Here is a 72,089-nt window from a genome sequence, read left to right as displayed (position 1 = left end):
TACAAAGATGTCTGTCTCATCACTGTGGGACAGATACTCTGGAGCTAGCAGCCAGAATTAGAAATCATGTCTTACATTTGCTGTTTTGTGGTGAAAAGTTTGATTCCAGTTCTAAAAACTCTGCTAATGTGTTCTCGTATGACTCTGCCTTTGAGATGAATAATGAAGGTTCTGCTGGTTTCATGGATTTGAAGCAGGGACTATCCCAGGATTCTCCTGACTAACCATGGATAGAGGTGTCCATCATCAGCCGATGGCTTCATGAGATATTTCCCTGCGTAACACCTCTATTAAACACCTGGAAAAATGGCTCAACAGCTGCAAGAAAATAGGGAGGCAGGCATCAGGTAGTATTGCAGTATAAAACTAAACTTTATTAACAAAAGCATAAACCATGAACATGTAAGTGTCAGTAATGTAAGCTGTGAATGGATAAATAAGAATTATCTAGTGCACAAAACAATAAAACATGCTAAGCCTGCCCAAGCTCAGGTGTTTTCCCAGCCCAAACATAGGAGATACCTTAACTTCAAGCAGGTGTAGATCTTAACTATTGCAGAGCCCACTGAGCCCAGGTGTAGCTCGTGCTACTTATTAGGTCACTCAGCACCTGCAAAACAAACTCAAAAGCATAAGTGGTGGTGGGGCCGTCACAATTCCTAGGACTACTTTACTAATTTCTAGGTCCACTTTACTCAGTCCTGGGACTACTTTAATCATTAGGATTGCTTTACTCATCCCTAGATGAATTAGGCTGCTATTATCTAGTTTCACAGTAAGTAATGTGGTTTTCTTTCAGAAGAAGATAACCATTTACATTTTCTACTGTGTCCCAGATAAATCTGACACAGTAATACATACAGTATCTTGATTCTGACACTTCTGTAGTAATCTCACGTGTCTCAGCTTTCTGTAGATCCCAGGATTTTACATACAGGCCTTGTAGTTGTGAAGGTGTACTTCCTTCATTTTGGGTATGTCATTATAGACATAGGCTTGAGAAGTTTAAAGGAAGTGTATTTTATTCAGGGCTCAGATTGTTTACTCACAAAAACCTGAGTGATGCAGCCTGTGAGGAAACTGTGTGACTTCTTTATTACTGTTGACAGTTTCATTGTTCCCCATTGAGAACCAGTTAACTGACATTTCAGAGCTGTGTGGTTTTGGAAGTGGTCTATATATCCAGGTATGGTATCCCTGACTCTCCATACAGGAGGATTTCCAGTATACAAATGCAGTTTACTCTTCACATAATAGTTCTCTGACTTTAGCCTTTACACTTTTCCCTAGAAGGTCTCTTAGGTGGCAAAATGCTCTTTCATTCAGAAAAAAAGTTCCCCTTGAGTGCTGCACTGTCTTTATCAAAGTTTCTTCCACTGAAGAATTCAAGTCAAGGTATTTAAATAATTGCTGCCTTTCTATAATAATTTTAAACTAAAACTTTTATAAAATGTGACAGTAAACTGTCTTTAACTTCATGTTCTATATAACAAGGATAAACTGGTGATATGAGGAGACCAAGATAAATCCTGATTAACAGTCTGAGACTGGTCTACTTCCAGCCAAAGAAAAACTACAATGAAACGTGTCAGCAGCCAGTTTTACAATAAAGCTTTTTGTTTTTAATACAAATTACATTTCAAATATACACATGATAGTCTTATCAGATCACATTTACAGAACATTGTCTACTGTGTTTCCAGGCACCGAAGCAAACAGGTTTCTGCAAATCTGAATCAGATTTGTCTGATGCTGGAGGAAAAGTAATGAAAAATTATGATTTCGGCTTTAATCTGCTTCTCATGTTAGTAAGATGAGGCAGGGGCTCTCCTTCAATGAATGCTTTGATGAAAATTTGATTATTTAATGGTTCCCTTTGCTGCATGAGATCAAACTAACTTTCTTGGGTTAGACATGTTGGCTTGTTAAAATATATTGATCAGTAAGGGAAATTAGTATTACATGGGTCAACAATGGAAATTATGGTTATTTGCAAATTAAAAATAGTCAAACATTTGTGTCTTCTTCAGACAAACAGACGCCACTTTGTGTTTGTTTAGGTGTTGCTCAAACATATGAATTCATCTTCATATGGTATAAGCATCATCACTGCTGTCATTTCAGACTGTCCTCACAAAAACAGCGGTGGGTCTGTTTTCCATGCAGCCATTAACAACCTATAACTGCATTCAGGGAGTCTGGTCATGAGAGCCACTGCATGTGATAGGTGTTCAAATTAATGATATATTGTGCAGAATTTGAGAAGCTGAAGGGGAGATTAATTCAAATGGAATCTGGTGTGTTGGAGGAGGAAACATCTAAGACAGGGATTTCCAACTCATCCTCATGAGCTACTTTCCTTCAGGTTTTAGATGTTTCTCTACTAGAACACCTCGCTCAAATAAAAAGTTCTGCTCAAGTCTTTTAATGATCTGATTTGAGTCAGGTGTGTTGTAGAAGGTAAACATCTAAAACCTGCAGGACAGCAGCTAACGAGGACCATAGTTTGAGATTCCAGATCTAAAACCTGCAAGACAAGAAATCCCTGCAAGTAGACATTTGAGAATGACCTTTGCTTCAGTGTGGAAGTGCTCACACTTGTTGTATTTTCCTCCTGCCTGTAGGTGCTGTTTAGATAATTCCTATACAGGTATAAGGATGTTGGTACAGCTACTTCTTCTGCTGAATTACAGCTACAGCGTAGGAACAATTAACCACAGCTCACATTTGATTGGAAGACTGGTTGGTCATATTAATTGTGAATATCTTCATTTTCATGGTGTACAGCTTGATTGTGTTGCTGGTTTTGATTCACATTGAGAAGATGTGAAAAAGTAAAAGTAAACAATAAAAGCTCAAACAACTTCCACTAATGTGCCAGGATGTTTAAATTCATACACGAGGTTGATTTAGCCAGTTCTGATGAGCATAAAAGTCAGTGGACATAACTTAGTTTATTTTGGCTGACATGGCAGACGTTACAATGGAGCAACTCAATAAAGGCCCATTTATGCCCGACACAGAAGACGGACACTTTTGTCCGATGCCTGCATCATTTATGTGCATAATTTGGTCAATTTTGGGGGGATGAATTTTGCGGATACGTTGCTTGATGCAGCAAACGGTGCAATACCACCAGAAACTGCAGGGGCACTGTTGAGCAGTATGGCTGACATGCTACCAGCAAAAGTAACAAACCAGAGAAGAAGAAGAAAAACAAGAAGAAGAGGAAGCAGAAGAAGAAGACAACAGGACAGTAGAGATGTCGGAGCTTTTGGAGAAATGCTGTGTAAGTGTGCAGACAACTTTATAGCCGTGCATTACCACTATCAACCGGTGTCCAACGCAGAAGTGAACTCTGCATTGGCTTAACAACCACAACAACATAAAAGGGTGACGACGTATGACAAAGTTTGAAACAGACGTACCTATTTATGTACGTAAGAAAGCAGTAATGGGCCTTAAGCCTCCAAATTATAAAGTCAGGTGACTGATCAAAAACTTCAAAAATGTAATATCCCAAATATTACAAGACATAAAAGTAATTTCCTGAGCAGGAGCTTTCTCCAGTTTTTTCATAGTGGATTTGTCGCTTCCTGAGGTTTGCTTCCTGTTTAGAGAACTACTTTTACAACCGCAAACAGCATTTCTTCAGCTGCCACACAGACAAGTTCGTTCACTTCAAACCAGTTAATGGAAACATGTCTGATTCACGTTCCTTTAATTAGACTTTCCAAAAGATTTCTTGAGATTTTAGTAACTGGAAACCTGACTACAGAGAAGCAGACACTCTGATTTTAGTTCCTAAGGATGCATCGGTTAAAAACAACGTTTTAAAATATTTTTTTTTTCTCTACAAACTATCAAAGGGTTAAATATTAAAAGATTTTGGACTCCAAACAAAATATTGTTGAATCTAGTGTGATCCCAAATTGTTTTTCTTTGAGAAAAAACTGAATTGGAATAGAGGTCCAGAAGTCCATATATAGATCAAGTTTTAAGAGAAAATGTCCCAAGAACAGACAACTCCGCAATAGAAAAGATCCTGAAAAACCATCAAGAAGCCTACATGAACGATGGAAATATCAGAGAACAGAGACTCAGACACTGAACAGAAAACTTTTGAAAAAGATGAGTGAAGAATTTTTAAAAAATCAGGCTTTCGTTCGATTTTGATTTCTTATATTCAGATTTGTTGACTTTTTATATTTGGTCTATAGGGTTGTTGCATTGCAGGAAAGTCTAGGCAGGGTTTATTAAGTTCAGTAACATTGAAGAATGTAGAAAAACACTTATGAGACCATCATCTTCTTCCACATCACATCTTCACTATATTACAACATTTGTGTTTTAGTTGTTTCTGGTCATAATTTCTGCAGCTGTAACTTTAAAAAGTCCTTGTTATGTTTTATATCAAATTAAGGCTGACAAATATCAAAAACAAACCTACATTTACCCCAAGATGTACATTTTAAGTAGTTTTAGACAAAAAAATCTATGTTGTATTACAGTGTCAGACATGTTGTAGTTTAGTTTAACTATTTAAACCTTGAATTAAACCTTTTGTATATAAGAACTTTGGTAGAATTTTACATAAAGTTAGTTCATTTGGATGAAGAGAAGATGGAAAAGATGGACCTGTGGTCAATCCATAAGATTACAATGTGATGCCTTTTTTTGCCAAACGTCAACAAATGTTTCTAGGAGGTCGTTTGATTGGCTGTTAATGAACAGACCAAGCAGCGAGTCAGAGTGTGATCGTAATAAAGAAAAATCTGCCACAAAAATCTGAAAGGATGGAAGGAGGAGAGTCGCTGGCAGCATTGCTCATAGACTTTTTTTTTTTTTTATGAACTTTAGCTTTTAAAAGGCCACAAGATTCAAGATGTGAAGTGTTTCAGTTTGTTGGGAAGAATTTTAAGTCATGGTCCCGGTCATCGGCGTTCGATGAAACATTGTCTTTTTCTCTCCTCAGTATTCCTCTTTGATGTTTAAAGCCAAAGAGGATGGAGACACCAGCCCGTTGCTGCCACTGCTGCTGGACACCATGGCAACGCTGCTGCTGCTGTTCCCATGGAGGCCACCTCCACCGCCTCCTCCTCCGCTTCCATTGCTGCCAGTGGGAGGAGTGGGTGTAGTTGTGGAGGAGGCGGGTTGCTGGAGCTTCTTCTTATTGATTTTGCGCTCCTTCGCCCGTCGGTTCTGGAACCAGATCTTAACCTGGAAATGAAGGATTTATGTAAGGAGTAGTTTAGCCTTGGAGAGACATTTATCACATAAATCACATAAAAATGAACTAAATGTTTTTGTTTCTTTCTAAGGTGAACATTAATGCCCAAATTTCAGAACAAACTATCACAGATCTGGTAATGAAAATGCACTCAGATGCAACCAGATGACCAGGGACATTGTCAGACAACAAGAGCTCCTTTAGCAGGGGCGTACCTGTCTCTCTGACAGGCTGAGCGCTGTGGCGAGCTCCGCCTTCCTCCGGATGGTGATGTATTTACTGTAATGAAACTCCTTCTCTAGCTCCAGCCGCTGGTGGTCAGTGTAAACCACTCGGTACTTGTCTTTAGTCCGTGTTTTTCCATCTGAAAAAGAAACATAGAGACAAAGTAAAAAGTTTGCTATTACTTTTATCTACTATTTGTTTCCTTAATAACCTTCCAAAGAAAACATTCAAATTAAAAATATGTATTTTAGGTATTAATAGAAAACTTTACATAAATAATTAGCTATTTATATTAATTCACAGGGCTTCATGAGTGCAGCAGGAGGTAACAAAAATAACCGAAACTCTCTTTCTTCTAATAATATATAATATCTTTCTTCTAATAATATCCATTTTCTTATCAGTTTCTATTTGGAATTTAGTTTTGATTTCCAACTCTGCCAGGTCTGCTTTGTGGTTGTAATGTTAGCAACACCACAGATCATAAGATTCTTTTTAAAATAAATTATAAAAATAGTATAAGAAGGGTGGAACTTAATTGGATTACAAGTTATTTGTAAAACAGAAAACAACAGAAAATTAGATTAATGCAATATAACATGTGGGGTACCTCAAGGGTCAGTCATCGGACCTTAACTATTTATTTTGTATATTAATGATATTTTTCATGTATGTTGAAATATACTTTATTTGTGTTTTTTGTTTGTTTGTTTGTTTGTTTGTTTGTTTGTTTTGCGGGTGACCATGTATATCAAGTGAAAGAGGTGATCTGGAAAGAACTAAATGTAATGAAACAGTAATTTATTGTATAAAAAAAATTATTCATAAATCTTGATAAAATGTTGATATTTCACATATACATATACACATATGAGTACAAAAGAACAAAGGAGATAAGAATAAACATAAAATATAGCTAAAGAAAGACATAAAACATAAGACCAAGCCCTTATCTAATAAAAGGGTCTTAGCTGCAACAGAATCAAGGCAGCATAAAGACAAAGCGTTCCACTGTCTGGGAGCCACAGCTTTAAAAATCCTGTCCCTGCAATACTGAAAATGTGTCTGTGGAACCATAAGCAGTCTTTAACCTGCTGAGCTTAAATTGCTTAAACTAGGTGGGAATATCTAGGAGATGAATGCAGGGGCTTGACCATATGTGGCTCTAAAGATGAGGACTAACATTTTAAAATATGGGAGTAAGAGAAAAAAAGTTTGGTGTTATTATTCATGTAAATATATCATGGAAGTCACACATTAATGGTATAAAAATTATAATAGAAAAAACAATGCTACGTAAAGGTTCACTGGAAAATAAAGCTTCATATCTATTAAATAATTCTTTGATAGTTCTATATCAAACTGAACTACATTTAAAACGTAAATTAATCCAGTTTTGATTTTACAAAAATTTTGTTTTTATAGTGAATGTTTCCCTTCCTGAGGTTTGCTTCCTGTTTAGAGAACTTTCTTTTACTGGTTTACAACCACAAACAGCATTTCCTCAGCTGCCACGCAGACAAGTTCATTCACTTTGAACCAGTTAATGGAAACATGTCTGATTCACATTCCTTTTTGTAGACTTTCCAAAAGTTTTCCTGAGATTTTAGTAACTGGAAATCTGACTACAGAGACACAAGATGCATCATATTAATTATTTAATAAATCTTTTAAAGTGATGGCATTCAGTCATTCGCCGCTTGGAGTTCCTCAAAACTTTGTTAAAACAAACATATGAAAATGACGGTATAAACACAATATTTACTACTCACACAAAACTGGACTTTTTCAAGTTGGATCAGATCATTTCAAAGATATTTTGAAGGTCAGTATTCTTAAATCAAATATCACTGCTGAAACATGTATTATCAGGACGCTGTGACGTGGATGTGACGTGTAACTGCCGTGAGAGTTATAAAAAGTATTTTCCAAGCAACACAAACCTTCAAATGTTTCCAACCCTCCACCTTCTATCAGAGGATACACAACCAAATCAAGAGACACGAGTCATATAATATCAATGTCTTTATCAATCTGTTAAAGCGATGGCTTTCAGGTATTAGTTACTTTTACGTTACTATTCCTCTGGACTGATGGCTTCTTCCTCTGAAGGGTCCCATTGCACACTGAGTGTAGTTGTTATCAGGCAGAGGACAAGGTTATCTTTTAATATTGTGTGAAACATGAGCCCTGTTTAGATAAACATATGTAACATTAATAGCTTCATCATTTAGTAACAAAACAGCAATGATAATTATTCATTCATTGGTCCTCACAGTTTCATTCAGACAACCATGTTAGCTGAATGATATTTGTCATTTAGATGAGATTGCCAAGCCAACTTTATGTTAAAGCACTTTAAAAACAGCAGGTACTAATCAGAGTCCTGAACACTTACAGATTGGACAGTAAGTGATGTGAAGTATATGAAGAGCTTTTTCATGGTGGACTTTTGGACCGTAAATAGTAGGACAAGCTCAGGTGTGTTGATGAAGAGCATCATTAGCCCCTTTCCGAATGTAGGAACCTTTTGCAGTTCCTATAACCTTTTCGGGAACCAGGCCCTTTTTTCGCGCATTCGGACATATAGGAACTAGGGGTAAAAGCCCTCAGTTCCTAGAACCATTTTAGCTCCTACTCCGAGGCAGGGTCTTTTCGAGGTTCTATAGGAACCCTCGTGACGTGATTGGTAGCGATGCCGTTTGCCAGATTTCAGCATCTTGTGTCCCCGCCATATTTAAAAAACCATGGTTGCAGCTGCGGACAACAACAACGGACCGACGAGGAGGTCAAAATTAACTTTTGACTGTCTACGCCACAGAGGATATTCAGAGAAGTTTTAAAGGTTCACAGCGGAATATAAAAATATTCCTGACGATCAGCTCTCAGTCAGAGAACGCGGGGGTAACGCAAAGCAGCACACGTAGAAAACTCACACAAGATTACAAATACATTAAAGACCACGACAACCGGAGTGGGATGAACCGAAAAACCAGTAAATTCGACAGCTTGGACCACCGACCTGCCTACTCAGGCAAAGCCGCAGCAAACGACTACTGCGTGCAGAGGCGATCATCCGCAGTGAAAACATCTTCAGAGGAGTTTGAAGGTTAGTAAACAAGACAAGAAGCATTAATGCTTCTATATAGACCTATGAGTTGTTATCAGATACCACCCAGATTGCTGAGCTGATCTACTTCACCTGTTTCCACTTTGTTCACTTCATCAGAGACAGAGCCGAACAGCATCCTGGATGCTCCTGTTGCAATTAGCAGCCCTCGCCTCATCGATCAGGTAAAGAAAACAGATTTAATGCACATAAAAATATCTGCTCTTGATTTAATGGAGATAACAACGTTAAATGTAAACTATGTATGCTCATATACAGATACTTGATTAAATGGAAAAAGGGGAACTGATGGAGCCACACAGAACTGATTCTAACAGCAGACTCAGTCATTTCAACTGGACTTAAACTTTTTTTTTAATGTTTAATTCCAGTTTAAATGACTGCTATTACAACTTGTGCGCTCCTGGAATTTTACACTATATATTATAATGAAAGGTTGGCTTTATTAGCCATCTGTCATGTTTATAACTTGTATTTTAATTCTAAAATGTTTATCCATTCAGCAACTACCAGAGCCAGTGTCAACCATCAGCAAGCACCAGCCAGCTGCCAGGTAAAAACATCCTATTGCATTGTACATGCATCTTGTTGAGTGCCACTGTTACAATTCAACATATTTTATTATAGTTGCTGTGTGTTAAGTATCTGTCTCCACCCTCCCTGTTTTTTCCATGAAATAGGAAAAGGGCCGACACTCTTCTGGCTGCTGTGCAGGACAAGCTGTTAGATGCAGAGGCAAAGCCATCCACACTTCAACATCCTGAAGTCTTTCAGGAACAGGCACAAAGAAGGCAGAAGAGCGAGCAGCTTGACAGGCAGAGCTGAAGCCAGCGGAGATCTGTGATGGAGGTTTACTGGACAGGATGGCAGGAAAAGCCAGTGTGATATGCAGAATCATACACACACACGTACATAGTTATTTTTGCACTGCTGTATTCACTATAAAAAAATAAATGACTTTGTAAAGAGTCTGAAGTTTTCAGTTTTTGTCGTATGTGTAAATTACATTAGTTTATCAACTTTTTAATATGCTCCATATTGCAGGACGAAGTTTATCATGTTTAACCAAGACCTTGCACAAATTCCACACCTGTAAACATTTCACCACCCCTTTCTACATTTTTACCTTCATATACGCTAAATCTGTGTGACTATGTCCTCATAATTCTAAACCATAACTCAGTCACAACCAACCCTTCAGTGATGGATTACTCCTTCACCTTTCTACTGATGATTCCATAAAACACACAAAGCTTAATAGCAGATGATGAGATCTTTATTTTGCACATTTAAAAAAAAAAAAATGAAATGATGCATTTTCTATGGAACATTTTCTCTTTAAATGTGTACATCATGTATACATGTATGTTCTGTCTGTGGAACTTCCAGAACATGATGCTTATTATGAAGAGGTGTGTAGTGATTAGCTGGAAGGCAGGAGGTAAAGCATCCAGGCTGTTCTCCATCTCCTTCAGTATCTGCAGCAGGTGGTTGTGTCCATCCTCTCCAGTGCAGCTTCAGGCGGCCACAGATGTATTGAAATGTCTCCCTGGACATACAGAAATTCTCTATCCACTGCTCATCGGTAAAATTGAGAACAACCTTTTCCCACTATTATCAGCTTTGCTCCGGACCAGCCGGACGGTGAGGAGGTTCAATGAGCTGCAGCAACGTCTGAAACAGAACACGAGTTACAATAAACCCGCCGTCTGAAATATTTACTTATTGTAATCTGCTCAACACAGACAGTAGAAAACCGTCTGAAATGTTTACTCATAAGACACGTACACACAATCGGTGCATGTTTAATAAGTTAAACTTACACGTCGTCTCCTTTGTCTGCGGCGTATCTCCTGCCTTCTTCATCTTCTGACTTTCAGGAGCCTTCCAGTCTCGACATGAGACGCCTGATTTTATCGTCCATCAGTAACATCTCCATCAAGCAGAGCATGAACACGGCGATCTCTTTGTTCTCCATATTAGCTTGCCGGTGTTACTTTGTGCAGTCTTGTTTTTCCCGGGTTGTGTTTTGTTGTTATGTGGCGCTAAAGTCACACGTCACTGTCGCAGACGGTTGCGTCACATTGGTCCCGCTACCGCCCCCAACTCATGTACGAATGCAACAGGAAACAGTTCCCCTGGAGAAGGTAGTTCTTAGAACTAGGACAGTTATTAGAACTGCGTTCTTAGAACTTCTCTGTCCGAAGGCGTCTATTTAGAGGAAGTTTTGTCTTTGTGCCTTTTCTACAACTAACCAGCACAGACACATGAAGAAGTTCAATACGTTTACATTATCTCATGTCACATCATGTAAGGCCATGTTATCTATTCACCTCATATTATCTTATGCCATGTCCGCTTTATCACATGCAATGTAAGGTTATCTCTTCATGTCATAGCACATTAACTTACATCACAATATCTAATGTTATATCATTACATGCCATGACATTCCGTCTCATGTCATATCTTATGTCACATTATCTCGTCATATTATCTCATGTCATTTTGTGTAAGGACATGTTATCTAATCATGTCATTTCATATTATCTTATGTCATGTGACATCTCATGTCAAGTCATGTCATGTCATGTTAGGCTATGTTATTTCATCATGCCATGTCACATTATCTCATGTCAGGTGATGCAATGTGACATAATTGTATGACATATTTGTGTTATGTTGCGATCTGTTTAATCACATTCCAAATCTAACCCACTGCTACGCTGCATATCTGTTTGGTAATGTGGCCGCATTAATTCAGGCTTGTGTTTAAAGTGATGAGTAAATGTTACTAGGTCTGACCTTGTCAGGCCGATGTTGCAAAATGCTGCAGTAAAGCATCAGAGGAGGCATGCACATGATAGTGACATGTTCAGTTGGGATCATATTAAAGAAAAGCAGAGCATTTTTTAAAATACCTAAAATCTCTCCAGATGAATTTTGCACAGAACCACTTTTAACAGTCTAAACTTGTTGTATCATCAGAGGTATTGAAAGTTTCTTGAAGACCTCATATTTTGTATGTAAATGAGGTACAATAAGTAACAACAGGATTTAATGGCATTTTTAGGCTTCCATGCACAAACACACAGGAAGTCTGACACTTTTATGATTTGACCTTAGCAGCAGAAAAATCACACCCTCTGTTAGTATGTAAAATTGTGAATGAAGTGAGTGGAGTCGTAACATTTTATATTATGTGTCGTAAACCAGTGAAAGAGAAATGTCGCCAGACTGATGAGCTGTGTGCTCTCGCCATGACTCCTGTATTCAAATAGCCTTGCTGCCTCGGCTGCATTTGCATGAACTGAACCCTATCAGCTTTTATTCAGGTATGAGCTCGGTGCTCATGTGCTGCTGTTTAAACTTACAGCATCCAAACTGAAACAAAATGAGCTGTTCAGATGTTTAGTTAAACATTAAATGTTTAATCAATTTGATTCCATGGTGTTCTCCTTTCTTGGTAAACTTGTTACCTTCGTTACTCAGAATGCAAAACAGTGTGTGCAGTATATAAATGCATTGCTTAATTTATTTCAGCATTAACTGGAATTTAATCATGGATGGATCCATGGATTTCTGTCCCATTGCTGTAACAGGGAACATTTCCCATTAAGGGGTATCTCTACAGGCTTTCCCTTATAGTGGTTTTCTAACATCAGATCAGTTTGTCTCGTTTGGTTGTTTTATGTTTTTGTTTAATTTTTTTTCTCTGATCCTGACAAAGTAGTTTTTATGCTTATATATATGTGTATAAGGTTGTTTAATAATCCTCACCAATTACTGGCATAAAATACTTGAATTTGATCAAAATTAATTTAATTTAAATATCAGGTATGCCCTTTTTGTAGTCTCAAGTAGAATAACTTCACTAAACATTACCAATGCCGATCAGAGCTGATAAATACCCATAACGACTACTACAGAGCCATTTAAAGTTGGACTGAACACCAAATAAAAACTTTTGCGATACACTCAAAAGCAGATGCTAGTGGATGTTAAGGGGTTTTCTGACCACTTTAAAGAAGCATAACAATAAATATGAGCCATAAAGATGTTCTCTAAAACAAGCCGCCCTACAGGCAACAAGAGGTATTGCACATCGCAGAACAGAACAAGAACATAGGCCAGGGGTAGCCAATGCTGGTCCTCGAGGGCCCCAATCCGGCAGGTTTTCCAGATTTCCCTGCTCCAGCACACCTGACTCAAATTAAATGGATCCAACAGCCTATAAGGATCTCCACAATGACTCGTTAGTTTAAGTCAGGTATGTTGGAGCACGGAAATCTGGAAAACCTGCCAGATTGGGGCCCTCGAGGACCAATGTTGGCTACCCCTGACTTAGGCTTTTTCTCCTTTGAATATTAGTCCTAGAATTGTTTCCACATCAGAAAACAAGTTGTTCTCAAATGTTTCATTTAAAGTCCCAAAAACCAACTTCACTGTAGCTGCATCCACATTTATGAACTGATCGGAATCTGTAGACATGAGGGCACTTTTATTCATATGAGAATGTCTCACGGCGGTATCGAAGTTTTCAATTCGATTTACATTCAATCAGCTGACAGTCTGTCTACTTGAGTAGTGGAGAACTGTGGCGGTGTAGATGATGGTATTCTCTCCTCAAAATGTACATCCGCACTGTTCTTCTAAAGTTTCAGGACACTATTGTGTGGTTTAGACCAAGGTATACTGACAGATTTTGAACTGTCCTGGTTAAGCTGAGAGAACTAAACACCAACTCTACTAAAACCTTTTCGTCACTTGCTGGATAAATTATAGGGAATCACATTAATTTGATAGTCAGAAATCAAAACAGACAAAAAAAAAACATCATGACTGCAACGTTAATATTAACTTAATGGACGACATTTTGATACTTCATATGCAACCGCTCTCAAAACCGCCAGTGGGCACAAATTCTTAGAACAGGAATATAGATCGTTATTTCCTCTGGAAATAAATGCAACAAAGGGGTTATCTTTGAAAGAAGGACAGTCTCAGTGTCAGAAGGACGTAATGACTTCCTGTCCAGTTCATTAGGAGATGAATGAAGCAAATCATTTCAGTTGTTCATCCTGGCAGAGCTATCACTACATCTAACTATCATCCATGGTGTTGCGTACCGGCTGCTGCCTGAACAAACTGCAGCTGAAAAAGGAGAACATTTATGAAAGAGCTTACATTTAGTGGGAAAAACAGAACTGTAGTGGTGGTTGGATGGAGGGGAAAAGGAGACTGATTACAAGAAAAAATAAGGTTGAAGAGGATGTCCATGGTGAAGAAACAGAAGACATTTACTAATAAAAAATAAAATAAAAAAATAATGGGTTGAACCAAGACAAAAACATAATTTTCTGTATGTATGTCTGTAGCTACACAACAGAATAAAATGAATCATTTTATTTGTTGGGAAAAATTATTTAAAGGTGGAGACTGAAAGACCAGGAAGCCTGAACAGCCTGAAGACAAAGACCACTGAGATAGGTGGAAAGAGACCGATTAGAAAATGTTGTTGTTTGGTGTTTTTATGAAAGAATCTTCAATAAAAACAAATTTAAAGAAAAATAGTGACTGGTGTCACTTGATTGGTTGTGCACCTCCAGGGATTTGTCATGAGCTGCTTGTGATGCAGCTTCAGACTTTTCAGAAACTACCGAAATCTGTTTGGACAGCTTGGACATAACTCCCTCCAGATTAGACGTTAACCTAAAACATGAAGAAAAAATCCAAAAGTAAAAGAAGAATACTGTAAAACTAACAGTTTCCCTATAAATCATTCACTTCCCATCTGTTTCGGCTGTAATGAGTCATTTTGGGCATTTTCTTGTCTCATTAATTTAGTGTTTGTAATATTTCAGTGAAGATGTGAGAGCAGACAAAGTGTTTGAGGTAATTAAAGGGCCTTCAGCTCTCTTTAACACTCTGATTCAACATTAACTCTAAACACACAACAGTTAAACAAGTGGTGTGTCTGTCTTCTTTAAACACACACCCTCCGTATGTGCTCTAATCGCTCACCAGGGCGAGTTCAAACTCAAACATTTTAGTTTCAGAGGAACATCTGTCTGAACTGCTGACTTTCTGCTTCGTTTGTCAGAAAGTAAAAACTAACAGTTTGATTCTGAATCAGCAGATAAGAGCCTGGACAAAACAGATGCTAATGAAGGAGCATAAATCAATAAGCTCTTCACTCTGAGATCCAGAGAGTCGCTTCCGAGTCAAAACTGAGAGCAAAATTAAACGTGCGCAAACATTTTTACCACAGGACACAGAGCTCTCTAAGTTGTATGACAAAACATCCTGCATCGTTCATCTGTAAAGTCCAGATCAGACAGTGTGAAGGGACAAAAAGAAAAAAGGCGTTGAAACAAAAAATGCATTTGGAGGAAATGAATCCACAGTTTCACCTGAAAACAAGTGTCAACACCTCTCAGGACCTCAGCAGAGCTTCAAAAAACACTACTGAAAAGAGAGAAAAAAAAAACATCATGAGATGACCTCCCGCTCTCATCTGAAGAGTCAAATGACCAGATAAAACCGTGAAGCTGGTGAAGGCAAAAGCTGACAACTGTTACTAGTCACTAATCAATGTTTTTCTATAGCTTATAAACATTAAATAATTTTTAAAGGGTAATGAACCTTGAGTTATGTATTTTGAGCTATGAACAACATTATACAACTTTATTTTTATGAAAAGCACTTTTACATTTTTAAACAAGTAAATTTTAGCCCTGTTTCCACTAAGGGGTCGATATGGGATGGGATGCATTTTTACAGTGTGAACCGATGCGATGCAATATGATACAATGTGACACAATACAATACTATGCGATGCAGTACTAAACAATGTGAAACAATATGATACTATACATTGTGATACGATACGATACGATACGATATGACACGACACGATACGATACGATACGATACGATACGATGCGATGCGATGGAATGTAATGTGATGCAATATGATACAATATGATGCAAAACGATGCGATAAGATCCTAGCCTTCTGTTGGGATCCCAGTCTAATAAATCTGATCTTAAATGGTGGAGCTTCATACAATCTACTGATTGGTGAAAAGAATCGTCGTAGAACAGGAACAGCTCCGTGTTTGAAGGGGCAAAAAGCAAAATCATTTCACTGCAAAGTTTGTTGCCTGTAAACCAAAACAAAGTGTGTCATGTGCCACACCTCCCTCAACCTTGTTCCCCATCCCCAACTTGCCTCATCTGCGAACTAATGTCCAAACACACTGAGCAAAACAATATCACCATTACGTGGAACATGTTGAAGAAACTTCAAATGTTTTTGTTGGTACATCCTGTCCAGAAGAAGAGCTAGCTCTGAGTCAAATTGTAGCCTCTCTAGCTTTCACAGTGCTCCCCTTTTGCAAATAAAAGGCCAGTGTTAATCCAGGTTATGTCCCTTTCTTTGTCCAACAACTTCTTTGCCAATAACCACAGTTTTTTTTAGATGTAATGTCGAATCCTGGTCATCTGCTGGTGAACGTTTCTGGTGAAGGCAGGGAAAGCCAAGGGCTCTTAGAGGAGAGAAGAGATGGTAAGTGAGGTCATGCTACACTCCAGCTGAAATTGCACTTCTAGTTCTTCACATAGACACTTTTTAATTCCTTCAATGTAGAAATGAGGAATTTTTGCTTATTGCACCGTTAAATATACGATGGATTTATTGTTGTTTAAAGCCACATGCCAAGAAGAAAGAAGATGAACCATTTGATGTCCACCATTTTTCTCCTTTGTTCTTGTGTCACGTTCTTTTTTGTTATAATTCATGGAAGGTGTTGCGTTGCTGTGATGTCATACTACTACATAGCTGATGCATCTATGTTGTTCTGCTAGCCGACATTCTTCAGGTTACGATGAATAACGTGTATACTGATACATTCATCACACAGCAATTTTCATGTAAACATGGGTGTCTCTGTATTAAATAGTTTATTTTATTTTATTTTTTTAAATCATGATTTTATGGATTCAAAATGGCACAAAATGCTGGTTCAAACTGAGGATGTCATGATTACAGATGTTCTTGGTATGATTATTGTCAGAGAAACAATCCAGAATTTACTATCATGATGATGATAATTTCCCATCACTTTAAATGTGTAAAATCACATGAAGACTCCTTATATGTCTTTAAATTTTAATTAGAGCTGTCAAAAATGAATGCTCAAATGCAAAGACATTATTTCTTTGGAATTAACATGGTATTCATTCATTCATAACAGCATTATGACTCGTGCTGTATTAAAATACAATCTGGCTTTATCTCGTGAGAGAGGCTAATTTTGGGCTTATAGGTGCTTTGTCACTTTATACCCCTTATTTATGAAGATCCTGAAAATTTTCAGACCTTACATTCAGAGAATGGCCACAAGATGACGCATCTAGTATATATAAAACAACTTGGGTTTATACCGTGCACAAGTTGCACTGATCTGTCGTTATGGTTCATGCATGATCTTTTCTGGTAAGAGACAATACTGAGGAATCTTTACGATTAATTTATCATAGTGTTTAATACCAAGCTTACTTATTCTCTATACTTACATTCTTAGCTCAAACCATGTTTAGTTTTTCATGCTCAAAGCTGATGTAGAAGCAACCATTTGAGCTTCCTACATCACAAAAATATACTCAAAACCCCGCCCACTCTGGTCTGCTGGTTTGAGGTCTTATACTAGAATAAATAGAACTGCATGACTGCTTAATTTTAAAGTAGCCACAGTAAAATCCATTATATACCTTCCTGGAGCTGCTGTTGACCTGCAGGATCCCGAACCTGATAAACCACAATTCACAACTTTTTCTCCTTCCCAGAGCATCACTTTTAAGCAACATGTCACTTTAAGGCACCGCGTCACAGACCAGCAACTGGATATCAACCATGGCTGATTCATCAAAGAAACCCAGAAGGACATTATCAGAGAAAGAGAGGAAAAGAAAGATAAACAGATGAGGAAAGAGATAAGACAAGCGTCAACATCAGAGTGACTTTTACTGGCTGAAGAGATCTCAGAGAAGAGACAGGATGAAGATGATGCTGGATAAACTGTCATTAGGGGAGATCTCAGCGAGAAATTCTAAGTTTAGCAGTGGTGCTTTAAAAGATCCACATGTGGAGGCTGGAGTGGAAGGTGAAAGACTAAAATCCAAACTTCTGAAAATTAATTACCCTCCGGAATTATTTAATTCATCATCTCTTCAGGTTCTTGGACTAACTTGATTGTGTTAAGTTCAACTTATGCCTCTACACATGTATGTGCTTTATCCTCAGCCTCAGCAGAAAGACAAATGTACAGCCCTCCAAAAACCTAGCATTTAGTAGTCGGAGCTACTGCTAAGACCCCAACAATGATCAATTACATCACATAAAGATATGTGATAAAAGCTGAGACAGCAGCTGCACTGGATAACCTTCAGTTTATAACACTTTCAGTCCAACACAAAGTAAATCTTTATGTTTTTATACAATTAAGCAAAGATAAAGCACCAACCAAGCCAGAGCAGCTCGGATTGCTCCAAATATTTCTGATACTGCCCCCAAGTGGCAGCAGAATGCTTAATTCCCCTTTTATTCAGAATAAAATTAAATCCTCTTTAAAAAGATTTAAAGTGACCTTGTAAACGAAGTAAGTGTCTGGTTTATTCTGCTTTTAAATCCAAACTGAATAATCCCTCGATCATGTAAACGTTCATTCTGCTTTAAATTAATTCTGGTGGTTCTGAGCATGCTCGTTCCCTTGTCCTGTCACCATGACGATACGGTACTCTACTTCCCTTCTCCTCCTCAGCTTACCACAGTGAAGCAGGATGCTGATGTCGAGCTGCTGCTTCAAAACTAGAATCAACATCAGAGTGAAAATTATTTTTATTATTATTGTCTTTCATATTGTAGACAAAAAGAAAAGAAGCAGGAACTGGAGTTTGTTTTCTTCCAGTAGACATAAATGCATCACATCCGCCCTGTCCAATCAGAACCCTTCTCAACCCCCAGATCCTAAGCGGACTTGAATAAAAGGAATTAACCATGTTTTTCATGTAAACCTCAATTCTGATTTACCAGTTCCAAGTAAATGTGAAGAAGAATATGTTAATTCTGAATTGTTTGATTCTGAACAATTATTTCCAAATTAAAAAGCATCATGTAACCGTGGCCACTCACCAAAATTGATCAAACCTTCAAGAACACATCATGGCCAACTTAAAACCAACCCTCTAACAAAGTTAAAGTCATGTTTTTTTCTGGTTCAGCAGGTGATGATTCCTGTCCAATCAGAAACGTATCTGATGCACACAAACACAACAACTCGCACTGCATGGAAGGCACGTGATTTATCAACTTTAGAAACACAATTATTATTTCTGTTCTCTTTTTTTCTTAAAATTTATTCCTAAATTAGTACCAAAACATAAACACTCTAAAACTTATGAAAAAATCAAATATTTATTTACTGGTTTAGTCACTTTATCATAAGAATATGAGTTGTCACATATTTATATTGATCATATTTAGATTTTCCATCATTTTTATTACATTTATTCACATAGAAAGTAATCTTTAAGTTCAAAGGTTTAAAGTCATTCATGTTTTTAAGACCCTCACTGCATCTTATAAAAAGATAAATCCAACCTTAGATGAAAAACCAAAAACTCAAAGCATTCAGATGTATCAACAAAATGCCAAGGAGTACAGACATCAGCAATGATCATCTGTTGCTGCCCATCAATCCGGGAAGGCTAAGGTCATTTCCAGTCTACCTGGAGTCCATCATTCTACAGAGAGAAAGATAATTCATAAGACGGCTGCCAAGAGAGGACATCCCAGGTAGCCCAAAATCAGACTGTGAAATGCTCAGAGAAACTATAAATAACCCCAAATCTTCATCTCAAACTCTCAAGGCCTCAGTCTGCATGTTAAATATTAAGTTAATAACAGACCAGTTAGAAAAAGAATGAACCAGTAAGGCTTGTTGGGAAGGATTGCAGGAGAAAGTTTCTTCTCTCCAAAAAAAAATGCATAGCAGCACAGCTGAGTTTGGCAAATCTGCATCTGAACAAGCCACAAGACTTCTAGAACAGTGTCCTTTAGACAGACCAGACCAGTTTGGTCAAAACACCTCATAGCAGCTGTCAGCACAGTGGTGGAGGGAGGGCTTGTTCCGCAGTCACTGAGATAGCTTTGACCATGAACTCCTCTGGATACCAAAGTCTTCTAGAGTCAGATGTGAGTCCATCTGTCTGACATATAAAGGTTGGCTGAAATTGTCTCATGCAGCAGAACAAAGATCCCAAACAGCAGCAGATCTATAGCAGAACTATAGCATGTGTTAACCTGGTTCAGTCAAAGTCTGCCATCATCTGGACCTGCACCCTGATTCTGGTTCAGTCTCTCCAGCGGCTTCTAACCTGACTGCAGGAACCAGACAGGCTGGAGGGGGAGGAGGTCTCAGCGTGGTCCAGTCAGAGTCCAAATCTCATCCTGACTGAGATGCTGCAAATCTCAGTGAGCTGAAGCAGTGTAGAAGAGTGGAGCAAAAAAAAACCCACAACCATGAGCAAGAGTGATACCATCATTCAGAAAACCATGAGTTTTTTTTGTTTGTTTGTTTGTTTGTTTTCTTTTGTTTTGTTTTTTTTTATTTGTTTTTGTTTGTTTGTTTTTTAGTATTTCTGCTTTGCTGTTCTTTATAGCTCTGCTTCATTTTTATCTTTTTTTTTTTTTTTTTTTTTAGAGGTCCATTCTTTATATTCGGAATAACTCTAATGAAGTTTGAATTAAGATGTTCAACCTCAGTAAAACTCTAAATGGGTTTGCCTGGTTGAACATCACTTGGGGTGTTTTACTGCAGTGAGCTCTTGATACTGTAAATTTACTTGCTGCTGAAGTTCAAACCCATACCCACTTCCACTATTGTTGGGAAATGTTTAATAATGCAACAGAATTTTAAATATGTAATATCTTTATAAGTTGACATTTTTACCCAACAGACACGAGTCCACAGATGCATTAGGCAGATTTTTCTTCCAGCAGGAAGTTCGTGTCATTCTGAGAGAATTAACTGATAATCGGGTCTCTATCAGCTCAGCTCGTCATTATCCAGAGACAGAAAGTCACACTTCTCACTTCAAAGTGGGAACTGCTTGTAAGTTCTTGTTTTCTCCGCCCAGAGACAAGCGGGGGACAATGGCCGGGCTGCTACGCCCGGGGTCACGTCCAGAGGGGACATTTCCATCACAACGGCATCAAACCGGCTTCACACGTTTGATCCGGAGACACGGTGGGCCCACGGCGGTGGGAACCGAGCCGGCTGCCACGTGCCGCCAGCGGCCGCAATCACCGCGCTTTACCGCGGATTTTACTGGTTCACATCTGAAATATTTAATGTTTAATCTAGGAAAATGTTCGGAATTAATGGAAATGCAAGTTAGAGCCTCGGTGCTGATGGTGAAAATATTTTTAGAAATACAATAATAAAAAAAAAAATTTCAATTGTAATAATTTTATTGTCCCAATTTTAGGTTTTAAACAACGATTAAAGTTATTATTTACTATTTTCTACTTTACATTCAGGCTGTTTTAAAGATACCATACAAAAAAAGAGAAAAACAGACATTTTTTGTAAATAGTCTTATTAGGTTTTAAATTAAAAGAAAACACGTCTTGAATAATTTAGTGAAATTCATAGTTTTTTCCTCTTCCAACCATTCAGTATTTCACGTTGATTAACCGAGTTTAAAGCGGCAGGGACGGAGCTGCTGTCAGGTTTTATCTGACAACCACATATTTAAATGCCACTCATATCTGCCTCATAATAAAATGTTAAAACAGACTTTTCACGCTAGTTTTCAAATAAAATGAATTTAAAATGTCAAGAATTTACAGAATTTACATGAAACATCAAACTAAAACTAAAACTGGAGTTCATTTATAAATTTTTAGCAGCAGTCATGATTTTTCTGTTGAAATGAAAATTGTCAATATGCTTAAAAGAAAAATGAAAACAATAAAAGGTATAAAGATGAACCGATGGCCCGGTTCTTACTTGGGTTGCTGGGCGGTGCGGAGGTTCGGATCCAATCGTACGGGTTCCTCCTCCGCGGGGAACCGGGAGACAGCTGTCCGGCCGAGGCGTTGAGAGCCGCGGGGAGCAGCATGGGCGGCTGTCCAGGGAACTCCGTGGTGTTGAATCCCAACGTGGGACCCACCGTGCCGTTCACGGTGGAGGCCGTGGGAGGCCCGCCGGCCGCAGCGGCCGCCGCCGCGTAGTGATGGGGCGTCCACTCATCCCGCGTGGGCGGAGGAGGAGGAGGGTAGGCAGGGCTCCAGCCGCCAGCACCGGCCTGCTGAACGGCGTGCGGGTCGTTGCTGATGCCGTGGTGGTGGTGATGGTAGCCGGCGAAGTCTGAATACTGCGGCGGGCCGGGGACGGTGAAGTTCTGCGGACTTAGGCTGAGGCCCGGGTGGCGGGTCACCGGGTTCTGGTGCGGGTACATGCCAGGGTCCTTGTCCAGCTGCAGGTAGCTCACGTACATCTTTCCAGGTGAGGGGTCTCCCTCAACATACTGCGGATCCAGCCTGCCTGCAACCCCCTCTCACCTGCAGGTGAAGTGAGCTTCACTCAGACTGCTCTCTCTCTCTCTCTCTCTCTCTCTCTCTCTCTCTCTCTCTTTCTCTCGCTCCCTCTCGCTCTACCTGCACTCACCTCCACCTGTTCTCCGTCTCTCTGCACTCTCCATCAGCCGCGCGCTAAAAACCGCCGCAGTCACATGGCCATTTTTATTACTCTTATCTCCCTCCTCCTCCCCATCTGTCACTCTTTCCCCTTCACCCTCCTCTTCCTCTCTGTTCTCCGCTTATTCTCACCCTTCGCTTCCTCCACGCGGCGCATAATTTCATAAATCCTTTATTATAAATGTTTTTATTTATTTATTATCTATTTTTCTAAAATAAATCCTCCATCATTCTGCAGCAGGTTTCCTACCCTGACCTCCACCTCCTCCCAGGCCTCCTCCTCCTCCCCAGCCTGCAGGCTCCTCTCTATCGGTTCTATTTGCATGACAGTCCGCTGCCGTACTTCAAAGGCCGCATCAAAGAGCCTCAGCCTCAGCGACAAATGACGCTAAAGAGGCGTGAAAAGGCGCAGAGACGTCAGTCAGGGAGACTGCGGGTCAACCAGCTCAGTCTGTCGGTTGGGTCCAAATTTCTCATTTTCAACATAAATCTTGAAATTATTTTCTTCAGATTCAGTTTGAATTTGTTAAAACATGTTTTACTTTTTTTACTTTTATATCTAAAAATTTATAACCTAAAAAATATTTTTCAATGGAGTTCAAAATTATTATCTAAAAGAAAACAACTAATTTAAATTGAATAATAAACAATTCTTCATCATCTTCGTCATCATCATAATCACTGAGTCATTTTGAAAATTATATTCATGTATTAATGTTCGATCCTATTATTAGTTTCATTATCAAAAGTATTAACTTTTAAAATTAATAAATTAATTAAGTAATTAATAGTCTTAATTTTTGAATCGTAAATCTGTTTTGGTGCTTTTTTAGATTTTGGTTTCAGATTAATTTTCTTTTTACAGAAAAAAATATCTTCTGACCTCCGTCCAGATTTTACAGAAAATAGATTAATTAAAGCAGAAATTGTTTTTTGAACATAATATAGGCTACTTTAACAAATATTCAAAATTTATTTAAAATATAGAAATGTTTCAAAACGAGGTGAAACCAGTAAAATGTTTTATTTTGGTTTGTGTATTTTCTGCTTTTACTTTTGGTCTTTGTTTACATTCATTTTTATATGCAGAAAATATAATAATAATTTTAATGTAATTTTTATTATAATGTTAACATATTTCTTTGGAGAACCTTTTGGGTATTTTTTTAAGTTATTAAGTAAACAAAATCCCTCAAATGTTTAGAGCAAAACTGTGATATTGTATAAAATAATAAATTAATTGTTGTTTTACACGAGGAGTTAAAGAAAAGAAAAACGGTTTAAAGAAGAAATTTAAAACATGAATTTGAACAAGTAAATAAAAAGACAGAAGAATATAAAGCAGAATGAAAGTGAAAAGCAGGTAACAGAAGCAGCTTTTCCTGAAATGAAAGTAAAAACAATGATGAGCTTTGTTTCTGCGCCTGACATGAAAACATCTGCAGCATCAGTCTGATTCTGCAGACATGAACATTACTGCAGGCGAACTCCCTGATGATGATTGCTTCTCCATCATCATCATCATCATCATTTTATATCAAGGGCTTTAACAGCTGAAACAAAGTGATGTAAGAGAATAAAAGCATAAAAACAACAACATAAAACCATTAAAATTCAGTTCAAGGAATTTAAGTAATAAACCATATCAAATCAATTCAAACAATAAGAACTAAACAGGTTTGATTTTAGAGCTGCGTTGGAGACTGATGAGAGAAGCAGGCTGGAAAAATGAGTTTATTTGTGGACATCAGAGCTTCTCTCACTGGAGATAAATCAGCTTCTGTATCAGTTTTCTTTATCATTGTCATAACTTTGTGTTTATTTGCAGCTAAAATAAAAAATAAAATAAAAACACTGCATTACAACCAGAACCAGAACCGTGGACTGGGAGGTTTGTGATTGGTGGAAAATGTTCTCAGCTCCGTTCCTTCGGGTTTAACCTGAAGCACAGCTTTACTGTGGAGACGACTTGTTTATCGTTTGTAAACAACCTGTCAGAAGCTTAACTGGAAACATGAAAAAGTGGCACCTGGCGCACTGCACTGTAAAATCTGACATGTTGGCTTTACTAAAACAATAAAACCCAAACTCGCTGCTTCACTTAGAAGACGTTTAATGGACTGGAATGATATGAGTTTGTGGAAAAATAAATAAAGCTGATAAATCTGAGTTGCTGTAAGTTCATAAATGTGTGGAAGAATTTTGATGTAATAAAAACAAAGTTCTCAGCTTTCTTCACTGATCACGTGATCTGCACCTTGGCCACTGGGTGGCACAAAGATAAACAAAGCAGCTTTATGGCTAGGCTCAGCTCTACAGCTAGCTTTTCGTGTCAATAAATAAATAAATAAATAATAATAATGGTACATCGGTGTTGTGCGTTTGGATCTTCCAGTCAACATCCCAACAACAGGATTGTATTTTCCAGACTGCCTGCTGACCCTGAACGATACTAAATGTGTTGCTGTCATCAAACCAGATAACTGGAAACTGTCACAGAGCTCTCAAAAATCTTGTTTCACTTTATTTATGGTGGGCTGCTCTAATATTCCAATTAAATATATTTATTTATGAAAAATTAAACCCAGTGCATTAAAATACAGCAAACTGCAGGGGTTCAATGTTGTTGCGTCCTGGTAGCAGACATGTTATTGAGGCTAATTTTGTCTTCCCCTGGGTAAAAGACAAGCCGTTGTCCCCAGCCTATGTCCCGAGGATGATCTGGAAAAGTTAAAAAGACGACAGCAAGCGGAAAAGTTCTTAGAAATGGTCTCGCTTATTCGTTTAACTCTATTCTATTCTATTCTATTCTACTGTCATTTAGCAGACGCTTTTATCCAACGCGACTTAAGAACAGATTCTTGTTCATTTAACAAAAACGTTAACATATGGATCTTGAGCAGGAAAAGGTTTGGGGACCATCATCATAGATGGTTACATAGAGACGTATGAAGACATGTGCCACAAAATAGTCTCTAGTTCACTGGCTGCTACCTCATTACAATTAAACCATGTCCGTGGCAGTAGGGGAAGGATCAACTCCTCGGCAACAGTGTGAGACGTGTATACCAGGAAACTCTGCAAACTACTTCAGGTGAGTTGAGCTTTCGATGAGATGGATGCTGCTTAAGTAAAACAACTCTGCTGTTTATGACAGTCGAGTCATTTATTTCTACAGTAATCAACAGGATTTTCTCTGTGTTCAGGATGAGACGTCCTAAAGTGACGTTGTACCTTACAAACCGTCAGATGCTGATATTTTGAGACATACAACACAATGTGGTCCATCTTCATTACCCACCATTAACCATGGCCTAGTCAAGTCTGGGGCGAGAGATGCCTCATCAAACTTTTTTTTTTTTTTTTTTTTTGGTAGTTGAAATGCTTGTTGTTGATTCTTCTTCATTTGCTTATTGGTACTTTCACAATTTTGTCCATGTTTTGCTAGCAGTTAGCCTTGCCACTTTAGAGGAACATATTTTCTTTTTGTTGCTTAAATCTCCTTTAAAATGGTGTTAGGAAGCACCACCAAGAAGAAAGTACACAAACTGTTGGATGATGCCATCCTCCAACTTTGTTCCTGAGTCGTAATTTGGTTCTACTTTAAGGAAAGTGCTGCGCTGCGATGGCATCACGTTGTTATGCAGCTGAGGCAGCTATCGCTATCCAGCTGATGCTCCGCCTCTCAGGAAAGGTTACAGTTGCTGTGGAAACACAAGGAGGTTACAGTTTACAGATCACATCCGTACCCTCCCAGTTCCAACCTTCACCCATTGGTGGAAACGAGGCTTTACTGTATGGATGCAGGTTTATTTATTTATTTCTATATTTACATTCTCTTCTGCAATACACTGTTTATTTACAAGTACACCCTGTCAGTACAGAACCATAAACAGAGTAAGGAAGCATCTGAAAATGTTTTATTTGTTTTAAAATGAGTTGTTTAGTTGTAATTTTGTTATAAAGTGTGAACTTCTATTTCTTGTTTTTCTTTTCTTCTCTTTTTAATTTTTGACCACAATAGAAGAAAAACTTAATAAACTAAATTGGCCAATGGAAACAAGGTAAAATCTCCACCTTCTGGTGTGAAACTGTCAGGAATCCATTGTGTCTGTGCGTTTTCACGTGGACCAAATTCTTTCTGGGGGAATATTGGACAGAAAACCTGTTTTCTGCAAAGTACTTGAGTTCATGTGGCGGTCGTCTCAGTTTTCCAGATTCTGTTTTCAGTGAGTAAATTAGCACCAATTCTCCATGTTGAAATCATTTTCTAACTTTTTTTCTTTTCAATTTTTGGTTAAAGATTTGCAGCAGATTTGATGTTTAAATCAGTCTGAACTTATTTCAACTTATTTCAGGGCCTTGAGATCCTAAACAGAATCTGTAGGTTCATGTTGCTGATGAGTATCCTGCCACAGGGATTCAAACCCACAACCCCCAGCAGTAGCAGCCATCCTCAGCTGCCTTCTGAAGAGGAATTATCTGCGTCTTTATGGATTTATGGGAGATTTATTGTTTTACGCTGATGAGTATTTAGTTTAGTCGGCTGCAGTAAAATCACATAAAAGCCACAATAATTGTTGATGTGCACACGAGCCGTTCTGCACTCAAGTGTTTGATGGACGTAATGTTGATGCTGCAGCTTCACGCTCAGCAGCTTCCAAAATAACATCCCAACATTTTTATTCTGGGTAATTTTTCAGTTAGATTTTTCTGAAAATTCTTTTTTGTAGTTGTTTTTAGAAATTGTAAATCTGAAATGAAACCAAACAAATCAAGAAAAAAAGTTGTTTTTTTTTTGTTTTTTTTTTTTTTTTTTTTTTTTTTTAAGTCAAATCTTTCAGATGTAGTTTTCCTGATGGTGATGATGACCCAGAGAAAATAATGTCATATAAAAATCTTCTTCTTTTTTCCTTTCAGCTTTATCCCTGCAGGGGACGCCACAGCGAATCATCCACTTCCATCTGACCCGGTATGGAAGTTGTAGGTATTCGTACGTAGATTTGGCAAATGTTTTACGCCGGATGCCCTTCCTGACGCAACCCTCTGCATTTATCCAGGCTCGTGCCCTCTTTAAGGAATGAGTGCCCTCCTTCAGGCTGACGAAGCTGGGGATTGAACCCAGGAGCACTTATTTATTAAATTTATTAATTCATTAAATAATGAAAAATAAACCACTTAACATTTTATTCAAGAATCTGAAATGGCAAACCCAAATTGAATGAAGCATATCTTCAAAACCACAAGGCCTGTATGTATACTCCTGCTCTCTACAGAAAGCTGAGACATGTGAGATTACTACAGACTTGTCAAAATCATCATATGTCTTACTGTGTCAGAGTAAATTCACATAAAGGCAGTAGAAAATGTAAATGTTATTTAATCCTAAATAAAACCAAATTACTGTAATTTAAAACCAGAAGATAGCAGTCCAGTTAATACAAAAATGAGTAAAGTAATTCTAGGAATAAGTACAGTAATCCTAGAAATGAGTGAAGTAGTCCTATGAATGAGTGAAGTAGTCCCAGGAATGAATGAATTAGTCATAGGAATGAGTAAAGTAGACACAGGCATGAATAAAATAATCCTAGGAATGAGTGAAGTAATCCTAGGAATGAGTGAAGTAATCCTGAGAATGAGTAAAGTAGTCAAAGGAATTATTAAAGTAGTCATAGCCATGAGTAAAGTAATCCTAGGAATGGGTAAAGTACTCCTACGGATGAGTAAAGTAATCGAAGGAATGGGTAAAATAATCCTAGGAATGAGTAAATTAATCCTAGAAATGGGTAAAGTAATCCTACGAATGAGTAAAGTAATCCTAGGAATGAGTAAAGCAGTCCTAGGGATGATTAAAGTAATCCAAGGAATCAGTAAAATAATCCTAGTAATGAGTAAAGTAATCCTAGGAATAAGTAAAGTACTCCTAGTAATGTGTAAAGTAATCAAAGGAATGGGTAAAATAATCCTAGGAATGATTTAAGTAATCCTATGAATGAGTAAAGTATTCCTAGGAATGAGTAAAGCAGTCCTAAGGATGATTAAAGTAATCCAAGTAATGAGTAAAATAATCGTAGGAATGAGTAAAGTAATCCTAGTAATAAGTAAAGTAATCCTAGGAATAAGTAGAGTAATAATAGGGATGACTAAGGTAGTCCTAGGGATGAGTAAAGTAATCAAAGGAATGAAAAAAATCATCCTAGGAATGAGTAAAGTAGTCCTAGGTATAAGTAAAGTAATACCAGAAATGGGTAAAGTGATCCCAAGAATAGGTAAAGTTATCCTACGTGTGGGTAACATAATCCTAGGAATAAGTAAAGTAGTCAAAGGAATGAGTGATGTAATCCTAGGAATGATTAAAATGTGATCCTGGGAATGAGAAAGTAGTCGTAGGAGTGAGTAAACTAATCCTAGGAATGAGTAAAGTAATCCTAGGAATGAGTGGAGTAATCCTAGGGATGGGTTAAGTAGTCCTAGGAATGTGTTACATAATCTTAGAAATGGGCAAAGTTATCCTAGAAATGAGTAAAGTAATCCTAGGAATAAGGAAAGTTGTCCAACGAATGAGTAAAGTGGTCCTAGGAATGAGTAAAGTAATCCTAGGAATGAGTGAAGTAATCCTAGGGATGAGTAAAGTAATCCTAGGAATAAGTAAAGTTGTCTAAGGAATGAGTAAAATAATCCTAGGAATAAGAAAAGTAATCATAGGAATGAGTGAAGTAATCGTAGGAATGAGCAAAGTAATCCTACGAATGAGTAAAGTAATCCTATGAATGAGTAAAGTAGTTATAGTAATGAGTAAAGGAATCCTAGGAATGAATAAAGTAGTTCTAGAAATGAGTAAAGTAATCCTAGGAATGAGTAAAGTAATCCTAGGAATAAGGAAAGTTGTCCAAGGAATGAGTAAAGTAGTCCTAGGAATGAGTGAAGTAATCCTAGGGATGAGTAAAGTAATCCTAGGAATAAGTAAAGTTGTCTAAGGAATGAGTAAAATAATCCTAGGAATAAGAAAAGTAATCATAGGAATGAGTGAAGTAATCGTAGGAATGAGCAAAGTAATCCTACGAATGAGTAAAGTAATCCTATGAATGAGTAAAGTAGTTATAGTAATGAGTAAAGGAATCCTAGGAATGAATAAAGTAGTTCTAGAAATGAGTAAAGTAATCCTACCAATAAGTAAAGTAATCCTAAGAATGGGTAAAGCAATCCCAGGAATGAGTAAAGTAATCCTATGAATGAGTAAAGCAGTCCTAGGGATAAGTAAAGTAATCCTAGGAATGAGTAAATTAGTCCTAGGAATGATTGAAGTAGTCCTAGGGATGAATAAAGTAGTCCTAGGAATGAGTAAATTAGTCCTAGGAATGATTGAAGTAGTCCTAAGGATGAGTAAAGTAGTCCTAGGAATGAGTAAAGTAATCCTATCAATAAGTAAAGTAATCATAGAATGAGTAAAGTAATCGTAGGAATAAGTAAAGTAGTCCAAGGAATGAGTGAAGTAATCCTATGAATAAAAAAGTAATCATAGGAATGAGTAAAGGAATCCTAGGAATGAGTAAGGTAGTCCTAGGAATGAGTAAAGTAATGCTGGGAATGAGTAAAGTAATCCTAGGAATGAGTGATGTAATCCTAGGAATGATTAAAATGTGATCCTGGGAATGAGAAAGTAGTCCTAGGAATGAGTAAAGTAATCCTAGGAATGAGTGGAGTAATCCTAGGGATGAGTTAAGTAGTCCTAGGAATGTGTTACGTAATCATAGAAATGGGCAAAGTTATCCTAGAAATGAGTAAAGTCATCCTAGGAATGAGTGAAGTAATCCTAGGAATAAGGAAAGTTGTCCAAGGAATGAGTAAAGTAGTCCTAGGAATGAGTAAAGTAATCCTAGGAATGAGTGAAGTAATACTAGGGATGAGTAAAGTAATCCTAGGAATAAGAAAAGTAATCATAGGAATGAGTGAAGTAATCGTAGGATTAAAATGTGGTCCTGGGAATGAGTAAAATAGTTGTAGTGAGTAAACTAATCCTATGAATGAATAACGTAATCCTAGGAATAAGTAAAGTAGTCCTAGTGATGAGTAAAGTAATCCAAGGAATGAGTAAAGTATTCCTAGGAATGAGTAAAGGAATGAGTAAAGTAATCATAGGAATGAGTAAAGGAATGGCTAAAGTAATCCTGGGAATGAGTGAAGTAGGAATGAGTAAAGTAGTTCTAGGAATGAGTAAAGTAATTCTAAGAATGAGTGAAGTAGGAATGAGTAAAGTAATACTAGGAATGAGTAAAGTAATGGTGATGAGGCATCTCTGTAACCAGCAGAGTCTCTGCTTTCACGTGGCTCCCTGTTTGTGTGGAGAAATTAGCAGAAGTCCTGTGGACAGAGCTGTTTTTTTCTACATTCCCATATAACTGTTTGGGGTTTGAACTGTTTGGTTTGGATGCAGATGTTTGGTGGAGTCTTTTAGCCGAGTTTCTCCCGTCATGTTGCTATGCTACATGTTAGCATTGCTACATGTTAGGTTGCTGCTTCCTGGTGTCTGCTAACATCTGCTGTCACTGTTTTTAGTGTAATAATATAAAACAACAACCCTCATTTGTTTCCTGTCTAGTTGCTGTTTAAATAACTACACGTGACATTTTTTCCTCTTTGTGTTTTATTGAGTCACCATATTTTAGGTTTTTTCTTTTCTTTTTGTTTTTAATTGGGGGTTTTATGCAATTTTATTGGAAGTCTTGTCTGGTTTATGTGTTTGGAATTTTATTGTGTTAGTACAATATATAAATTTCTTGACTTAATTTATTTTTTTATCAACATGAAATTTGGTTATGAACGAATATATTTAGATTTGTCTTTATTTTTTTTTAACCCCATGAACAGAATAAACTGAGCATAAATTGTTTACCAACATTATTAAATTATTTTACTTCAATAAACTGGAATCTAACAGTGTGATGGCTTATTATTATTTTTCTTTTTATCATTTTATTTATCTATTTATTTATTTAGGGATAATATATATAAAACAATAATAACCAGAGGGGAGCATAAATACATAAAAGTGTAACCAAACTCACACTGGTCATCTTATGTGAACCTTCCATATGATGTTTTTTTTTTTTTTTTTTTTTTTTTTCTTGTTTGTTTGTTTGTTTGTTTGTTTGTTTTTTACCTGAAAAAATGAATAAAACTGCTAGAAATACTGAATATTAATTTTTTCAGATTTTTAGATTAGCTGTTTACTTTATTTCATGGTGAAACCAACAGCTTCAAATAAAGAATATAAAATATATTAAATTAAAATCATGTTCTGGCATAAATCATTTTACTACCATAAATCACGTTTAACAGAAATTCAAATAAAACGTCTTTGTTTTTTTTTATGAAAATTTCTCTTCTTCTGATGCAGAAACATGAAAATGTTCAAACAGACAAACTGAAAACAACAAACATCGGAAAATAATCCAGAAAACAAACAAATGCTGCATTTACTGACTTCAGGAAACTGGACGCTTCGGTTCACCTGGTCCAGGAAGGAGCAGTAAAACTGAAGGAGGTCAAACCGATCGGAGCCTCAGCTGGTTAATGATCAATAAGACTGAACTGATCCAGATTATCTCTGAACCTGGTCCTGGATTTAGACTGAATAAAGTCTCAACAAACACATTTAGACCAGATCAACCGATACCGAGGAAGAGGACAAGAAGATTTACTCTCTACTAGTTTTTAAACATGAGCTGTTTTTATTTTTTTTCTGGATAGAAAGAATCAGAGTTGAAGAAGAAGGAAGTCAGAAAAAGCAGAATCTGAAGAAGAGATAAGATGACCGTGTTTCTGTTTCCCTCTGTCACCTGTCCACAGGTAAACCATTAACCCACAGACGGCCATAAAACTCCACTCGGTGGAAAGTGTGATGGTCATAAACGCAGCGCTGACTGTTGCCCCTCAGAGACCATCAGAGTCCCCATCTGAATGAGGCCCAAGAAGAACCGGTGCTGCTTCTGTTAATACCAAGACTGGAATTTTCTCCTCAACTCAGACTCAACTTATCCTTCCAGATAAATCTTATAGCAGGTCTGGCTTGGTGACCCTGATCTATCTTTTAGTCCTGCTGCTAGAGGCCGAGGCTGCTGGGGTTCATCCCATGATGCACTGGGCTCCTCTCTGCTCTCTTTACTCTCCATGTAGAAACATCTGACGTTGCTGTTGTCATTCATTTGTGTTTCTCTTCTTCTTTCTCAGGAATCCCTAGATTAGAGTTCTGCTGCTGGCTCACCCCTCTTTTCTGTCCTCTCCTCCAACCAATCCAGGAAGATGACCGTCTTTCCTGGTTCTTGTTCTGATGGAGGTTTTCCTTCCTGGTTCTGGTTCTGATGGAGGTTTTCCCTACCTACTGGTTCTGGTTCTGATAGAGGTTTTCCATCCTGGTTCCGGTTCTGATAGAGGTTTTCCCTACTGGTTCTGGTTCTGATGGAGGTTTTCCTTCCTGCTTCTGGTTCTGGTTCTGATGGAGGTTTTCCCTACTGGTTCTGGTTCTGATGGAGGTTTTCCTTCCTGGTTCCAGTTCTGATGGAGGTTTTCCCTACCTACTGGTTCTGGTTCTGATAGAGGTTTTCCTTCCTGGTTCCGGTTCTGATAGAGGTTTTCCCTACTGGTTCTGGTTCTGATGGAGGTTTTCCTTCCTGCTTCTGGTTCTGATAGAGGTTTTCCTTCCTGGTTCCGGTTCTGATAGAGGTTTTCCCTACTGGTTCTGGTTCTGATGGAGGTTTTCCTTCCTGGTTCCGGTTCTGATGGAGGTTTTTCTTCCTGTTTAAGAAGAATCTTGTCCCAGTGAGACCATCAGACAACACCCAGCTGTGGTTTAACAGATTTTTCTGGGTAAAAGTATGAAGGTGATATAGATGGTGAAAAACTCTCTAAGAAAGGAAAAGAAAACGAGCATTAATCTCAGATAGAAGACACTAAAGTAAAGAAACTGATAGAGAGGTATAACAGGGTCAGGTCCAGGGTGGGATCAGAGCTGGTGTTCCTGGTGCAGATGTGACTGGGAGACGGCAGTGTGGTCCAGGAAGGAATTCACCTGCATCATTTGTGTGACAACCCTCATGAAAATAGTATAAAATGAAGTTTTGCGCATTTTCACTTTTATTTATTCAGCTATATTTTTGTTGCTATTATTAACTTAAAAATATTTCCACATTTTACACACGCTCGTGGGCCCGAAAGTTTGCATCCACCTTAGGTGGGCTTTGGATGGTCGAGTCAGAATCTGGTGGAAACATCATGAAAACATGGATCCATCCTGCCTTGGATCAACGCGTCAGGCTGCTGCAGGTGTAATGGTGGGGGGAGATTTTCTTGGCCCACTTTGGGCCTCTTAGTGCCAACGTGGCCTGGTTTAACCACCACAGCCTACCTGAGTATTGTTGCTGACCATGTCCATCCCTTTATGACCACAGTGTAGCATCTTCTGATGCTACTTCCAGCAGGATAATGCACCATGTCACAAAGCTCAGATCATCTCCACCTGCTTTGTAGAACATGACAATGGTCTCCACAGCCACCAGATCTCAGTCCAGTAGGATGTGGGAAGTGGTGGAACAGGAGATTCTAATCATGGATGCAGCTGACAAACCTGCAGCAAATGTGTGATGCTGTCATGTTAATATGGAGCAAAACCTCTGAGGAAGGTTTCCACCTGCAATTAAGAAAATGGAAAATAGATCCAACACGGTGTTCTGTCGAAATGTGCTACCGCAGATTGAATTTACAGGTTTATCTGTCAATCTGCCACTGCATTAAAACAGAATACTGTATGTATTTTTCATATATACGATATACGGTCAGTAATAGCTAATTAAAGATCATTAGTCCACATGTGTTTGGATTAAAAATCTTTAAACTAACTGAGGTACCCTTGAGGTACAAACTTAAGAAATATCATCATTCGTTCAGAAATGAATCTTTGAATAAGGATGTCTCGACAGCATAAACGACCCTATCAGAGTATGCTACCTCATATATTTATGCAGGTAGGATGATTGCAGTGTAGATTAGTGGATGTAGATTTTCACATATTATATAATAAAACATTCAAAATAGTTTAAAGAATTTATAATATACCATTTCTATGAACACGCATATAAATAAAATAAAGTTTATTTCAGAATGTTTCATAACGCGGAGGTACAACATGACTGAAAACTGCATCTCAGGATTATCAGGCTGATTGAAGGATCTTTGGGCATGTCTTTAATGCACATTGGAATAACGTTTCTGTGTTGTGTGCATGCCAGAAGGCATAGGTAGCATGTTATGTAGGTAGGATGAAATGTTAAGATCATCTGTTGGCCTACTAACTTGGGATGTGTGTAGATTCAAGCCTAGTGTTTGCTGCCCCCTGCTGGTGACCACTGCTGTAACATCAGATATTATTAGACCAGGGCTTTGCTGGGCCCCTTTTCATCGACAAAAATAATGTAAAGCCCCCCCGATCCCACTACCAGATGAATCCTGATGCTTTAAAAGAAACAACGAAATATGCCACAAAACGTTTTTTTTAGTTTACTGGCTACTTCATTAATTCCAGTTAAAACCATGTCAGTGGCAGAGGGAATGTGAAACTCCAGACCAGAAAACTGCTTCATGTGAGTTAAACTTTCAGTGAGACAGATGCTGCTTTAGTAGAAAAACCTACCATATACAAGTCATTTATTTCTAATCAACAGGCTTTTTTTCGTGTTCAGGATGAAACATCCCCGAGTCGCTTCATACCGTCAGATGCTGATATTCTGAGACATACAACACTGTGGTCTCGCTTCATTGCCCGCCATAACCATAACCTTTACTTGACCATGACCTGGTCAAGCCAAAGGCAGGATATGCTTCATATATTTTTTTTTTGGTAGTTGAAATGCTTGTTAATTTATAATCATTTGCCCATTAGTACTTTCACAAATTTGTCCATGTGTTTTTGACACATTTATTTAGCCTAGCATAACCTGGCACCAGTGTGCCTTAAGACCAACGGGTGTCCTGGGTGGATGTAACATGACTAAAAACACCTGGGCCCGTACTCCTAAAGACTCTGAGAATCCTAACTTGGCCTATAAATTCCTAGCAGGGAGTCTTGGCTTAGGAGTGCTTCCAGAACATTCTCAGAGACCTCAGAGCGAGGCCTGGACAGAAACTCCTGTCTTAGTGAGCTGTGGTCAACCGTTGCTTGGTATGAGTTATCCTTTCATACACTGTAATTGGTTGATCCTAAAAGCCTGATAAAAATACACTTTTGGTGATAACGGACATAGAACGGACCGTCAAATCAATAGACTAAATCATAGAATCTGATCTCTATTATGACTGGATCTACGAAATCTGTTAAATGAATAAGCTGCACTTCGAAGTTATCCTATAGAACGTGTAGAAACTCAGGTCCAGTATTCTGTTTTGTACTTTTCATTCATTCATCATTTTCTTTATCGCTTAGTCCAATTAATGGTCGCAGTGAGCTGAAGTCTATCCCAGCAATTAACAGGCGAGAGGCAGGTACACCTGGACAGGTCGCCAGTCCATCACAGGTCCAACACAGACACACAAACAACCGCTCACACTACTCCTAGGGGAAAATTAGAGTGACCAATTAACATGCATGTCTTTGGATGGTTGGAGGATGCCGGAGAGAACCCACACATACACTGGAAAACACGCAACCCCCCCCCCCCCCCCCCCCCCCCCCCCCCCCCCCCCAGAGGAGCAGTGTTTGCTCCCGATTGAATCAGATAACCATGAACACGATTCCTGCTCCATCCGATCTGTAGCGTTTAACTAATTCACCATCACCCAGTGTTTGGAGAACATTTCTCCGGCCTCTTCTGTCCACCATCGTTTCCTCTCCTCTCTTCCCTGCTCTTGACAGATCTCACCTCAGGAGCTCTCTGAAGAGCTGAGATTCTTTAGGAATACCTTTTATCTTTGCTGGGATCTACTCTTCACTTTTAGGGGAAATTCTAAGAAAACATCATGACTCAGAGTTTGGCCCCCAGGAGCAACTCTGCTCTGGGAATCTTTAGGAATACGGCCCCCGATTTCTTGACTGGGTCAATAAGGAATGTAATTTAGTTTATCTTCCTTCTTCATCAAACGTGAGCGACAGCGCTGTAAGGCGAGACAAACTTTCAGTAAAGTCCGGAAGAACTCTTCTTTTAAGAAACCACAAAACAGTAGATGATGGAAATGTGCACATAGTTGCATTTTATTTAGTCAATTTGTAGAAAAATCAGTTGGATGGAAAGTGTGAACATTCACCGACCACACAAAGAGCTGTTAGTTCATTTGACCTTTAATAAGAAAAGAAAATAAAAATCTCAAAATAAAAAATACATGGCAAAACAATAGACTCTTAAATGATTATGAGGATAATCATGGTCGCGGTGACGATACAGTAGAAGTAATAATAATAATAGTCACCATAATAATAATCAGAAGCATAATAATAATAAATCTATCTGCGCTGGTGTTGGTCCACCAGCAGAGATCACTTCCTGTTTTATAGACATTATGGTAGCATCGCACAGGCCGGGGCGTGGCACTTGTCAAAATATTTTCACACTTAGCAAAGTTACCCCACATATGCACGACAAAATAAGGACAGAATCACAGCTCGTACGATTCACAGCACTGCTTGGAAAAATATGTCATCAAAAAGTAAAAACATGCTCCCTGTTCCATCATTCTTCTTCTTCTCTGGGGCGAAGCGCCGACGACCCGGAATGGAGGAGGGCGGGACAGTTTCTGGTTTGTTTACATTAAAACTGGTGCGCGTCTCTGACGGAAAACAAAAACAATCAACATTCTTCAAATAGTTAAAACGATGACGTCTGCGGTTCTAAGGGGTTCTGACCAATCAGAGTGCAGCACTACCAGGTCAGCTGACCTGATCTGTGGAGGAGTTTTAGTTGATTAAAGGAATAAAGTTCTAACAAATGTCGACAGAAAAGCAGCGAATGTTTACGAGAAAAGTTGCAGCTCCTTCACGTCTGGATGAAGAACATTAACATGGAGGATGAGAATGAAGAGGAGGTTCTGAAGGGAAAAGCTGGTGCCGTCCGGTTCCCTTTTGGCTGAGACGTTCCTGATGGCACAGACTTCATCTTCAACTTTCCGGACTTTTGACTTATGAAAACAGATGTGTTTGTTTGTTTACATTTTATTGTTTACAGAATTTTTTTTAAACAAAACATTTTCTGTACTTTTTGTTTAATTTAAATTAAGTCTGAATTTTAACCGAAATGTCATTTTTTTCTTAAAACAAATCATATAAACACATTTACGAAAGTAAAAGAATTAGTGGCGGGGTAAAAAACTTCATCAAAATAAAACTGGCTTTGATGTTATAGAAAAACAATGAAAATACTTTTATAATTATAAAACGCATAGCTATGTGGCATTTAATTTAGATTATCTTTAGTCCAACTTCAATCATTAAAAACAGATTTTATATAATTGATATATTTTTTTTTTTAATTATTTGTAGATAAATCAGTTTAATGAAAGAAACCAATGAGCAGAATAAAGTCAGTTTATTTAAAAGAAATCATTTAAGAAAAAAAAAATCCTTTAAAACCTCAAAGCTTTTTAAATATCTATGAAGCATTTTTAAATGTGTTTGGCAACTCCTTTTATCACATTAACAACTAAGAAATCTTCGCCGATTCATTCAGATTCTGAGACCTGTTTCATCACGTTATGGTAAACTGTTTAAACCCTGTACTGATACCTCTGCCCCCTGGTGGAGACACTTGGAACCACAATAACTCTGACAGCAATAAACGTCTAAATTATTATTTTACATTTTCTTTTAAAGGACAAATAAAGATTTCAGATATTCCAAAAAATTGGAATTTTCCGTCTTTTATTTCTTGGCTAATGTGTTAAAGGGCTAAAGATGCTACATGATAAATATCAATAGATAAAAGAAAATATTCAATTCAAATTTTGTTTAGTAAATTCTGTTTATTTAATAAAGAATTTTTAAAAATTCTGGCAACGGCAGATTTTCACAGCGTTGGCAGCAGCGACTTTCAGGAGGCACACTTCGTTAAAAACCGGACAGACGGCACCAGTTCTTCCCTTCAACAACTGGCCAGGTTCAGTCAACAGAACCGACCTCTGGATCGTCACCACATGCAGGTGAGTCCAAACAGGTCGGGGACTCGAGATCCGGCTCGGACTTTTCCAGCGTGATCGGAATTTCAGAACGGCAAAGGTGACATCTGGCCCAAAACAGCTAGCTTGTTCAAAAACCTTCAGAAATATTCCATCTTCTCTTATCGGGATCAGTTTTACTGAATCTGCTGAACGTTACAAAGAATTTTCACTACGTTTCTGACCCAGAACAAGTTAAACTAACGTAGTGGCGATGCTGGACCGTTCGGGGTGAAACATGAGGGAGGATGACAGGATGGGAGCAGGAGGATGAGGATGCTGGTGAGCTTCGCTGCAGCCGCAGGGACAAAGAGAGTCTACAGGATCCATCAGAACAAGAACAGCCATCGTGAACGTGGCGCTATCGCAAACGCCAGGACGTTTAGATCTTTATTCTTTGAACACGACTGCGACATTCAGAAACATTTGAAAGAAAACTGGACCACAGTTGTTTCGTCATTTCATTCCATTGACTTGGTGGCGCGGTTGAAGCCCCGCCCACATCTACATCGCCCCGAGCGTAACGTTTACTTCAAAAAGATTAACACAAGATAGAAACGTAATTACGAAGAAGAACACCATGCGCCTCCATCCAGACGTGCCCTCGTCCGTCGCCGCTGTCGGGGAATGTAACGTGAAGCGTGTACGGGTGTTTCCATGTGTGTGTTATTGTGTTTGTGAGTGTGTGGTGGTTTCGAAGCGAGCGTATGAAGGTTGTCCTAGCAGTCCTCGTCCTTGTCATCCACGACGCCTTTGAGCCGCAGACGAGCAAAGTCTTCGAAGACGAAGTCGTCGTCCTGGGAGATGCTGCTGAGAGGACGAAGAGGAATAATCAGAGTGGATGATCCCAGTCAGGTGGTCCAGATCAGCTGATCTGGGTCAGCAACCAGAGCAAAACTGAAAGGAGGATGGTTTGACACTCACTTTGTTTCGAATTCTATCAAGTTGGTGTCGATTGGGGGGTCCATCTCTGGCACAGCTGTAAGACACACACACAGATTAACATTTCACATGCTTGTTTCCATAGAAACTGCCTCCGTCTCAGAGGAACAGGGGTGTATGTATGTTCTGACCTGACTGTGGGCGTGATGCCGGCGGCTCCACAGGTTTAGGATGCATTAAGATGAACGGCAGCTCCACCGACACGTCTCTGAAACACACACACACACGTGGCGTCAGCCTCCTTCAGCCGCCATCACGTTGATCATCTGAAGACAAACTGACGGAGGAAGAGCTGCTGGTGATGTCATTTATCTGCTCCATCTGAACTCGGATGGAGCAGGGTGAGAAAAGACCAGGTCAGCTGGAGCATCCTGGACATCCATCACTCAGTCTGTCCTCTTTCAGTTCAACTTGAACCAGTTAAACTTTATTTAAAATGTGTCAGAATGTGTTTACAACCATTTTAAACCAGTTTCAGATGAAGGTGGTATGAATGAGTTTGGTGACACTGAGGCTTCTCACATTTACCTCGGCAACAAGCCTCTCAGCGGTCTGCAGGGAGGGGGGAGGGGCACACAGAGGGGGCGGGACCAAAAGAGAGGGGGGCAGAAACAGGGGTGGGGGGATAAAGCAGGAGGCAACATGTTCACAACAACCTACAGTAGAAGCAAAGACAGTGAGGAGCAACATGCCGAGCAGAAAACAGGAAGTAGAGGCTGAGCTGCACCCTATCATCACAGTTTTCTCAATGTGAAAATGGCTCCCTGTAACTATGCATCTCAGACTTCATGACTTTTACGAAAAGCTAAACATTGTCACATTGTGAATTTTAAGACATCTGATAGAATAAAATAAAAAATTATGTTAATTTGGAACCACCGAAGCAAGTCATTTAGAGCCCTTAGAGACCATGTTTTACAGCATCCTCTCGCTTCAGTTCTACTTCCTGTTGAGTCATTTAAACATCACGTGACAGCGACACATCTTCTAACCAGACAACACAAGTTTTCTGCTTTTGTGGTCTATTTTCTTCTTTTTTGTATTGTTAATAACTCCAGTGTTTTTCCCATGAGTGTCGGATGTTTGGTTTCTAGATGCTCATAACTAATGTTAGCCAAAGCTCCATACAGACCTCTCAGCTCTGCTTTTTACCTCTGTTTACTATACCGTACCTAATTGTTTCATACACAATACTTTAGCCTTTTAGAGAGTTTGGGACCATTTTTTCGTTTAAAATACTTCATAACTCTCACTACAGGCTAGCAGCTAGCTGAGCGTCTTCTGCTTATTGGAGTTTGTTGAACTACTGACACATTACCACCACCAAGTGGTGGGAAGCTGCATTGCATTCGAGCTGCTCATGGATAATAGGAATAACGCTTGTGTTCTCACCTGAGAAGTTATGCAGCCCTCTTGGCCAACAGGTGCAAAACTGATAATCCTACATGCCAATTAATTCATTGAGTTATTTATTTTAGGGCTGGGCACATTAATGAATTATTATCATCACATTAACACAATAATGAATTAATGGTGTTAATTTTTTATTGCACATAATCTATTTTTTTCCCCTCAAACTGCTTGCTACTGGCTCTGAAAACAGAGAAACCACATGCAGAGGCTGCAGTCCAGGCCTCTTCCCCCATGTCTGGTCCTGCTGCAGCGGTGCATCTGATGTAATCAGCAAAGAGCGGCTTTATTAACATGAAGAGACGTTTTCTGTCTGGAACTCAAGAAAAAAAAACAACATTTCTCTTTGTCCGTCAAAACCCATTAGACAATAAGAAACTTTGTTTTTTTTTTTTTTTCTTTTTTTTTTTTTTTCTTTAACTAAATGTGGTTTTATCCTGGTAGATAGAAGTTTTGAGGCAAGACAGCAAAGGTGAGACATTTAATGACTATGTTTTACAAACGTGAAGCATAAATCGGGCCTTCCTCTGACTCTGGTTCGGTGAATCTTGGTCATAGCGAGATTAAACTTCCAGCTGTGGAATCTGTGAGATGTGAGCTTTCAGTAGAGGAGCCGTTTGTTCGTGTTCACGCCGTGGGGTGGACACGGGGAGACACCATCTGTGTTTACATATTTTTTGGACTTTGTGTACCTGGTCTTTGAATTGTTTCTTATCTTAACTGTGTTTGCTGGTGATAGAAATGGTTTTAGTGAGCTGTTAGCCGAGATTCTGGACTTTCTGTGGATACCACACGTTTACAGTAACATCTACAGATCTGACGCCACACCCAGAAACAAGATGTTAACCCCTTAACTCCTGGTAGCGGAGGCTGCAGGTGCAGAGGTGTTAAGCTAAACAGTCAAGCCAAGAATGCAAAGTTAGAGAAATTATAGGCCAGAAATCTGGATAATGAAGCAGTGAAGGTGCATGGATGAAAGTTATTGTGCATATTGTGAATATTTCTCTCTCCTCACCATCTAGAAGCTGTGAGATTCTCATCCTGCTTTCTGTCTGTTCACCTGATGCTGATATTCATCGCATATTGTTCCTTCTGTGTTTAGAAGGAAGCAGCTTCACAGCTTTAAATTCATCCTGCTGACTTTTTACCTTTTAGTTAGTAAATCCTGAAATTTTCATCCTTCTTTGTCATAAATATTTGATTTTATCAAGAAATATTTTAACTGTTGTTGTTTAAAGAGAAAACTGCTGCTAAACCTGTTTATGTGTTAAGTGCAGGGGTCTGCAGCCTTTCCAATCCAAAGAGCCATTTTTCCCTCAGCCAGCTAAATAAAACTACTTTAGAGATTTAGGAAAAATAATAAAAAACAATATTACTGGAACTTTTAGTGTCACTATGTTGTGGAAATTCAATACAATTATTTAACAAAAAACACTGAAAAACTGTTAAAAACCTGCATTTGTTATCATATTAAAAGACATTAGTTAGTTCTTTAGCATGTTACACCATGTACTAAGAGCCACTGTGGAAGGTCCAGAGAGCCACTTGCTGCTCTGGAGCCGCAGGTTGAACACCTCTCATTTAGTGATTGTAAACCAAAATTTCCTTCATTTTCTTCATGTAGCTGCAGGCCTTCTTTTAGAGGAAAAGACCTTTTTCAGCGTAGCAATGTGATTAATCACAATTAAAAATTTTAATTGTTGCCAGCACTATTATATTTATTTTATCATGTTAACACTGGGTTGGGTCTAAATGGCGCCCTCAGGTGGTTCTGTTTACACGTCAGCAGGGAAAAATGTTTCTCTGTGTTCAGCAGCAAACCTGCAGAATACAGAAAACATTTCCCAGAATTCCCAGCAGACAGGAGTTCTGTTTCATGCATCCATGGATGGAGTTTGTCTGACTGTAGAAACATGAAACAAATGAGTGTGTGTGTGTGTGCTGCAAGTAAACTCTGGCTGAAGCTGATTTGGTTTAGCTCAGAAACGTTTCATCAAGTCCAGTTTGTAAAAAAAATTTAAAAAAAAAAGCTCTAAACTGCCGACGTCTACAGAGTACACTGAGGAACAGGAAGTGATGTCGGAGTACACTAAAAGACAGGAAGTGATGTCAGCACAGCAGGGTGTGTGTGTGTGTGAGTGTTGTACCCGCCACGTGAAACCACCAGCTTGACTTTGACTCTGTAGGACACCAGGATCCCCAGAACCTCCTTGTTGGTAACCTCCTTCACTCTGAAACAGAACGGAGATCTTTGGTCATGTGACGGCTCCAACACACCTGTACACCGTGTGTGTGTGTGTGCATTACATGGTGGACGAGGCCAGGTTGGTGTCTTCGTGCTTGAGTTTTCCGTCCAGAGCGAGTCCTCTCTTCTCCCGATTCTTGTCGAGCGTCGGGGTCAAAGTGTACACCTTACAGAAGGTGGAACTGGACGATACCTGGTCGCTATGGAGATGACACGTTGCTGTCAGTCAGACTGCTCAGGCACCCTGCTCCCCCTCCCGATTAAATGATTCTTAAACTAGTTTCTAACTGGTGTGAAACCAATCAGTTTATTTCTCTTCATAATAACCATCTTCATCAGGTTCAATCCAGTTTAAAAACCGCAAAGATGCTTGGTTACCCCCCAATCCATAAAACTGTCCTGCACACATGCATGTTGTTGTTTCAGGAGAGAAAAGAGGCACGAAGACATGGAGGAGCATGCAGCTAGCTAGCTAGTTTACGATCGTTAAGAGATGGAAGCTGAATGTGAGACGTCCATTTAATTCGCCTCAGAAATGACGACGATGACGAGACTGATTGTTTAGCTGTTCGTGTTTCACGATGGACACGAAGTTCTTCGTACACCAGAACAGGAAACTCCTCCACCTGCTTCGCCTCCAGCTGCTTCGCCTCCAGCTGCTTCGCCTCCAGCTGCGTTTTTTAATAAAAGCTGATCTTAAAGAAGACATTTCTGTCGGATTTGACGCGACTGTTTACAACCTGTGCTCTGTCTGCAGGTGGGAGTGTATCACCTGTGTGTGCCGCGGCAGGTAGAAACATGACGCAACGTAATTACATGTCAACATGAGAATAAGATAAATAACATCAGACTGTTTAGTTTTTATAATAACATGAAAAATATGAACCTGTTCTAGAAGAAAGGGAACCTAGGATTATTTCTGTTGTGATCTGATGCAAAGTAGAAAAAACCTAAATAACAAACTGATATAATATTTAAATATTAATTTAATTGAATGAAAAAATATAAAAGATATTAAATGGGTAGTTATAAATAAAATAAACCTGATCTTCTAGGAGTGGCAATTGTTGCTATTGGGGGTTGGGGCACCCGCCCCCCCCAATATAACTGTGATGGAAACACTGGTTTTACTAAGTTAAGAGCAAGTCCCTGGTTCAGAATAGTGGAAAGAGAAAAACCTGAATTAAGTTAAATTTAGAGTTTAAATAAATTGTACTGGTGTCCTTTTATGCTGATAACGATGAACTCATCATTTACAGAGTTTTAGAAGAGATTTCAAAACATGGAGATATATATCGTGTATCGGGATAAAGCAAAAAGTATCGGTTATCGGTCACAGGCCATATCGCCCAAACCAGTTTAAAGCTGATTTCTCTTGTGTTTCCAGTTTAAACCTGTTTATAGGTTCTATTTAAAATCAGGAGGGAAACAAAACATCCACAGTTTAAATGTTTTCTTCTCTAAACCCAATTGAGCCATTTTCTGGTTTTAAATTTCTCAATTAAAATTATTTAAACTTGCATGAAATCTAACATGAAAATCTGGAGTTTTTCTTTATTTTAATAACCATCAGTAGGTTTTGCAGAGAACAAATTAACCAACAGAAGAAAAACTATAAAAAAAAAAAAAAAAATATCTGGTTTTAGTTTTCAGGAAAAGCTGCCACTGAAAAAGATTAATCAAACCATATTAACTTTATTTAAACTTATTTTGTTGACAGCAGGACACTGAGGATGGTGGGACTTGGACTTACTCTGCCTCCAGCTGGGCCACTGGACATTTATACTGGGCAGTACTGAACAGACAGATGTCTGCATACTGACGCACTGCAGGGCGAGAGACAGAGAGAGAGAGAGAGAGAGAGAGAGAATAAATAAAGACTGAATAGTGTGAGGAATCAAACACTGTGTCTTTTAAAATTTCTCTACAGTGAAAACAATGAAACATTGTTTCATTCTGTGAAATGTCCGTAGATCACCTGGAGGGTGAGCTACCAATCACAGAGCTACACTCTACTGTTGGTTGATGATGTCAGCGACAGACCTCAGGGTCACCTGGGATCTAGCAGAGCTTCATGGTTTAAGGAGACAGTTCTGGGCCTGAATCGCTCATTTTAACTGGTTGCTATGGCAACAGAGGCAGCATTAACCATTGTGATGTTCTAGTGATGCTTTGATTGGTGTTCTGTAGACTGAAGGCTCAGAGTTAACTTCACCCCGTTAATGGAAGGTTTGCTCCACGCCGTGCTGCATTCAGGTGCTCCACCAGTGCGTGGACTTTTCTACCACCTGACGCTGTGCAGATGTTACTCACATGATGGATAAACACGATCAACAGAGGAGGAACATACCGGAGATCTTGACTCTCTTCACAGTCTTGGTGGAGTTGTTGGTGACGTGAACGTTGACACTGATGGGTTCTCCGTGGTAATACAGCTGCACACAAAGCATCATGGGAGAAATTTCATTATCACCGCCCCATGAGGTGCAGCAGATGTCAGCGTGTCTCTGTGTATGTGCTCACCTCCTTGTCTAGAGACGCCTCCAGGTGCAGGGATCTGTCCGACATCAGGAAGCTGCGGGTGGTCTCCACCATGGGCTGAGGACCGGGTTTCTCCGGAGCATACTGGACCTTCCTGATCACCAGACGCACCGAGTTCCTGCACGAGACACACACTTCAGTCACCTGATGATCCCAAAACACCTGCTGGAAGTTTAATACCATCTAGAAGATCAACACCAGAGCTGGAAGTAAACTGTTCTCTTGGAGAAACAATCCAACAATGGAAACCAGGTTCCAGCAGGAAACCAGGTTCCAGCAGGTCTAAACTCACCTCTTGTGGATCTTCTCTTCTATCGACTTGGCACAAAAAGCTCTGATCTCGAAGTCAACACCGCAGGCCTGCAGAAGAGAAGTTTATCTGGTCTGAAAACTTGCTTTCTAAATACTCTAAGGCTAGGTCCACACTGCAGGCAGAAGTGACCCAAATCTGATTTTTTGGCCCCTATGCGACCTGTATCTGATCTTTTCATGACAGTCTGAATGACACAGTTCCGATTTTTTCAAATGCGACCCAGGCCTCTTGGATATGTGGTCCTAAACCTGATACGTATCTGATCTTTTGCCGTGCGACTTCAGTCTGAACGGCCAGGTCGCATTAATCCAACCTACACGTCATACACATCATTGTTTATAAACTCTTATCTGTAAAGGCCTCACATCACTCTCTCACCACTCCTGACTGCGACTCCTTACCCACGTTTCTCTGCACAGACGTTGCTGCAACTGCTCCACAAAATGTCATGGCCACAAATCTGGCTCTCCTCTTCAGCAATCTCCTCCTTAAAATGCTGCCATCGGAAATGTGCCGTTCATGTTTACTTCCGCAAACACGAAGACGCCACATGCACACTCACTGTCACATTGTCGTGTCTTCTACGCATGCGGGACACTTTTGGTGAGCATAAGGTTCATACAGGAGATCACATACAAGTCGCATTTAATTGGAAATGTGACCAGACTCTCAAAAAAATCGGATTTCACAAAAGAATCCGAATTGAGCCTTATGCCCTGCAGTGTGAACCTAGCCCAAGTCTCAGAACCACCTCTAACTGTGTCAGATCCTGTGTCCGGTACCTTTCCAGTGTCTTCTGGTCCGGGTTGTAAAGTGACTGAACAGGGGAGGTTCTGAGGAATCTGAAACAGAATAAGAAGAGAAACAGAATTCATTCAGTCGACTTTCGCGCTTTCAGGTTGAAACCTCAGGTCCAACTCTGCTGGTCTGGTCTGATTCATATAATTTGAAGAAACCAGAACAGATTCTATGTGTGATTATTAACCAGAGCCGAGGCTCTGCTGGAGGCAGAGATTTTTTTCTCTGATACTGAGGTTATTATTCTTCTACAGGGCTGAGATCTGCTGATCGGTTTCTCCTTGTTCTCCGGAGGTCCAGGTTGAAACAAGGAAGGGGTAGAGCTGTTTTTCCTGCCCGTCCAATTTTTAGTTGAGCTTTTATTAATATTGTTTTTAATTTATTTTAAATTTTGGTCAACACCTGTTAATAAATATTCTTATATTTGATCAACAGGCAGAGAGAGAGAAAAAAAAAAAAAAGAACTGGAGCTGCAGACCTATTCTGTCACCACCAGGGGGCAGCAGAGCAAACTGAAACCACAACATCCCATAATACGTCATTAAAGGAGTCTGCATCACTGCTGCAGCACAGGGACTAAAAACAATAAAGAAAAAAAAGGAAAACCGAAAAAAAGAGAGAAGCAAAAAGAAGCAAGAAAGGAAAGAAAACAGAAAAAGGGGAAAAATAGACAAAGATTTATAGACAGACACAAACATAAATAAATAAGAAACAAAAAAAAGAAAAATTTAAAATATTGAAAATAATTCAAATTTGGTGATCCCATCATCATCATCGTCGTCGTCATCATCACCCTCATCGTGTTTCTGGTTGGGATTTCAGTCAGACGTGTCCAGATCTTCTGACCTAAATGTTCATTCCACAGTGGACGGGCTCAGACGTCATGTCTCACTGTGTCCCCGTCCACTCTGCTATAAAAGATTCAGATTTAAAATCTTTTTGCTTTTAAAGCAGTAAAAGCAGCTGCTGACTTATTTGTTTCGGTTCTGGTCTCCAGCAGCAGGTGGAGGAATCTGAAGCTCTTCAGCTGCTACCTGAGCAGGTTGTTTACCTGCTGGGAACAGAACCAGACAGGAAACATGGTCCAGCCTGGTTCTGGAGAGAAGAGGCTCAACTGGGTCTCCAACAGGTGACGCAGAAAGCAGCTCCGCACCAGAACTACATGAGAACTGAAGACGGTCCAGGAAGCTGGAAAACAGAAACCCTTGGAGGATTCTGGTTTGCAGAACCAGGAAGTTCAGGGATCTCAGTCTATTTTCTGACTTCCCCAAAAAGATTTTTTTCTCTGGGATGGAAACAGAATTTCTGCTTCACATTAAACCAAACAGGAGGAAGCTAGATAGAGCTCTGACTTCTATCAAACAAAGCTGGTACTGCAGTTTTAGATCTGTTTGTCCCTTCGGAGACACCGTAGTAAAAATGGTGGCAGCTGCCATGCATGTGGACCCACAGCAGGTAGATATAAATACTAAATGATAAATTTTCTGTCATTAACCTTTGATTTTGTTACACGCGGCACCTTTAAAATGTTCATATCATGGATTTGTTTATTTGTATTTTACTGAAATCACATGGTCATGTGACACATTCTTCGCTAATCTTCCAAACACTTTGTTTAAAACTGAAAGTGATGAGTTTTGTTTCCGTCGGCAGTCTGCAGATCCGAGTGAAGCAGAAAGCTCCAGAAATCCAGAATCAGATGAAGTTTGTTGGTTCTGATGTAACTCGTGTTGCATCGGAACCTGTCAAACAGGAAAAAAAACTTCCTCTGAGCTCACTAAATTTCTGTTTTCCATAACTACGTGTGAACATTTGACTGACGGTGTTTATTATTTTCTCAGGTCTGACTCATGTGGTGGAACAAACAGCAGGGCCTGAGCTGCTGCAAAGACAAACCGTTCCAGCCTGCTTCTATCCGACATTAAACACTTCTGCAGAGCAACGAGTCAAACAGATCCGGAGCCGAGAGGATTCAGTCTTGATGAGCTTGATGTGGAGCTCCTGGAGAAGCGGATGAGGAGGAGGAACTCACTGTGAAGTAGAAGGGGTGTGCATGCTGGCCGAGCTTCTTCAGCAGCCTCTCCTGCAGCCGGCTGTTGGGCTTCCGCTCCTCAGGGACCGGAGGGAAGGCCTGCAACAGACAACATCTCATCAACACCTCCAGATTTCCAGGTTTCTCAGAAACATCTGAGTAAAAACATGTCTGAAAAATGGTTTCATGAACTGACTGTTCTCCATCAGGAACAGATAAATTTAGATTTATAAATCAGTTATTCAAAGTTCTAAAAAGCTTCATGTCCGTTTTATTCACATTAAACCCACGAGGAGACGTAAACCGTTCAGGCTGACAGGGAGGTGGAGCATCCTACTTTTATCCATTTGTAGATTCAGATGAAAATATTTTAAAAAACATCATTTTTTGTTTTGGGTTTTCCAAACGCTCCCAGAATCGGAAAATTCTGGATAACTTCCCTCCAGTAGTCAAAGTCAGAATTTTAACGCTGGGAAACTGTTAAGATTGGCCATTATGATAAATATGATTAATCACGTCATTACGAGTAAAATTCAGTAATGATGCAAAAGCAGTGTGTTTCAACAGGTTGTAAACACGTTTCTGATAAGTCATGATTAATTTCTACGATTAATCGTATGATTTTCTGTGATTACCCAAATGATTGTTCAGGCTGGTTAATTATTAAAAGTGTCATTTTCTGGGATTGTAAGGATTTTTACACCTTTTCTGAGATTTATCCTGATTCATTGCATGATTTTATGGGATCAATTGTAGGTTTTTCCAGGACTGACCGTGATTTTCTGGGATTGATTGTACAACATTGTGCATTTAAGCACGATTAATCCTGCGATTTTCAGATAGATTAAATGCACAATTGTATAATTTTCTGATATTAATTGTATTGTTGTACTCATAATTTAATGATGTTAATGATGTCAAAACCAGTGTATTGCACACTTTCCTTTTTCTTTTCTTTCATGTTAAACCTTGTTTTCCATGTACACTGCTTTACTATTTATTTTAGATTTAATTTTTATTGTGTATTTATTCTCTTTGTGCGTCTAAACTGTTTTGTTTTATGTCTTGTACACTGTACTGGTCTGAGCACCTTAATTTCGTTGCACGTCTGTGTAATGACAAAGTCTAAAAAGCCTTATCTTTTAAAACTACTTCTATATGAACAAACTGATTAAATTTTTGTTTTGCCTTAAAAACCTTAAAATGAAAAGAAAAGCTGTAAAAAAGCCCAGTTGTGATTCATGTTTTTTTCCTGGATTTTCAGGATTATTAACTTGCTGAATGTTTGAAAAACAAACAAACAAGCATCACATTTACGTACAAACAAAGCAACGGCTACGTTTTGTCTCAGGTGTGATCAGGTGGAGTCTCACCTGGAAGGTGGAGATGTAGAGATCCTTCCGGAAGGACAGACCCAGCACGTCGAGGTCCTCGCGGCCGTATCGGAACGCACAGGTCAGCGTGACGAAGACTGCAGGAGGAAGAGGAGGCGTTCAGTTTACTGAGTAAACACATCAAGACTTAAAAACGGCTTCAAGAAAACAAGATAAATTGACTGACAGGTGGGGCTGATTTAAGATGTTCAGACTCATTTTATTCTGCTGTCACCTCAGTTTTTAGATTTTAAGGACTCAAAGAAAAAGAGGAAGTTTCATCCAGATGTGGAAACTCATCTGTTTCTGACTTAAGTTGCACAACAGTTGAGCACAGAAACTAAAAGAGGAAGAGCTGATAAGACCCAGAAACCTTTCACTAAAATAAATCATTTATCCTGAGATCTGCGTCGGTCTGCTGGACAAGGCTTCCAGGTGTCATTACCATGGACTTCCTGTGGGGGCGGAGCTACATCTAGGTGTTTACAGGTGAAGTGATCAGGAAGCTGACCTACCTTTCCTGTCCTTCAGGTACTCAGGGTCGACGAGGATCACACCGTCTGTGAGCAGGAAAACAAAGGTTTCATCACAAATCGGCTCAGTTGTTCCACATATTCCTTTTATCCGACCCACTCCAGAAAAATTTGAACTTCCCAAAACATTCAAGAAATCTCTCTCATTCACTCACCTACTGGGTCCACATGGTCCAGGTGGTCCACAAAGTCTCGCTTTCCCAGGTAAACTGTCAGCTAAACAAACACAGACCAGGAGGTCCAACATAAGTTTCTGTTCTGGAAAAATCACTGAAATGATTCCTCTGAACCACATCCTGATGCATTCCTGCCGAGCACAACTCCTCAGGTCTTAAAGATTGTCCACCAATAAGAGACAGTCTGCTCAGTCATGTGATACATCTGTCTGTAACTTTCATCCAGACCATCACCAGATGTTGGACCCTGTCTTCAGTACCATCAGGATCCAGTTTAAAAGGTCAGAACTGGGACAAAATATGCTTTGACTGGAAGTGAACACTGGATTTATTTTTAATGGAAGAATATGTTTTTTCAGCAGCTAGCAGTGCTAAAACTAAACAACAACAACACAGAGGGTGGATGTATCCGTTCAGCAGGCGTTTGAGTGCTGTAAAAACTTTTCAAGAGACAGTGAAAAGGCTGAAGCCATTAACAACAATGTGATGGAATTTATAGCGCTTTACGACCAGCCTTTTTCTGTCGTCGAGAACCAAGGTTTTAGTAAGTTAATAGCACATTTGGAGCCACGCTACACTCTTTCAAGCTGACCCTTCTTCTCGGATGTGTCCCTCCCTGCCCTCAGTGTTATCGTCACACACATCCACCACTTGATCAACTACACGCAAGTTTTACCATAGACATGTGGAAATCCCATGTTAGTCTGTCAGCATGCTAAGCTTGACGGTTCAGTGGTTGGATCAAGATTTTAACACGCAAAAAGCAAAGCTGCACGCCAGGGGAGGTTAAAAGTTTTTTTTATCATAAACTAAGATTTTCAGAAAAAATCTCTGATGCCTGATGCAGTCAAAGCACTCAAGAGTTCTGTAAACCTTTGGTAGATTTAGAAATAAAGAAGTGTCAACTATTGATGGATAAATACAAAATTTAATAAAAATAATAATGAATAAATTCTGAAGACGTTTCTGGAGGAGAGCAGCAGGGTGTCCACCGGTGGGGCAGAGGTCAGGTCTTGTTGCAGGTAAACAAGGTGAAAGGACTCACCTTGCAGTTGGGGCTGGACTTCTTGAAAACTCTGAAAGTTAGGACAGAAAGAAGAGGAAGAGGAGGAGGAAGAGGAGAGGAGCTGTGTTAGTTTCATGGAGTTGATGTTTGACGCATTTCTCTCTGAATAATCTGAGGAAGTTTCTCAGTTTCCTGCTGTGCAGAAATAAACACACGAACATGAACTAGAGAGGAAGTGGTTTCTGTGACGAGCTGAGTGCAAATGACCCAGGTTATTATGGGATGTCACAGCAGGCCCGTGTTGAAGCTGCAATGCTGTGTTTTGTTTTTTGTTTTTTTTTTTATTTTTATCTGGGCTTTGAAAGGATTCTGGTTCATCCGAAACTGGTCCACCAGGAAATCAGCTGATTTCAGCCTGAAAACCACCAATAAGCAGCAAAACGCCTCTTCATTAGTAACATGACGAGAGCTGCAAGATTCACAGGATTCCTTCAGACTTACCACCAAAAACTGTAAAATAAATAAACAAACAAGCAGAAAAGGTCAGCATCCTACCCATCATTTTTAACTCGTCTGCTTACAGATTCCTTTTTTTCTGCTCTTTTCAGCATAAATTTCTTGGGAAACTTCAGCCCTGCAGATTACTTACTTCATGTCATGGTTTTCCTCACGTTTTAGGACAAAAATGTCTCATTAAGTCACATTAAACACACGTTCATCTAATAATTAAAAATATGATGCATTTTATGATGTTAGGGTTTAATTTCTAGGTTAATGGTACAATTTGTTAGCTCAATTAAAAGACCAATTCTAAAAGATGGAGAAATGTGCCGTGTGCACCAACACATTTAATTTGCTCAAAAAATGTCCACAATGAAGAACGAGGTTTATTATTTTCTTAAAGTTTTCAATAGTTCTGGATCCAGATCAATATGAGCTGAAACACTACGGAATGAAAAGGTAAAATATGAATAAAACATTAAAGCTACTTTTGAATTAACAACACTACCAAACATTAAATAAGTCAGTAAAATGTGTGTCTTCCTATTAATAAATCATCAATAACACTGAATCAATCTTCACCACTCAGAATAATACAATACTACTTTAAACATATCGTGATGATGATGATGATGATGAATTAGCATATTTTTTGTATTACAGGGAAGCTCTGACTGTGTCTTCATAACAAACGGTTTTAAATCTCCGTTGCTACGGAAGGACGAAGCACCTGCTGCTCTGATGTGTCTCTACATGCAGACCAAGTCCTGAACAAACCTCATGAGCTTCATTATTGCATCTTCACTCCCAGGAGATGAATTATTAATGCAGGACTGAACACGGAGGGAAAAACATGAATCTCTTTCCAATAAACACTTCCTGGACTCAGATAAGCCGATAACCCTGCAGCCATGCTGTCACACAGGACTTCTGTCTAACATTTCAACATGCAAATCTCCCGTTCTCACTTTCAGGCTTGATGCTGCGGTCCTGAATGGGCGGCACGGTGTGAGGTGACCGAACGCGACCATATCAGGAAGGATCTGCTACAACGTGTGCTGCTGTGAGATTTTAATAGAGAACAAATTTGATGCTTCTGGTGAGGGTTTATGAAGAATAGTTTCAATAAAGAATGTGCAGTATTCTGAATAAAAAAGATCATAATTCAAATAAATAATATTTTACATAAATTCCAGGTGCATTTGCAAGAAAAAGTAAAAAAAAAAAAAATTTTTCACAAAAGCTGCTGCAGAAATCCCACATAGTGAAATCCAGGAGGGACGCCACGGGACGCTCATGAAGTCTCAGTGAGCTGTCCATTAAAACCTGAGTTCAGGGTAATCACGTGTAAACTGGATGGATGTAAGAGTGAACAGGAAGCATGAAGAAACAGCAACCAGTGGGGCTGTGTGGAAGAAGATAATGATCAGATCAGTTAAACATTTCTACTGAGAGCATCCGTCAGGTTTTACATTCAAACGTGGAGGTTGGTTCAACTTGAACTTCCAGTTTAAGATGTAGAAAGTTCATGTTGTATTTAAACCGTCAGCTTCAGCTCCTCCATGTTGCTGTACAGAGATACAAAGTCTAAATGACCTCAGAACAACAAAACCTCCTGCAGCTGGACGTGAGGGTCAGAGAGATGACCAGGAGGGTTGTTTCAGCTGTACCATCAAACCGCCACCACAACAACCAAAGTCACAAACGCGATGTGTCACCTCGCCGCGTCCGGGTTGAAGCTGCAGCACTTATAATGAGAGGTTGAGGAAAACCTCGGCGTGCCAAGCTGCTGCCATCACTGCTCAACCCGACCGTATTTTTAGATCGTTTCAAAGCTGCAACTCAGACTGATTTACAGGCTTTATTACTGCCGGGTGCTTCCAGCTGCAGACACCACGCTAAAGAAGAAGAAGAACGCAGCGTGAAGCAGCTGCAGTGCTGCGTTAATATCAGCTGCATGCAGAGCTCCTGCAGGAGCTTCTGCTCCAGTCGTTTTTAATCCCCATCCCATCTGCCAGAGGTGGAGAAATGGAACATTTTGTTTAGTCTGAACGGTAGGAAGACAAGATTTATTCCCAAACAGACAGAGAAGGACTCGGATCATGAAACCAGCTGCAGATTTATTTATCAGAAATTAATCAGCTGTTGGACATAAACAAAAATGAATCATAACGCTGAACTTTACTGAGGAGCAGCAGATGAGATGTAGACAGATGATGGAAACGGAGCTCAGCTGTGCTCACAAAGACCAGATTCTGGTGGAAGTCCTGTTCATTCCCCTAGAAATAACTTGTTAAATCTGTAACATGTTTTCTTTTCTCAGATTTCAATCATCAGTCGGATAAATATCACCAGACACGAGTCCACGACAGAACAAGCTGTTTGGTGCTGAAAGAAGTTTTCATGCGTTTTCTTCTATACTGTATTCACAACTTTTTAAATGAAAAATAAATATTTAGGAAATGCTTTTATATGTAAAAAAAAAGTATTTTACATGCAAATTATATATATATATCATAATGCAGAATTCATATATCATCATCTCACCAACCGTCTCCATGGTGATATTTTCTGTCCTAAAACCAGCAGATGTGACGACTGAAGTTAAACAGCCAACATTGATGAAGAAACTCTGATAAAACTGGTGATCTGGATAAAACAGCTTTTTCCTTTTATCAGGGAAGTGTGAGTGTTTGTGCAGCAGAGATAAAAGTCCTGCAGCAGCATCACCCAAAGTAAACACCTGCTGATGAAATACATCGCCGGCTGCTTGTCTGACTTTTGAGCCAAGTTTAGTAATAACTAATAAAAATATCTTACTTTAAACTATTTTGACGTTTTATTTTATATTGTCTTTTTCTTTATGACCTGTGATGTTTATGCCTGTGGCTGCATGTGTGTTAAATACACTTAATAAAATGTTCATAAATCTGAATCAAGGTTAAACTTGTCTTAAAAAGAATAACTGAGTCAAACAGATTTGGGTTTTATTGTCACTTTGTGCAACTTGTAAATGTTTCCCCCTTCTTCCCTCTTCCCCTGAAGCCATCTTCATTTACGCGTTACACTCCAGAACCGCCTCCATTATAACAATTCAAACAGAACAAACCTGTTCTGGAGCTCAGGAGGAAGAGCAGTCATCTACCAACCGGAAAGCCGGTGGATCGACTCCCTGACTATATGCACAAGACACTGAACCCCACTGAACGCCTACCGGTGCGTCTATCGAGGTATGAGTATGTGTTTTAGGAGAAAAGTATGTAACAACAGAAGTCCCTTCTTTGTGTGTGTGTGTGTGTGTGTGTGTGTGAAAGTAACATGTAGTGTAAAATTGCTTTGAGTGGTCAACATGAGTAGAAAAGTGTTTTAAGTACAGTCCATCTACCGAAATATCTGTCATGTGAACACACACAACAGTGCTTTACTTCAGTGAGACGATGAACTGAACACCATCACCACCAGTTTCCAGGAAACACAGTGAAACCAGTTCAAAGCTCCGTCCCGTCAGCAGAGGTGACTCACATCAGGTTTCTGCACCTTTGCCCCAAACAGACGACTCTAGTTGTTTCAGTCTCATCGAGTCTCGACTTGTTTCCTACAGCTTTGCTGGTTAGATTTAAGTATCTGACATTTCCTCTACCACCACGTTCAAACACAACTCTGACGTAATTCTTTAACCCTTCAACACCAAGCCTTTTTTTTTTTTGGCCATGTTTGGTCCACCTGTATTTGTTTTTTTCCCCCACTATAAACCAGTCTATTCCAGCCATAGAGGAGCATTATTGTTCTTCTTTTCACACACACATTGAACTTTCTGCTCACTGGTTGATGTTTGGCTGCTCCTGATTGGATGTTACCGTCAATCTAAGCTCTCTGATTGGTGGAAAGTCTGACAGGAAGTGGCGTCATCATCATGTCCAGGTCTAAATAGAGGTTTCTTAGCAACATTGTAGTGATAGTGATCTTTTCATGATGAAATGTGATAAATAATGCTGTTATCATGGCTCATTTCAGGGCTCCAAACTGCGACCAAATGGTTGCATTTTGCGACTAAAATGTGACACAGTGCGAGTGAATATTTCATCTACTCGCACAATGGCGACTAAAACATTTGCGGGTCTTTTTCTTGTAGTTATAACTGAATTTGTTTTGTCGCTAACAAACTTCTGCTCCCTCTTCAGCCCAGAAGTTACAGTAATGCACAAATTAGCTGCTGGTTTGCCGACTCAAACTAACTAAGAAAACAAACACCAACGAAGAAGACGACAGCCAATGTGCACGCGAGCGGGGACGAACGACCACTGTGATTGGCTTATGTGTGGAAAGAGGCGGGTCTTGGGGGAATTTATTATTCCTCAGTGTTGCCAACTAAGCGACTAGCGACAAATCTTGCGATTTTTTCTGGTATTATTGGAGACTTTTGAAAACTGACGTGAATGAACGTAGGTTATTCTTCCCAATGAGGAGCGGGGGCTGTGCAGACCCCTCCCCCGTCTAAAAGCACTCCTACAGCAGCTCACAGCTGCATTCAGAGCAGACGATGTTCACCTCCGTTTCATGACCAGGCTGAAAATGAAACGTACAAAGCTGCTGCTGGATCATCCTGCGCTGGCTTACTGTCAGAGTAATGTCTATTAATGAAGTGTGTGGGCAAAAAAATATTTTAAAAGTTAGGTGTTGTGACATGCTCCAGACTCCCAATTAAAAAAGAAAATACTCTTAAAAAAACTGAACTTAAAAATAAAGAAAATATTGACAATTATTTTATTTTATTTATTATTTTTATTTATGCTGTTCTAAACATTTTAGGTTGTCTTTTTTGTTTTTTTTTTAAATCAATTTTTGCATTTCCTACTTCCCACTATGGCAGCATCCATTACAACTATATATACCAGGCTGATTATGCTAATTAGTGACTTTTAGGACAGCCTATAGCTGCTGTTCTTACTGAGGAGTTGGGAACAGCGGCTGGAGAGAAGCATCAGTCCCTGAAGCTGTTTATTTCCAGGAACTACATGGACCAGTCATACCATGCCCTGCGGGGGATGATGATGACAAAGTTGCCGTTCTGCTTCAACTACAAAGTGAAAAGAAAATAAAATCATCAAATCTGATTTGATTTGATAAGTTCTATGTCTATTTATTTTGTACTAGTGTGGCCAGTAAGATTTCTTTTTTTTATGTTATGTCAACTGCAAAAAAATGTGAATTGTAAATATTGTAATTTCTGAATTTATTGTTCAAGTATTTATCACTAATACAGTGAAAATTAGAGGAAATGCTATGCAAGGCGATTTCCTGCTTGCGCTCCTAAAAATTAAAGTTAGGGGCCACTGTGCCCCTGGTAAAAGATAGTCTACCACATAGTCTCTGAATAAAACTACATTTAGTGGCTGGATTGTAAACCTCCTGAATGGGATAGAAATGCCTGGAAAACTGTGGTAGATCATCTAAAGGGTAGCTATCCATCACAGTTTACCCCACAGAGCTACGCACTACTGCTACTGATGGTGGAGGAGATAGACCTCAGAGATCTCCTGGAGGTTTAAGGGTTAAATGACATCCAACCTGCAAATCCAAAATATAAAACTAACAAATGAATTACTGACTAATTAAAATTCTTCTCCAGATCATCACTGCCTCTGTTTGTCTAACCGCTGCGATGTTTATCTCTGCAGTAAACCGCCTCCTTCAGATTCCAGCTGGAACGCTCCACCGGCTTCTCCCAAAACGTTCCGGCTGGATAAACGTGCCGCCTGCAGCGGGAAACTGTGCAGAGACGGCAGCTCGGGCAAACAGGTGGAGAGAAGTTGTGTTCCTCATGTGACAGACAACAACACCTGAGCGTGAAGCCATGACATAGCAAAGCAGCTGAGAGCAACTGCAACTTGATTTAACAAGCACTTTAAAAACAACAGGTTGACCAACGTGTTACAACATGCAGCGTAACACTTAAATAAAAACAAATACCACAAGGTACTTTAAGGATTTAAAACACAGTTAAATTAAATAAATTAATTAAAATCCAAATCAAATTGAAATGTCAACATATGCTGTGCCACAGGACATGAACAAATATGTTTAAGAAGAGACTTAAAAACAGAGAGTAGGACTGATTCTCCGTTTCAGACATGAAGACATTTTTGGCCTCAGGAATTTACTGACCGGCTCATGTAGAACTAGAATCACCTTTAAAATAAATCTAATCACTGATCTGCAGCCTTCACAGGCCGAAGTGCAAATATTTTTACTTTTCTTTTTAGGTTAAAGGTTAAAAAATCAGAAATGTGCATTTTCAGTCTGTCTGCAAAGATCTGCTGGTTTCCTGTCACCTCAAACTTTCAGACAAATAAAATAATTAAACACATTTTCTACAAATATCTACTGTCCAGAGAATCTTTTGGGTATTTTATTGTTTCTGCAGCTACAAAAATATTCAAATATTTTGGCATTTATTATTTAACTGAAGCTTTCCAAGTTTCCAGTGGACTTTGAACGCATCATGTTTTCAGACAGTTTGCTCTTTTAAAAACAGTCTCTGAAGCAGCGCTCAAAACGCCACGCACATACATGTGCACATAAAATTTAAGAGGTGCAGGTGCAGCTGTCCAGCATGGAAAAAGCCACTAGCTTTCAGTGTTGCCAGCTATATTTAGCATGTATTCAATCCTCTAGCAAACTTTCTCCAAACAAAGTGACAAATCTAGACTTTTTCAGATGTGAATGGAGACTTTTGGGGACTCTGATGTCATGTCTTTTTCTAAAAGAGCAGCAGTGTTGCTGTAGGCTCCGCCTCCGTCCCAAAGCAGACTGAGGTCCTCGACTGCAGTCCGAAAAAAGTTAATGGTGCAAAGCTGCCGCTGGCTGATCCGCTCTGGCTAACAGTCAGATATTAACGTTTAGTAATGTAAACGGTAGACCAGAGTCTCAATGGGGTCCAAAGTAGAATTTGATTGGGGGGACCACCGACCACCACAGCACCACTGGTACTCAACCATTACTGCTGATCATTTCTTAGACTTTAAATATAACACACCCATTCTTTTACACGTAGTTGGCTTACATCATACCAGTATGGTTTCTAACCTTACTGGAGAAGCAAATTCAGAGAAACCGTCTGATTTAAGAGTGATAACAGAAAACATCAGCTGATGTTTAAAGTAAACAAGTTAACCAGTTGAATTAGCGCAAAGCCTGAAATCTTCCACTAAAAACAGCTGAAAACCTTTTAACTGGCTTCTTACGTTAGTGAACCTCAGAGGTTTTAAGTCCCGTTTCCTCCAAGGGGTCCGGTTTGGTACGTTACGGGTCAGTCCAAAATTTATTTGCATTTCCGCAGGCGAAAACCAGAATATCCAACTTGAACGTCCCACTTTTATGGGACCCTCTGTTAGGGGTTAGGGGTGAAGTCTGGCACACTGCAGTCCACTGATTGGTGAAGAGTCATCACTTCCTGTGCCACAGCAACAACGCCATGTTTAAATATACCGTTGCTTTTTTATGTTGTTTTTTTTCTTCGTTTTGTTTTTTTTAAAGCCACGAGACAAACATTCTCCTCCTTCGTCTCTGGGTCGCCTTCTTCTTCCTTATAATTCAGAGAAGGCATCGCGTTGCTATGACATCACGCTGTTATGTCGCTGACGCATCTATGGCTATCCAGCCAAAACGCCTACCGGGTAAAAGTACAGTTGCTGTGAGAACGCTACAAAGATGAGGTATACCAAACGAAACCGCACGAAAACTGTCCCGTACCGACTGGCCCCGCTGGTGGAAACAGGGCTATAGACCGCTCTGCACATGCTCCGTACGACTGAGGAAGAAACCTACAAGAGAAATCAAGTCAGCCCACGATCACGGTTTTAAATAAAAATTGTCCCCCAGAGACATTCACTTTCCTCTCCCAAATAAAAACGTAACTGATCCTCCATCGTTATTCTTATAGTTTATTTTTAATCAGAAATTATTGCTTTGTTTTTTTTTTTTTAGCAAAACTAGCTGGAAGACTACAAGCTTCACTGGTCTTACAATTCGATTCGATTATCTTGTCAACGATACGATTCACCAAATGTTACATCATCAGTTTCTTTATAACTGCGTTTTTCATTTGCAGAGATCATAAACATGTAAACAATTATTTATTTTCTACTTCGTTATTGAACTTTATTGTTCCATTGTCTGCTGGTTGGAGTGAAGCTCACCGCACGTGACACAAACCACGCATCACTTTATTTTTTTTTTTTTCTTTTACCTAACATTTTTATTTCATATACTGTAAATCTGAATTTGTCATTATCTCGGCTAGAAGCTCATTTTGGGCATGTAGGTGCTTTGTTACAGCGGTGAACAGAATCCACCAAAAACCACTTTATCCTCCTTATTTATGAAGATTCTGACACTTTTCCAGTCTCACATTTAGAGGATCCTGCAGGATGACTCATTTATCACACAATTAACCCCTCAGTCGTCACCAGTGAACTGTAATGGGATTTATTAGTACTCCTATCTGTACTCGGTATGGGCAAGTACTCAAATGTAAGTACTTGTTTTGTAAAATGTAGTATCTGTGCATTCCTAGATATTTCCCACATTTCAATGAAATTCTAATGTTTTCTGTCCTGGTCGGGCTCCCTGTACTGATTTCAGCTGTGTTTACAAGTGAGATGACTCTGAGGAAGATGGTTTACACGAGCAGCTCTGTGGGAGAAGTTACGAGCTGGTTTTTACGCCCGAGTCTCTGCTGAGAAATACCAACATGGATGTACCAGAAAAACAGGTCACCAAGACTCTACATCAGAAAAATACCAGGAGAGTATACTTCATATTGTCTCATCATATTTAGCTTAGTTTTTATTTTTTTAACTTACAGAGAAAACAAAAGCAGGAATGTTTTTGTTAGGAATAAAAATTAACTACACTGGAATATACAAACTTCACAGAACAACTCATGACAATGTCTCCAATAGCGACTGAATCTCGAAGCCAAAACAAACTGATTCATGTTGGAGCAAATGTGACTGATGGTTTTGGCCTGAAAACACAAACTGGGGTCATGATTTGTGTTCATTCAACCAAAAACCTGTTCAGGATTTAAATATAAACAAGAGGCAGACTGCCATGAGTCACGTTCAGCAGGATGTGCAGCTCTTTAGTAGCGTTTTAGTGGTTTAACTCGTGGCCCTGCTCACATTTACTACCCACAAAGTCTGCTAGAAAAATCCCAACACCCCAATATCAACTTTTTCTCATAAATTACTTGAACTAACCCTTACTTGACCTGCTTAAAACTAACTAACATTCAATCATTTTTATAATTCTAACCCTTTAATATTTTTAATTATTGTTTACTATTGACAAAAAAAAACAAACAAAAAAAAATATATAAAAACAATTATTTTCCATATAATAAATATTAGGGGAATGAGTTTCTGATTATTAAAATTCTTGGTCCCATGGCTCCAAAACATTCAGGCTTTCTGCTACATGCAAATGATCGTGGTGCACCGCCACGGCAAAATAAAAGCCAACATACCTTCAGAAGTAAGATTTTTTTTTCACGTTGCAAATTTAACTTATATTAATGGATCCATACACACATACATAAATTCTATATTTGTGTACATTTACAGACCATAATAAGAGTGAAATTGTAACACAGGAAAATGGACACTGCTCTGCAAATAACTTAATTTTGAAAACAAACACTGGACTCTCAACTTCCTGTCCGGGTCTACTGCGGCTCGCTCCAGAGTGCTCGCAAAGAGCTGACAGCCACAGTTTCAAAAAATCCTGGAGGAAAACCCTGATTTAACTGGCAAAAAACCTGAATTTCCTGCATCTGCCTACAAATGGAAACCAGTTGAATCTGCTAGAATCCAGTGAAAAAGGCCTCCCAGATGAAATGCTCACATCAAAGAATGAATGAATTTCAGGCCCTGAAAACAACTGCGGGATTGTGGAAATCGTGCAAAATACAATAAATTCCTGTAAACCTGGCTCTTAAGGCCCGTTTATGCTTGGCGCAGATGGACAGATACACAGAAGACGGATGGACAGTTTCATCCGGGAGCAGTGCTGAGCAGAATAGCTGAGATGCGACCAGCGAAAGACACAAACCAGAGAAGAAGAGGATCGGGAAGGGAACAAAAAAGCAGAAGAAGAATGAAGACGAGGACAACTGTAGAAATTGCACAAGGTTTTGAATGAAGACTGTATGTGAGTGTTTAGGGTGTGTTGGGCTGATGGAAACAACGTTATAGCAACGCATCACTGCCACCAAACGGTGTCTGAAAAGGACGTAAAGTCTGAACTCAGCACTGCCCCCTAGCGGAGGAACGGACTTAACATCCATGGCAATGAAAAACACACATGGAAGTTCGAGGACGGCGATGTATGACAACATTTGAAATGGACGTCACTATTTACGTACGCGAGGGGGGGGGGGGGGCATTGGGCTGTTATAGTGCAGGAAATTGCTGCACACAATCACAGCGGTGTGATGGGGATGAGCAAGATGATGGGGATGAGCAAGAAAGATAGAAAAACAATTCAGAAATTCACTGAAGACAAACCTCACCAGTCTGATGCTCATTTCAGAGCCTGATCCTTCCACGACCAGCTTGTTTTTACTGGAACTCAAATGCAAAAATATTAAGTAGGAGACAAAGGACACAATAGAGCATGGAGGGATATGACTTATTACTCTGATGCAGCTGAAAGTGTCAACAAATTACAGCAATGAATATAGCTTTTATACCACGCCAGTAAAGACGGATGTGAGCAGGTTTAGAGCCTGGAGATGAGACAAGAGACAGCTGAGATGACGACACAAAAAGGAGAAAGAGACTACAAATTAAAGCTGCATATTAATCTGAGCTATGAGGAGGATGCTGCAAGACCCGTAGGAAAGCTCTACGGGTCTTGTAGACCCCCCCAAAAGTGTATAAATGCCCCCCATGTGAAGCATGTACGGGGGAATGTTCAATATCTTTAAGCAGGCCTGTCAATGTTTAAGTAATTTATGGGGAAAAAAAGGGGAAAAAAAGTGTATTATTATTATTATTTTCAAGCAGTTTTTTTTATGGACGGACATTTTTGGCCACAAAGGTCACCAAAGGCTACAGAAGGCATCAACATGTAAGAGGAAAAAAGGTTGTTTTAAAAAGAATGACTAATTTTACTCTGGGTGGAAAAATGGAAATTCAAATGTCACACTGGGACCGTAAACCCTCCAGATCTTACAGCTAGCGGCATGGATTCTTGCAAAAACTCAGAGACTCTTGGAGTTTTCAGAGAAACTAAATCTAGAGTTTGATTCAAGCACGGAAAGGTCAGACCTTAGAAAGCCGGAAAAGATCTGATCTGGGACCGATTAACTGGGATCAGACTGAAGTGGAATCACAAGAAACCTGGAAAAGTTTGGAAAGGTTCATATTCACCTGGAAAAAACCATACTGACAAACCAAAGCAGGAAGTAAGCAGCAGCAGGAAGAAAAACATCCAAAACAGACGACAAGCCGAAATAAAAACCCAACATTTCAGTTTAATAAAAAGCAAGTGTCACGCTGTGACGCTCACTTCCTGTTCACAGGGGTGAACTTCCTCATGATGACTGGACAGCTTCTCCTCCACACTTCCTCTGCAGCTCACCGTCGCCCACGAACACCCCTCTACTTTCCTCTCCCATCATCAACCCTAAAACACATCATCACCATTTGGAAAAACAGAAGAAAAGAAGAAGTGCGGAAAACAGCCGCGTCCAAATAAACCGGAGTCTGATGAGCCAATCAGGAACCCAACATGAATCTACTGGCTGCTTTCTGGTCACATGATCCTGAAGTTCATATCACAGCAGAAACACCTGCAACTGTTTCATTATTGATCCGTCTCAGACAGATAAAATTTCCTCTGACCAACTCAGTTATTAATAATAACTATTTAAACAGGTTCAGGCCCTTCCAGTTTGACTGATGGCAGATTATTCCCTAATGAAAAACTTCTTTACACAATCAGCAGCTAAACCTGTCCAGGAGAGAACCCTGCAGAGTTTCATCCTAAAGTAGGGCTGGGTGGCATGGCCTAAAAATAAAATCTCCGATTTTTTATAACCAAATCCGATTTTAATAGATTTTTTTCTTTTCTTTTACAAAACATAAACTTATTAAAACATTTGTTTATACTGACGAATGCCAGCAAAAATAAAGCATATAATGTCATAGGTTTTCCACCATATAAACGACTTCATATCTTACATAGAAATATATCGTACAGGATCCACTGCAGAAATAATTCCCCTGATGAAGGTTGTCTCCTAACGAGGGTTTGTGGGTTAAGTTGACTTCTGCATCTCGTAGAGAGCAGCATTTCTCACTGCAGTTATACACACAGCTAAATCCCAGCCATGAGTGAAGGGTCACCTTACTGAAAATCTGTCAGACAAACACCGTTCTGGTGTGGAGGGAGGACTAAGTCTGCTGCTAACTATGGAAAAAAAATCCAGATTTTCATAAAAATTAATCTCCAGAAATGGAAAATTCGATTTATCTATTTTATCGAGTAATCGCCCAGCCCTATCCTAAAGTCTTCTATTACAACTTGTTTTAATGAGCAAACTGCACAAAAACTGCAAACAATAAATCTTGTATTTGTGAGAAATGTAAATTTATATATTAGTACATCATCAGCTGTAGTTTACATCTTCAAAGGATTTTATTTTCAATGCAAAGCCAACGTCAACCCTTACATAAGATTAAGATTTTTCTCCCATTTCTGTGCAGTTTCATCATAAAAATTACATGCAAAAGAAAATGCAAGCAAATAAACATTTATATCATTTTTACAACTGTAGTTCTGAAATAGGCCCTTGCAACCATCGCTACTGGAAAAACATGGAGCATGGCACGAATCCCTGATAAATGACAACTCTGCCATCCACTATATCTAGTTTTGATGAGCACAAAACAAAAGAAACTTGTATTGCTGAGAAATGTATTTTTAATAATGTATTATAACATTATCAATGTAGCTTTTACATTTTTTTTATTCTAAGCCAATAATGGAATAATTCATTATTAATAGTAAGATATTACATTCATGGCTCAAAGATTGGATTACCTTATTGGCAGGAGTTATGTTATTGGGTTTAATACAATGCTATTACTACTATGTTGGTAATTTTGATCTGGAAATGATGAAGCCACTTCCTGTCAAACCTTCCACCAATCAGAGAGCTTAGATTGACGGTAACGTCCAATCAGGAGCAGCCAAAGATCAACCAGTGAGCAGAAAGTTCTATGTGTGTCTGAAAAGAAGAAAAATAATGCTCCTCTATGGCTGGAATAAAGCCAAGAAGACGTTTCTGATGCACGATGGTGCCACTAAGCAGCTGAGCTGGAGGATACAGGGCTCCAAACTAACTTTTATTAAGAGGAGCACGGTGGCCCCTGACTTAAATTTTTAAGAACGCAAGCAGAAAATTGAAAAACTGAAATTGCCTTGCATAGCAAAAACATTTCCTCTCATTTCACTGTATTAGTGATAAATACTTGAACAATAAATTCAGAAATTACAATGTTTACAGTTCACTTTTTTTGTGCACCAGTTAACATGACATAAAAAGAACATCTTACTGGTCGCACTAACACAAAACAAGTAGACAAAGAACTGGTCAAATCAAATCAAATTTGATGATTTGATATTTATTTTGTAGTCGAAGCAGAACGGCAACTTTGTCACCATCATCCCCCGCAGGGCATGGTATGACTGGTCCGTGTAGTTCCTGGTAATAAACAGCTTCAGGGGCTGATGCTCCTCTCCAGCTACTGTTCCCACTCCTCAGTAAGAACAGCAGCTATTGGCTGTCCTAAAAGTCGCTAATTAGCATAATCAGCCTGGTACATATAGTTGTAATGGATGCTGCCATAAAGAGGGATGTAGTGGGGAAAGGCAAAAATTGATACCTAAAAATATTTATAAAATAAAATAAAAAAATTAAAATTGTATTTATATGATTAAAGTAAACAGGCAAACCAAAAGAAATGTAAAACATGGTTTGGAGCTTTAAGGGTTAACACATGAACGTGTTCAAACATGACTGAGGCTGAAAATCTGTTTTCTACCTATAAATTCAATAAACGGTGAGTTCATCAAGCAACTGCTTTAAGAACTTAAAGAAGTTTATTAACTATTACAGCCAATAAACTTCAGTTAATCTTTTTCTAAAAGCAAAACAAGGAGCTAAAGAGGAGCTAAAAGGCAAAAGACATCTCAGAGTGCCAGACGTGAGTTCCTGCAGTGGAAACAGACTTCAGATAAACTCAAACTTTCCAGTGTTCCTGCTGATGAGCAAACACCAACTCCTCAGATTAACAGCAGTCCCTCCGTCGCTGCCGCTTCAAATACGGCCGTCAGCGTTTGCGTGACGGACCTTCTCCTCCCTGCTGCCCACCAGTTTCCTAACAGGAAGGAGCTGGGCAGGAAGCTGAGGCAGGAGCTGGAACGGCTAACTGTTCACACCAGGAATGTCAGACTCCTGATAAGAGATTTCAATCCAGCATTCAGTCACAGAAAAATCAAACAGATGCTGCTTACTCTAAAAATAGCTGATGAATAGCAGCCTGAAGCCAAGAGTCAGCACTTTAAACTTCTAATCATCATTTTAACTGTGGCAGAGTTCAGCAGTATGGCTGCAGCGATCCGGTCAAAGTGCAGGTGAGATACACCTCCTCAGCTGGCTCTGGTGCACCACCAGACTCGCTCACGGGTCTGGATACACGGTCCCCGATGAGCCGTCACACAGAAAGTGGAAGTCAGTTCAGGTGTTCCAGAAGCAGCAGCTACAGAGCATCCGCCGTCAGGGCTAATGACTTTCTGACTCATCATCTTCCACCAAAACCTCTGACTGCTGGGTCCAGTTCCTCACCCTCCAAAAAGTAAAATGAAAAGGTGAATTTTGCTCAGTGGGATCAGACGTTTCAAGTAGATTTTTTTATTGTTTTTTTTTTTTTTTGTATATTTGCAGCATCAGAGAATCTGAGCTGTTTCTGTTCTTGATTCTCGGTTCGTCAAAGCCTCCATCGTCATGATGCTCTGTCTGGACTTCACACATCTTCTCTCAAACAACTGAAGAGCTTTTTTCTGGTTTATGTTAAACTTACTTCCTCTTCATTTGTCTTTATTTGCATGCGTGTTGACTTGTCGGTGCTGCGACTATTTCCCCACTGGAATTACAAAGCTATCTTATCGCCAACCATCAAACCTAATCTCAACTGTTCCTGTTTAATAATCCCAGGTTTTCCTGTAAAGGCCGACCAGCCATCGTTGTCTTAACAATTCAGGGTCAAATTCATTTTTTGCAAACATATTGGAAAGCCGGACCTCTATGATGAGTTCTGGACCATCTGATGATCCTCTGAGTCTCATCAGAAAAGGGGAAATCTACAAACATGACCAAAGCTAAACCCAACCAACAGTCTGCACCAGGCATGATGGGAACAGAGCTTCCACCACTGATGCCGTTTAGCCTCAAAACTTTGGTTTTCTTTACATTTTCACCAGAAAAGGCTCCAACTGTCACTATTAAACGCTGCAGCAAACATATGCAGGAGGTAGTTTGCAGAGTTTAGGCTCAATCAGAAGCTGAACCCACTTCTGTGGCTTCTTCCTGGTCTACTTTTAGAGCAGAGTAGGAAGAAATCTGACGGTCTGTTGGGAAGTCACTGATCAGTCCAACAGGGTGTCTGGTAAACTGAGTTTTCAGATTTCTCCAAATTAAAAGATGTCAAGTGAAGGGTCCACCACTTCCTATGAGAAAGCAGTTTGGAGCCATCTCATAAAGATCATTCAAGATTTTCTTCCAACCATGTCTTTCTCCAAGGTGACGGCTCACCACCGTCGATCCGGGTGTTAAACAGAGTCCAACACCTGGAACAGCGTTTCAACAGCCACAATCTTCTCTCTCATTTTCAGCTGTTTTATTGTTAATGGCACTTGTTTAAGATTGATTTCCTTGAAAGGCCAAACAGAGATGAGCCATGTCTGCAAGGTCTGAGCACATTTTTAAAGAACGCACTGCTTTAATGCAATTTTCAGTCATTTAAACTCAGCCTGAAAGCCTGATCTGTAATCCTCAGACCATCAGAGCAAACTCACAGCAGAAACAGCAGAACAGCACACACACACGGCACGTAAACACAAAAAGGGGACATCCGAAGCCTCCATGAAACCTCTCAATGTATGCAGTGAAAACAGACCAAACAAGATGCGTTTCCTCTGTTCACCTGCTCATTTTCCAAACAAAAGCTTCAAATATCGTGAAATGCATTGGTAGAAATCTTCAAATATACATGTAAAGATAATTAGCACGACCCCGCAGAAGCCACATAACAGGAATTAGCATCTTTCTGGAAGCTGACAAACCTAAATAGCGGAAACGTTTTAACTGCAGACGCTCCGTTGGTGCTCAACGATAAATAACAAGACTTTAAGTGGTTTAAACCCCCGTTAAACCCAATCGTTGATTACGGGGTTCCATGTGTCGATGCCGCCCACTAACGTTCATGTTCCAGTCGTGTTTTGTTGGAAAAGCACCGTGGGAATTCCTTCTCACAACACTGAAGCCTAGTGTGAACAAGGGCGAGACGCCCGGTTTAAATAGCCAGTGTGTAATTATATGAGCTGCTTATTTTTCATGTGAATGTTTAGTTAGTAGTTCACTGATATTTGACAGATTTTAAAGCGGAGGCTGGAGCTCCGTACTGTCCGCTGGAGTCGTTCCGCGGTTAGCTAACCCCACCCTGCTCTGCTAACTTCGCCTACAGCAAACGAGGTCATTGTCCTGAGGGGTAGTATAAGCGTGAACCGGGGATGTAGGTGTTCGTTTATGTCTGGTTCGCGTTACCCCTCTCGCAAAGTGAGCAAATCTCTGCAGCACAGCCTGGGAAAGCCTCCCCCGCCCGGCCCATCACCACCGTTGCTAACGTTAGCAAAGTGCGTTAGAACCAATGCTAACTAGCTGTTAGCCGCTAACCGTCCTACCTGGTGCCCGCCTTGTCCCCCATCTCCTCGGCAGGCGGATGGCAAGAAGATCCCAACAAAATGAGGCCGGACTCGGTGGTGTCTTGGCTTTAAAAAAAATAGAAGCAGTATCTGTTCAGGCAGCTCCGCTCACCCGTCCATCCACATCGGCGCACTGATAACTAGTTAGTATGCTAATTTAATTTAGCGCCGCCTCGGCTCCTCTGGCTTCCGCAAAGGCAAGATCTCTCCCTCTCTGCCTGAGTGTGCGCGCGGGTTGCTAGCTTTGTGAGGACCTGCTGCAGTTTTTAACCACGGTAGAGGGGGCATTTCAAACTGTTTTCGATGATTTGAAACTATTTGCAAGGGTTAACGCTGGGTGTTAGAGTTTCAACTAAATTTTGTTTAATATAGGACGAGGTGACGCGAAAATAAATCTGTCAACAGGGGTCCTCAGAAACATATAAAGAAAAGTGTGTGTGTTTTACAGCGACTGCAGATTGCGCAACTCAGAGTCTCCAACATGACAACACGACGGGTTAAAAAGACAGATTCATCTTATTCTTCTTTGATGAAGAGGGGCGCAGTGGATCGCACCACCCTGTCTCCTGCAACCCTTCCCAACAAATCATACTGGTTTAGTCTTTTTCTAACTGGATTGTTGTGACCTCTAACATGCTAACTGAAGCCTGGGGAGTCTGAGATGTAGCTCTGGGGTTGAGGGGTCCAGAGATAATTTTTTTTTTTCTTGTGAATAATCTTTCTCTGTGCAGAATGATGGACTCCACATAGATATATAGACAAATACTTTATTGATCCTGAATAAAATCTGGGAACTTGGTAGCACTTACATAAAAAAAAAAAAACACCAATAAAAATGTAAAATTTGATCTTATAACTTCCCCAGATGGATGGGCAGTAACAGTTCCGTCTATAAGATCAATGCTGACGTATTTCCTCCATGACATGTTAACACAGACTGATCCATCCCCGCTGTGTGAAGGAGAGGTACCACAGGTCTTTTTGTCCTGCTGCTGGGCACACTTTACAATGAACACATGGAAACTGTCTTTACATGTTTATGTACATGTTTATATACTGTACATACTCAACCTGTCAGGCCATAGTCTGTACATATTATTTATAATGTGTGTGTGTTCTTGTTTGACATCACCTGTGTGCTTCTGCTTACTGCACTGTACTGTTGCAACAAAGCAGTTTTCCCACTGAGGGACTAATAAAAGTTTTCTTATTCTTAACACACCTGAATGCTGCAGAGTATATGGAGCTACAATAGGGACAAAAGTTTAATAACCTCTAACTCCATATTTGAAGCTGTAACAACTACAGGTACGAATCAAATCCACAAGGAATAATTCTGTAAATCTGAAAATTTGAGTCTATAAAACTTTTGTCCAGTTGGTTTGGGATTACAGAAACCTGACTGTTTTTGGAAATAAAATATGGAACAAATATTTTGTACTTGTAAAACAGATTTATATTTCCAACATTGCACTTAACTTTCCTGATTTTAATGAATCCAGCAATGTTGCATTTATAAAGCTGCGTAGAAGCAGCGGCAGCTCGTCAATGTTCCGATACGTGGAGTTAAGGTATCTGCTGATACCGAGTACCCATCCGATACCCCTGCTATTTTTATTAAGAGGTGTATTAAATGTATTATTTAAATAAATTATATTTACTATAGACTTCCTGTGACTGTGTGGTGGGTTTGGCAGGAAACAAAGAATTTTTATTCCGTTTCCGGGGTATCGGATGGTGTTTAGGCAGAAATACTCACAGACACCGATCCCTTTACTTTAGCTCAGTATTTCCAATACTAGTATCAGTACTGGCCTAACTCTGCTTGTTAAAACCAGCCACTGGGGAGTCGCCCCATAAGAAGGCCAGCTCCTTTATGTTTAAAGGAGAACCCATAACATCATAGAATTTTTGTAACAGCTATTAGAAAGAAAAAAAAGTGGTTTAATGTGACTTGATGGGGCTTTTTTGCCTATAAAGTGAGAACAACAGTGACATTAATCGAACTGCCATTTAAAGGGGTTAACTTGGAATTGCACTTTTTGGTGTGTGTGTGTGTGTTTTTTCTTCAGCATATGAGCCAAATTAATGAGTAAAAACGTTTCTTCAACATTTGGGCTGCAGCTTCTACTCTGATTAGATCTGTCTTTTCATTCATTTCCTGCTTTATCTGACAGACTGCAGCATGTTTGTTAGCTTGATGTGAAAAAAACACTAGTTAGTGAGGCTAGAGATAAATGAGCAGTAGTGATGTGCCAGGCGCGAAAGAGTCGGCTCTGAGAGGCAATGCTTGGTAATGAATCAGAAGAGTCGGCTCCCATCGAGTGAGAGTTCTTTTGCTGCGTGCTCAGCTCTCATTGCTCAGCCCCAGCGCTGCCCATGGCACTGCTTTGTTTGGATTGGCCCAGACGGACAGGCGATCAATCACATGTGGGGATATAGGATCATACAATGTGAGTGAGACAGTGAGTGCTTCATGTCATCAAACCCTACTCACAGAGGGAAAAAACGAATCAGCCATTCAAGATGAGGCATCTTATTTTTCTGAATGCCAACCTGCACTGAGGACATTAATGCGTCTTTCTTGAGTTTGGTTCTTGTTGTTGTTACGACAACACAACAACAA

General features: G+C 39.5%; 2 protein-coding genes across 5 annotated transcripts; both read right to left on the bottom strand.

Annotated features, from left to right (window-relative positions):
* Positions 1-4,592: 4,592 nt before the first annotated feature.
* On the bottom strand, positions 4,593-22,227 carry LOC121654435 (homeobox protein CDX-1-like). Its single transcript, XM_042008571.1, has 3 exons — positions 21,662-22,227; positions 5,446-5,594; positions 4,593-5,220 (listed from the first exon to the last, which is right to left on the bottom strand). The coding sequence occupies exons 1-3, from the start codon at positions 22,149-22,151 to the stop codon at positions 4,972-4,974; spliced, it is 888 nt and encodes a 295-aa protein (XP_041864505.1). The 5' UTR covers positions 22,152-22,227; the 3' UTR covers positions 4,593-4,971.
* A 14,340-nt stretch (positions 22,228-36,567) lies between these two features.
* LOC121654077 (arrestin red cell) lies at positions 36,568-69,680 on the bottom strand. 4 transcript variants are annotated; one of them, XM_042007948.1, is made up of 17 exons: positions 69,443-69,680; positions 51,950-51,980; positions 50,884-50,944; positions 50,711-50,755; positions 50,196-50,293; positions 48,823-48,921; positions 46,775-46,834; positions 45,972-46,039; positions 45,662-45,797; positions 45,489-45,573; positions 44,892-44,964; positions 43,201-43,338; positions 43,041-43,124; positions 40,012-40,035; positions 39,615-39,691; positions 39,466-39,520; positions 36,568-39,348 (listed from the first exon to the last, which is right to left on the bottom strand). In XM_042007948.1, exons 1-17 carry the CDS (start codon positions 69,463-69,465, stop codon positions 39,261-39,263), a joined length of 1,245 nt encoding a protein of 414 aa, XP_041863882.1. In that variant the 5' UTR covers positions 69,466-69,680; the 3' UTR covers positions 36,568-39,260. The 4 variants fall into 4 exon arrangements, with proteins under 4 accessions (XP_041863882.1, XP_041863881.1, XP_041863883.1 ...); XM_042007947.1 differs by having other exon boundaries at positions 36,568-39,351; positions 69,443-69,679; XM_042007949.1 differs by lacking the exon at positions 40,012-40,035 and having other exon boundaries at positions 36,568-39,351; positions 69,443-69,678.
* Positions 69,681-72,089: the final 2,409 nt, after the last annotated feature.

This window comes from Melanotaenia boesemani, chromosome 15 (genome assembly GCF_017639745.1).
Source record: "Melanotaenia boesemani isolate fMelBoe1 chromosome 15, fMelBoe1.pri, whole genome shotgun sequence".
Lineage (NCBI taxonomy): Eukaryota > Metazoa > Chordata > Actinopteri > Atheriniformes > Melanotaeniidae > Melanotaenia > Melanotaenia boesemani.
This window is presented reverse-complemented; position numbering and strand designations above follow the sequence as displayed.

What these genes read in the sequence shown, in the direction of transcription:
- LOC121654435 (XM_042008571.1), bottom strand. Translation starts at nt 22,151, where the DNA reads ATGTACGTGAGCTACCTGCAGCTGGACAAGGACCCTGGCATGTACCCG. An exon ending in CGCACCGCCCAGCAACCCAA is followed by an intron (nt 5,595 to 21,661) that starts GTAAGAACCGGG and finishes TTTCTTTTTCAG; the next exon opens with ATGGAAAAACACGGACTAAA. An exon ending in TCAGCCTGTCAGAGAGACAG is followed by an intron (nt 5,221 to 5,445) that starts GTACGCCCCTGC and finishes CTTCATTTCCAG; the next exon opens with GTTAAGATCTGGTTCCAGAA.
- LOC121654077 (XM_042007947.1), bottom strand. Translation starts at nt 69,465, where the DNA reads ATGGGGGACAAGGCGGGCACCAG. An exon ending in GACCAGAAGACACTGGAAAG is followed by an intron (nt 46,040 to 46,774) that starts GTACCGGACACA and finishes TCTCTTCTGCAG; the next exon opens with GCCTGCGGTGTTGACTTCGA. An exon ending in GAAGAGAGTCAAGATCTCCG is followed by an intron (nt 44,965 to 45,488) that starts GTATGTTCCTCC and finishes CTCGCCCTGCAG; the next exon opens with TGCGTCAGTATGCAGACATC.